The sequence below is a fragment of the Pelobates fuscus genome, chromosome 3, assembly GCF_036172605.1.
Source record: "Pelobates fuscus isolate aPelFus1 chromosome 3, aPelFus1.pri, whole genome shotgun sequence".
NCBI classification, from domain to species: domain Eukaryota; kingdom Metazoa; phylum Chordata; class Amphibia; order Anura; family Pelobatidae; genus Pelobates; species Pelobates fuscus.
In genome coordinates this window covers 387,492,375-387,564,463 of record NC_086319.1, presented here as the reverse complement: position 1 = coordinate 387,564,463, position 72,089 = coordinate 387,492,375, and the positions used below count along the sequence as shown (strand labels likewise).

At 42.8% G+C, this 72,089-nt stretch overlaps 1 protein-coding gene across 1 annotated transcript; it reads left to right on the top strand.

Annotated features, from left to right (window-relative positions):
* Positions 1-13,389: 13,389 nt before the first annotated feature.
* LOC134601486 (uncharacterized) lies at positions 13,390-59,518 on the top strand. Its single transcript, XM_063445986.1, has 5 exons — positions 13,390-13,674; positions 46,522-46,654; positions 49,374-49,462; positions 58,323-58,592; positions 58,775-59,518. Exons 1-5 carry the CDS (start codon positions 13,611-13,613, stop codon positions 58,966-58,968), a joined length of 750 nt encoding a protein of 249 aa, XP_063302056.1. The 5' UTR covers positions 13,390-13,610; the 3' UTR covers positions 58,969-59,518.
* Positions 59,519-72,089: the final 12,571 nt, after the last annotated feature.

Below are 72,089 nucleotides of genomic sequence, written 5' to 3'. Positions count from 1 at the left end.
GGATGCAGTTTGGGTTAGATACAGATGTTTTTACATGATACAGATGTTTCATTCTCAACAGTATGGCATTGTTCATGAAATTAAAATGAATCATGATTTTTCTGAAATGGAATGGGATTTTATTAGGAAAAAAACAAAACAGTCTGCATTATGTTTCTACAACCCTGTGGTAGCTTGACATGCCAAGAATGCAAGATTGGGGAACAACAAGGACAAATCTAGAAAATCTTGTTTGGGGGCTTGTAATACTAGTTTCTAAAAGCATGTTCTCAAATGTTATTCTAGCTATCTGTAAATGGCGTCAGTCTCCCATGGTCCTTTGCTATTACATTATAGTCAATTATATCTTGCATATGCTTAACTCTTTTTTCGCAGTCTTTGTTGTAGATTTGCTGTTTTTTTTTTCTTTTGTTTTCTGTTTTCTATTCCATCCTATCAGTCTTTTTTTTTTGTGTCCTTCCTTTCTTTTTCCTTCCTCATTTACTTTGCATCCCGACAAGGTGACCCTAACATGCAGAATGCAACCCTAAATAGAGAAAACGTATTACCGGACATTAGAATGGCCGGGTTTAACGTGGACAGTGAGAGAATAGTCAAGTAGTAGCCAAATTCTATCAAAACCAAACATCAGGATAACGATAAGGAATAGCCGAGTCAGGAAACCAGAAAACTGGATAAACGAAAAAAAACTAGCCGCGTAAGGATAGCAGAATAAATGCAAGCCAAGTCAGAAATACCATAGAACACTATCAGTACACTCAATAGCACTAGAGGGAACAACAAGTGAACCACAATAGGGCACTGAACCAAAGCAAAAGGCACTCTATTTATAGGGGAGCATCTTTTGCTTAAAACCAAACAGCCAAAACATAAGGGACGACTGGTGTCACTCTGACATACTGTGCCGACATGGGGAGGAGTCGGCACCTGGAGATCCCCCACACTGGCGCGTGGGATTAAGGTAAGGTATCATGACACTTTGTACTTTCGTATATATTTCGTATTTTTTTTACTCTTTGTTTTGTTTTATTTTTTATTGTGCCTTCCACTCTTCCCTTTTTATATATTTTGTTTACCTTTGTTCTTAACAAGGAAAGTAATCGAATTAATATAGGCAAAAGTGGAGCGAGCATTCAAGCTAAAGACACTTCAGGGTATTGATTACATGAAACATACGAGAATCATTAGGAAATCAAAGTGTGTAATACAAATAGAAAAAAAGGACTTTGGGATAAAGAGTAGGTGACTACATAAAAGCAAAATATTAAATAAAAGTAATAAATGTGGAGAAGATTCGGGTCTTAAAAGACTACAGTCTAATTGTAGGAGGACCAGCTGCAGATCTCAAAACACATATGGTGCCTCAGATAGTGTCCTCAGGCCATTATTCTATCTGCATGGGATAGATAAATTGGAAGTAGAACCCCAATCATTAATGGGCTCTCTGCATGTACAGGTAAGAGGTTTAAACCCCCTGTTCTTAAACACTGTTTAAATAATCTCCAAAACTGCAGATTTAGCTTCTTTAAATATAGGACATGTTTTGATGTTCTCATTCTTCAGTTGTATCTTCAGTTGAGAGATTAAATCATCCATAGGGTCAAGCTTTAGGTTTGTGTGATGAGAGAATGTCCCTTAAAGGAACACTCAGACCACTTCATCTCAATGTGACAAAGCCCATTTTAAGCCTGCTGCTAAAATTTAGGGATGTGCATGGGAAAAATATTCGGTTCGGTTCGACATTCCGAAATTCGGGACTTCGGCACTTCAGGACTTCGGTTCAGTTCGGCACTTCGGAACTTCGCCATTTGGAACTTCTGGACTTGGGGTAAGTGTAGGGTTAGGGTAGGGCTAGAGGTAGGTTTAGGTTAGGGGTAGGATTAGGTTAGTGTTAAAGGTAGGGTTAGGGTAGGGTTAGACGTAGAGTTAGGTCAGGGGTAGCGTTAGGGTAGGGTTAGGGTTGGTTTAGGAATAGGGTTAGAGGTAGGGTTAGAGGTAGGGTTAGGCTACCCAAACCCAAACCCTCTCCTGTTTTGCCACTTTTCAGAAATCCAAAGCACTTTGGCACTTCCGAAATTCGTAAACTTGGCACTTCGGCAATTCGGTTTGGTACGGCATTCTGAAATTTGCTTCCAAATGTCAGAATTTCTGAAAAAGATCCAAAAATTCCTTTCGAATGGTGTAACCACAAGACATCATACATCCTCAGATAGCTCGCAACCTCAGCCATGCTCAGCCTAACCCAAGCTACTACACTTTAAATTTTGACTGGGTCACAGCCATCATTCAATCCAGTCAGAGTTCCACACATACAGCTGGTTTGTCCCTTTCTTGGAAACTGGATTCCTGGATCTATTGGGAGAGGAGTCCTGGTTATCCCAGATACCTCCTCACCTCCCCAACATCCTCCACAAAGAGTGCTGTGACTGGTGGTCAAGGGACTGAGCAACACCAAATCAAAGATTCACCGGTTTGCAGTGCAGTTCTGATCCAGCCATAGTGACTTAAGGTATTCCAGATGAGTCCAGGTGATACAAGCAATCCCCTTATTTAACCCAGCTCCAGCTGGTGGGTAGAATAAGCCCAAGGAAGTTCCAATACCGCCTCTGCACAGTGACAATAATCCCCTGTGTAATTTCCAAGGTTCTAGGACAAAATTAATAGGACCTTTGGGGAGGAGGCTGGACTCACAACCCTTCCATGAGCCCATGGAACAGAGGCAGCCATTACATTTGATATTTTGCAGAAACGGTTAACCTGTTAACCATCTCTCAATATGAGAGCCACTAGAGGCACTTCATAAAATAGAAGAGTACAACTCTGCTATTTTAGTCACATGGTCTCAGAGATAGCATCTGACTGGTGCAGCCAACATTCAGTAATTTGTTATTATCTTGTAACAGTAACCATCTTCAAATATCACTGAGACTCTGAAACATGTATTTGTAGCGGTACTTACCCTCTCCAGGGGCCGGGCGAGGTCCTCTTTCCCCGCTGTGCGCGGTCCTGCAACTGCACAAGCCGCACGTGGCTCGTCCGATGGGGAGATCCGGAAGGCGTGCACTGACCACGAGACGCGGCCACGTGTCTCGTCTGGCACTGGGAGCGCGCATATCAGGAGCGCTTTTAAAGGGACAGTGGGAGCCGAAATACAAAAAGTTCTCCCATTGGCCCATGTCATTCCACATTCCCTATACATTTACATTTGGGGGCGTGGATATGACACCTTTCCCTTAGCTCCCTGCCCTATCGTGGTTTCTGATTCAGTTCCCTTTAGTGCTCGCCTACTGTAGTAGTGGTTTTTTCGTGCTTGACCTTGGCTTTGTACCTGACTCTGTTTTTCTCTTTATCCCTGCTTTGTCTTGTTCGTCGGCTTCCTGACTCCTGTGTATCAGTCCTTGGCTAGTTCTTGCTTTCGCTGTCTTTCTGTTCCAGTGGCGTCGCTAGGGGGGGCCAGAGGGGGCCATGGCCCCACCTACATCATGCTGTCCCCCTCTTGGGCCCCCCAAATGCCAGCAATTTGCTGGGCATGTGCTTACATTATGTTCCCTCGGGCTGATACAGTGTGTGACAGCCCGAGAGAATGCAGGGCAGAGCAGCTGGAACTGTGCTGGGTGTTTTCAGCACCTAGCAGCTTCCAAGGCCCAGGCCCCGCCCCCAAATGAAGCCCCGCCTCCCGCACATAAGCCCCACCCCTGTCGTTAAGCAGAAGCCCATGCTGCTGGCTGAACACCAGCAACAGGCTCCAGTGACAGGTAGGCTTAATGTGCTTGTGTGTGTGTGTGTGTCTGTGTCTGTCTGTCTGCTAGTGAGGAAGCTTGTGTGTGTGTGTTTGAACTCAGCAGTCTGTGTGTGTGTATGGACTCAGCAGTGTGTGCATGGACTCAGCCGTGTGTATGTGTGTGTGTGTATGGACTCAGCAGGCTGTGTGTGTATGGACTCGGCAGTTCGTGTGTGTGTATGGACTCGGCAGTTCGTGTGTGTGTATGGACTCGGCAGTCCATGTGTGTGTATGGACTCGGCAGTCCATGTGTGTGTATGGACTCGGCAGTCCGTGTGTGTGTGTATGGACTCGGCAGTCCGTGTGTGTGTATGGACTCGGCAGTCCGTGTGTGTGTATGGACTCGGCAGTCCGTGTGTGTGTATGGACTCGGCAGTCCGTGTGTGTGTATGGACTCGGTAGTCTGTGTGTGTGTATGTGTATGGACTCAGCAGTCTGTGTGTGTGTGTGTGTATGGACTCAGCAGTCTGTGCATGTGTGTGTGTGTGTGTGTGTGTGTGTATGGACTCAGCAGTCTGTGTGTGTGTGTGTGTGATGACTCAGCAGTGTGTGTGTGTGGACTCAGCAGTGTGTGTGTATGGACTCAGCAGTGTGTATGTGTGTATGGACTCAGCAGTCTGTGTGTGTGTGTGTGTATGGACTCGGCAGTGTGTGTGTGTGTGTGTATGGACTCGGCATGGGTGTGTGTGTGTATGGACTCAGCAGTCTGTATGTGTGTATGGACTCATCAGTCTGTGTGTCTGTGTGTTTGAGTGTGTGTATGGTCAGCAGTCTGTGTCTCTGTGTGTGTAAGGACTCAGCAGTCTGTGTGTGTGTGTATGGACTGTATCAAGGGAAATGTGTTTTTTAATAATCCTTGGTGGAAAATAATGAATTCTCCACCAGGGATTATAAAAAAAAAAAACACATTGTGTCGGGGCGGGGCTTAATATGCGTCAGGGGCGGGGTCAAACTGCGGTGAGGGCGGGGTTAAATGTGCCCCCCTGCTTTTGTCCCTGGCCCACCATGTGCCCCCCCTAAAAATGAATCCTAGAGACGCCACTGCTCTGTTCCCTTGACCTCAGCTCGTTGTTGACTCTGTCTTTTCCCTGTCTACGTCAAGTCCGGCCATTCTAAGGCCCGGTAAGACGTATCTTGTTATCTTGTCTCTCATTGGACTAAATCTTGCGTGTTGGGGTATACTACCGTGACATGGCTCTCTCAGTGAGCACCTCCGGTCAGTCTGGCCAGGTACAGGAAACAGAAGCTCCTGTACAGCGCTCTGCCACGCTACACTCAGTGGTGTATACACAATGACAGACACACAGACTCACTGATCTGACACACACTCATTCATTGACACACACACACACTGATTGACACTCATTGACAGACACACTGATAGTCACACACAGACTCTCACTGATTTGACAGACACTCATAAACACACAGTGACAGACTCACACATACACTGACACTCATACACTCACATGCAACACTCATACAATCACTCACAGACACACACACTCATTCAATCACTCACAGACACACACACTCACACACATACACTCACTCACACACACACTCACAGACAATCACTCACAGGCACACAGTCACTCACAGACACACAGCCAGTCACTCACAGACACACAGCCAGTCACTCACAGACTCACAGACAGTCACTCAGACACACATACACTCACACACAGACACACATACACTCACACACAGTCACTCGCAGACACACAGACAGTCACTCACAGACACACAGACACTCACAGACACACAGTCACTCACAGACACACAGTCACTCACAGACACACCGACACTCACATACACTCACTAGTTATTTTAATAAACATTTTTCACCCAGCCTCCCTACCTGGAGAGCTGGTGTGGATGATGAATCTTTCCCTGGGGTCCCATGGGGCTGCTGGGCGGCGTGCTGCAGTGGTGTGATCTGACGCAGCGAGGGAGCTCTAATCTCACCGCTCTGCTCCCACGCGGACTGTCTACTGATGCCGCACGCCGCGCCGGGGGACTGTCACACCACTGCCGCACGCCGCGCCGGGGGTCCAGAAGGTGGCCTGGCAGGAGGGAGAGCTTCCCTCCTGCCGGTCACTGAAATCTTGTGCCCCCGGAGCCGGTACGCCCTAAGGTGGCCACTTGTGCCGCCTTATGGACGCGCCGGCCCTGCTTATGCACCAACTTACAGATAAAGCACTTGAGTGGGCAAATCCTATTTGGGAGGCTAATGGACATATGGTACATGATTTCAATAGCTTCCTTACGGCTTTTCGTAGAACCTTTGACACAACTAAAAGGTCAAAGAATGCTGCCAGGGCGCTAATGAGAATTAAGCAAGGATCTAAGTCTGTCGCTGATTATGCTATCCAGTTCTGTACCCTTGCTTCACAGGTAGATTGGACCAACAATGGGCTAACTACTGCATTCATGGAAGGTCTATCTAAAATTATATTGGATGAGGTAGCGGCTAGGGATCTTCCTGTACCCTTAGAAGACCTTATCGACTATCTCATCGATATAGATAATAGGATTTGTGACAGGCTATATACCAAGACTAGGAATAGACGCTTTGTTACATTTAATACTCCTAGAGCTGAAACTCCTGAGGGTTCCAAAGGATCAGAGGAGGAACCCATGCAGTTAGGGGTTGCAAAACTCACTGATGCTGAGAAACGGTATAGGAAAAACGGTAGGAAGGGCCATATGCGACAAGAATGTCCCGTGCGTCCGGAAAACTATCGGGACAGGCCTTGGGTGTGACATCAGAGTCCCCACATTTGCCTCTTAAGAGATTGCTTCTCCCTGTTTCCCTGCATCTTGAGAAAAACAGCATAGCAGGGAATATACTAGCCCTGGTTGATTCCGGTGTGGCCGAGAACTTTATAGATTTCGGCTTTGTTAGAGAAAACAACATACCCACTAGAGAGAAGAAGACACCCTTGGCTGTTGAGGCCATAGATGGTAGACCATTATGCTCCCCAGTTATAACACATGAAACTGAACCATTGAACCAGGGTTGTTACACTCAGAAACCATTCGGTTTCAGATCATTACTTCTCCTTCCTCTCACCTCGTGTTAGGGTACCCATGGTTGCGTTCTCATAATCCTACTATTGACTGGGAGTCAGGACAAATAGTATCTTGGAGTGATGCTTGCCAAGAGTCTTGTGTTAAAATCACCCCTTTGAATTCTATTACCGTTCCTTCTATTCCTCCTGTGTCTACTGTTATACCACCTCAGTACATGTCTCTTAAGTCTGTTTTCGATAAAAGGGAGGCTGAAAAGTTGCCACCTCACAGACCCTATGACTGTGCTATTAATCTGCTACCTGGCGCTCTGCCTTCCAAAGGGAGAGTGTATCCTTTGTCTCCTCAAGAAAATCTTGTTATGGAGGAATATATCAAAGAATCTTTACAAAAGGTATTTGTAAGGAGATCCTCTTTTCCGGCAGGTGCTGGTTTCTTCTTTGTATCAAAGAAGGAAGGCAATTTAAGACCTTGTATCGACTATAGGAGCCTAAATAAAATCACCATAAAAAATGCGTACCCTATACCTTTAATCACGGAATTATTTGACAGGCTTAAACAAGCTACTGTGTTTACTAAACTGGACCTTAGGGGTGCATACGATCTCATACGTATCAAAAAGGACCATGAATGGAAGACCGCATTCAATACTAGGAGTTGTCATTACGAATACACAGTAATGCCCTTTGGTGTTTGTAACACCCCAGCAGTGTTTCAAGAGTTTATTAATGATGTCTTACGAGAGTACATACACACATTTGTAATCGTGTACTTGGACGACATATTAATATATTCACCCGATTTGCATACTCATCACATGCATGTTAAATTAGTTTTGAAAACCCTTCTTGTTAATGGTCTATATTGTAAACTCTAAAAATGTTTGTTTGATGAATCCGAAGTCCAATTCTTGGGTTATATAATCTCTGCTAAAGGTTTTAGTATGGATCCCAAGAAACTTTCTGCTATCATGGAATAGCCTCTACTTCAGGGTTTGAAAGCCATGCAGCGTTTTCTTGTTTTTTCGAACTATTATAGGCGCTTTATTAAAGGTTTTTCTTCCATTGTAGCGCCAATACTCATGTCTGGACCCCGGAAGCGCTTGAGGCTTTTGAATTTCTTAAGAAATGCGCTTCTGCTCCTATTTTACAGCATCCTGTCCCTTCTTTGCCTTTTATTCTTGAAGTTGATGCTTCAGATATTGGGGTGGGTGCTATATTGTCTCAAAGAGAATCTCCAGAGAAGCCTTTACATCGTTGTGGTTTCTATTCCAAGCAGATGTCCAAAGCCGAAAAGAATTATGACATAGACAATCGGGAACTCCTTGCCATTATTTTAGCACTTAAGGAATGGAGACATCTTTTGGAGGGCACTAAGGATCCTATCCTCATACTTACCGATCATAAAAACCTTTCCTACCTTAGTGCAGCCAAGATTGTCTTCTAGGCAGGCCAGGTGGTCTCTGTTTTTATCTTGCTTCTATTATATAATCACATACAGACCGGGTGATCGTAACACTAAAGCTGACGCTCTGTCCAGACAGTTCGAAACAACTGACAAATAGGAGCTTGATGATACCCCTTTCATTCCCCCGGACAGAATAATCACTACTACTGTTCTCTCTATTTCTTCGTCCATCTTGCAAGTCATACAGGCTAAACAAAACAAGGCACCTAGAGAAAAACCTGCTGATAAATTGTTTGTCGATGTTCATGACACCAGAACCGCTGGACACCCTGGTATCGCTAAAACCTTAACAGCAGTTTCTAGATATTTCTGGTGGACCTCCTTGTGCAAGGACGTCACCGATTACGTATGGGCATGTGTCGCTTGTGCCAGTAGGAAATATTCGCATAGAGTTCCTTGTGGATTGCTGCACCCATTACCCATACCCGAGAGGCCTTGGTCTAATCTGTCCATGGATTTTATTGTTAAGTTGCTCCCTTTGAATGGTAAAACAGTCATCCTGATGATCGTGGATAGATTTTCTAAGATGGCTCATTTTGTCTCTCTTGTCAAATTGCCCTCATCCAAGGAACTCGCCTCTATCTTTGCCAGGGAGGTGTTTAAGTTACACGGTATACCAGAGTCTATAGTATCCGATAGGGGTAGCCAGTTTATTTCTAGGTTCTGGAAAGCCTTTTGTTCAGAGATGGGTATTTTTCTCTCGTTTTCCTCAGCTTACCCCCCCCCCCCAGTCCAATGGAGCTGCTGAACGTGCCAACCAATCCCTAGAGCAGTATCTTCGTTGTTTCGTATCCCACCATCAGAACAATTGGGCTGACCTGCTTCCTTGGGCTGAGTTTGCTCGTAATAAAGTTACTCATGAATCTTCCGGTAATAGCCCCTTTCTACGTTGTTTATGGCCAGCATCCTGTGGTTCTTCCATCTGCATTCTCCTTGCAGGGCATGCCAGTTCTGGATAAGCATTTGGCCAGTTTAGGTACTACCTGGGAGCAGGTTCAGCGTTCTTTGGTAGATTCTGCTGCTCGTGAAAAGGTTCAGGCTGACAAGCATGGCAGAGCGGCTCCATCCTATGTTTGTGTGGGATACAGGGGCGTATTAGCCGCGAGGCAAACAAGGCATTTGCCTTGGGCGGCATTTTCCAGGGGGCGGCAAAAAACGCCGCCCCCAAATGCCCAAGGCAAATGTCTTGTTAGCCTTGCGGCTAACAGACATGCTGGGCTGGTTGCTGGTTGCTGGGCGGCCGGTGAGGGAGCTCTTCCCCTGAGCTCTCTGCTCAGCTCCCTCGCGCGCCGCCCGCAGAGTGAGACTGGGAGCCGGAATATGATGTCATATTCTGGCTCCGCCTCCCAGCCTCACTCTGCGGGCGGCGCGCGAGGGAGCTGAGCAGAGAGCTCAGGGGAAGAGCTCCCTCGCCGGCCGCCCAGCCTGCCCGCCAGTGCCGTCCTGCAGCCACTGGACCACCAGGGAATGGGAGAACCCCCCCACCCCCTGCATTCCCAAAGGTAGGGAGGCGGGGGGGGGGGAGTAAATAAAAAAAAAAAAATGTGTTAATGTGAGTGTGTGTGTCTCTGACTGTGTGTGTCTGATAGTGTGTGTGTGTGTGTGTGTGTGTCTGTTAGTGTGTGTGTGTGTGTGTGTGTGTGTGTCTGTTAGTGTGTGTGTCTGACTGTGTGTCCGACAGTGTGTGTCTGTTAGTGTGTGTCCCCGACTGTGTGTGTTTGTTAGTGTGTGTCTCACTGTGTGTCTGTTAGTGTGTGTGTGTGTGTGTCCGACTGTGTGTGTTTGTTAGTGTGTGTGTCAGACTGTGTGTGTTTGTTAGTGTGTGTGTCTGTTAGTGTGTGTGTGTCCGACTGTGTGTGTTTGTTAGTGTGTGTGTCTGTTAGTGTGTGTGTGTCCGACTGTGTGTGTTTGTTAGTGTGTGTGTTTGTTAGTGTGTGTGTTTGTTAGTGTGTGTGTCTGACTGTGTGTGTTTGTTAGTGTGTGTGTCTGTTAGTGTGTGTGTGTGTCCGACTGTGTGTGTTTGTTAGTGTGTGTGTGTCCGACTGTGTGTGTTTGTTAGTGTGTGTGTCCGACTGTGTGTGTTTGTTAGTGTGTGTGTCTCACTGTGTGTGTCTGTTAGTGTGTGTGTGTCCGACTTTGTGTGTTTGTTAGTGTGTGTGTCCGACTGTGTGTGTTTGTTAGTGTGTGTGTGTGTCCGACTGTGTGTGTCTGACTGTGTGTGTGTTAGCTAGTGTATGCGTATCTCTCAGTGAATGTGTGTGTATTTAGAAGGCGGGGCAGGGGGGAAGGGTTGGGTGGGGGTGGCGCGCGCGCGCGGGGGGAGGGGGGGTGTCTGAGTTTTGTCCTGCCTAGGGCAGCACAAAACCAAGATACACCACTGGTGGGATAGGGTTTGGCTTTCTACTCATAACATCTGCCTTCGTGTGCCTTCTATGAAGCTGGTTCCCCGTTTTATCGGTCCTTTTCGTTTCTTGCATAAAGTTAATCCTGTTTCTTATGCCTTGGATCTTCCCAGTAACCTGCGTATTCCTAACGTCTTTCACACCTCCTTGTTGAAGCCGCTCCTGTGTAACCGTTATACCTGATATGTTCCTCCTCCTGTTTCTGTAGAGGGTCATGAGGAATTTGAGGTGGTTGCTGTGCTTGACTCTCTTTTCTCCGGGGTCGCCACCAGTACCTGGTGCATTGGAAGGGATATGGGCCAGAGGAACGCAGTTGGATTTCCGCTGACACTGTTCACACACGCTCGTCCGACAGGGAGATCCAGAAGGCGTGCACTGACGGCGAGACGCGGCCACGTGTCTCGTATGGCACTGGGAGCGTGCCGCGCATATCGGGCGCGCTTTTAAAGGGACAGTAGGAGCCGAAATACAAAAAGGTCTCCCATTGGCCCATGTCATTCCACATACACTCACGTTTTGGGGCGTGGATATGACAGGGGCCAATCAAATTAAACAAATAGGTATTTATACTCACCTTTCCCTTAGCTTCAGTTCCCTTTAGTGCTTGCTTCGTGTAGTAGTGTTTTTTTCGTGCTTGACCTTGGCTTTGTACCTGACTCCGTTTTTCTCTTTATCCCTGCTTTGTCTTGTTTGCCGGTTTCCTGACTCCTTTGTACCAGTCTTTGGCTAGTTCTTGTTTTCGCTGTCTCTCTGTTCCCTTGACCTTGGCTCGTTCTTGACTCTGTCTTTTCCCTGTCTACGTCGAGTCCGGCCATTCTAAGGCCCGGTAAGACGTATCTTGTTATTTTGTCTCTCGTTGGACTAAATCTTGCGTGTTGGGGTATATTACCGTGACAGTATTTTAGTTAAAGGGAAACTCCAGTGCCAGGAAAATGATCATTCCCAATCCCCTCCCACCCCCCAATCCCCAGTTGCTGAAGGGTTGAAAACCCCTTCAGTCACTTACATCAGGCAGCGACATGTCCCACGTCGCTGCCTGCTCCTCCCCCGCCGCTCCACCTTCTTCCTCTGTCGGCCGGTGGGCGAGACTGATCCTGCCCACTGGCCGAGGAGACCTAATGCGCATGCGCGGTAATGCCGCGCATGCGCATTAGCGCACCCCATAGGAAAGCATTGAAAATGAATTTCAATGCTTCCCTATGGGGAATAGAGCAACGCTGGAGGTCCTCACACAGCGTGAGGACGTCCAGCGATGCTCTAGCACAGATAATCTGTGCTAGGGACTAGGAAGTTCCCTCTAGTGGCTGTCTAGTAGACAGCCACTAGGTGAGGACTTAACCCTGCAAGGTAATTATTGCAGTTTGTAAAAAACTGCAATAATTACACTTGCAGGGTTAAGGGTAGTGGGAGTTGGCACCCAGACCACTCCAATGAGCAGAAGTGGTCTGGGTGCCTGGAGTGTCCCTTTAAACTTTTATTCAGCCTCAAGTACATACCTGTTTCACTAGCTGATCCCTCAATAAGAACTCAAAATGTTTTCAGACTTTCACACAGAGAACTAGACATTTCAGAGGGCTTGTCCTGCTGTTCTTAAAGGGACACTGTAGTCACTAAATGTTTCATCTCTTTCAATTGGTTTTAATGCCTGGAGTGCCCTGGCACCATCCCTGCATTCAGTGTTAAACCATTTTAGAGCAGTTTAACACTAAATAAGGGTCCTTGGCCACCCACAACATTAAATACAGTTTAACACTAAATTAAATTATGGCACCTGGGGACTCTATACACTATAACCAGTTCTATTAGATGTAGTAGGTACAGTGCCTACAGTGTCCTTTAAAGCTGTAGTCATCTCGACAATTCATCTATTTGTACATGTAGTATAGGTTTCCCTTCGTTTAATCCCTGGATCTGATAAATTCCGGTCTATCCCTCTATCCGAGTTTTCAATATATATATCTTTCCATTATACTGAACTGTATCTCCTCTTTCATTCTCTCTTATAGGATATAACAGAGATCTCTTCTCCCTGCTCCATGATGGGTCCCCCTGGTAGTCACAGCTGCCACAGAGGTCCGACAAGATTCCCCTGCTCCCTGCCACTAGACAACCTAGCTTAGAGTGGCAATGCCCTTTGGTACTCGGATATGACATGTCCTGAAGGACTGGTTGGGGCACTAGCAGATGTAACTGGCAGGGGTAAACCAAACGTTGTAAATCACATGCGTTGTATTGGCTAATATGGCTACACTGTGCATAATAGTCAAAACCTATTTTTGCCCAACGTAAAAATTTTGGTTGGGGATCTCAAGAGACAGGCTGTGAAATGCACAATTGAGAGATGTGGGCAGTAAATGGGGATTTTCCCACTGGGGATTGCAGTAATTGGGAAACTTTATAGCCTATTTATCTTGCAGTCCATACATGCAGTCGTGCAGTCCAAACGAAGGGGTTTTTCACTTCTTGTCATCTGTAATTCAGATCCCAGCCCCTCCTACTTCCTTACTGTGTTGGCAATGCATGTTAATCCAAGTGAGTCATATGCTTGGAAACTCCAATCAAAAGTGAAACTAATATCTAACAATTACTAAGCAGAGTCGGGAGCTGTACAAACTCAGACTTAGAACAGATACATAGAGAGAGGATACAGACAGTGGGGGGAGAAATTCACTACCAGGTAATCTGTACACCTGGGGACAAAAGAGACAGGAAAAAAAACACAGATACACTGTATACAGTCACAGATACACTGTATACAGTCACAGATACACGGTATACCCAGGAAAAGGAGACAACAACAGATACCACATACAAGGAAATACAAGGAAATAACTACAGACAGTGCAAATGTAATATGTCTACTGAAGAAGGAGTGTACACATGTACACAATTTTAACAAAAGGATACTAAAGCAAGCTACGATTGCTATGGGGATATTGTTACAAGGACTTCTGTTCGTGGTTCTTTTAATCGTGTTATCATCTACCCCAGGTAAGTTATTTTTTGATTGACAGTGATTGATGGGAAGCTAAGATGGAGACCCCAAGCTAGTGATTAACGAGGAGGGGGATTTCTATATTTGATTTGATTTTTGTTAAATATAGGGATAAGTAAACATTGTATAAATGAAATCAGCAGCAGTTCCCATTTAAGAGCCCACATTGTAGATCTAAAATATGGTCAGCGATTAATCTGGTACACTCCTACTACTACACCAATCTTCCCGGTATTACAGAGGCTGTCTCTATATGAATATAGCCTTTAATGGAAATTGGCACTTAAATGGTTAATTTCACATAATAACAGTCCACTTAACCTTTAAACATATCATAACAGATTTTCCATTTAGAATATTAAGTCTAAGTTACGATAGAATAAAAGAGTTCTCATACCAGGAAGTGCTGACGCACTCTTCATATTATTAACCCTTTCATAGATTGTTGTGAATATTCTGTGTGTAATATTGTCACTATGTTTACACATTGCTTGGATCTCTATACATACCCACGTTATTAATAATTCCAGTACTTCGTAAAAAAAAGGCAAAAAAGATTATTATTGTTTTAACCCCTTAAGGACACATGACATGTGTGACATGTCATGATTCCCTTTTATTCCAGCAGTTTGGTCCTTAAGGGGTTAAATGGTCAGTTTTACTCCTGGTTTTCAGAACCTGTTACCCCTAAAATATGTGTATCCTAAATTCACTTTCTATATGTTTAATCTACATATGGCAATGTGTTTTCCTCTCCACATTCGATATGGTGTCTACAAAATGAATGCGTGCCCTCCTCCGTCCCCAAGTTATACGCACAACACCCCAAAATTCTCGACGTGACTGTGAATTCTGCCAGTTGTATAGCTTACAGTACAGAACGTCAATAACAAAAATATATATATATATATATATATATATATATATATATATATATATATATATATGATTGGATCTATATATGTGAGATCAGTTTGGCTAGCGCAACGTACAGGTTATAGTATATAGTAACACCAAGCCTTATGTATCATGACAGGTGCAGGTTTCATAAATATTGGCTAGATCTCAGCTCACGGACCAGGCTCTCTCTTCCTTTTGTATAGGTCTGTGTGTATTCTACTGCTTTTTTGTTTTGGTTTTTCCCCCCCAATTGTACAGCGCTGCGGAATATGTTGGCGCATAATAAATGCTGATAATAATAATAATAACACTAATATTATTGTGCAGGTTGTGAGCCCAATATTTGCGTTTGTGCACCCAGGCAGTTTTAAACCATTTCTTACTGTGATGCTATGAATGTTTAATGCCATTGATTACGTTTTTGATCAGGCCAAAAATGTCGAGCTAGTAAACTTCTCATGTTAGCTACTTTTTCCAACTCGGCTACTTTGGCCTAAAAATAGAAATTCATTTGTTATTTTCCAAAAATGTATAGTTTGATGAATAACCCCGAACAATTGTTATGAACAGTATCTTGCTAGAGAGGGTTCTGAAAACTGTCTTGCACCAGGGTTATCTCTACATCATTTCAGCCACCACACTGACTAGCTTATTTCGACACAGGCATCTTAAACATTAGTTCCTCTTCCCCCCTGACATGCTGTCATTGACCTTCCTTCCTCATAGATTTTAAGCTGCATTGGGAAAATCCTTTATTGTCATGTCTCTGTTAAAGGAACACTATTGTGTTAGAATTACAGAACTATATTGCTTACACAGTCTCTTCCTCACCGCGGCAATCAAAGGGCTCAATAAACCTTTTTTAACTAAGCTTATTCCAGTATCGTGGTCCCTTGGGGCTGGCTCCCTGTCTGCCTCTTCCAACGTCAACGCGGGGGGAAGGGGGAGACTGAACGTTACATAGTTACATAGTTACATAGCTGAAAAGAGACTCACATCCATCAAGTTCAGCCTTCCTCACATATGTTTTTTGCTGTTGATCCAAAAGAAGGCAAAAAAAACCCAGTTTGAAGCACTTCCAATTTTGCAACCAGCTAGGAAAAAAATTCCTTCTTGACCCCAGAATGGCAGTCAGATTTATCCTTGGATCAAGCAGTTATTACCCTACATTGAAAGATTATATCCTTGAATATTCTGTTTTTGCAAGTATGCATCTAGTAGCTGTTTGAACATCTGTATGGACTCTGATAAAAACCACTTATTTAGGCAGAGAATTCCACATCCTTATTGTTCTTACTGTAAAAAAAACTTTCCTTTGCCTTAGACGAAATCTTCTTTCTTCTAGTCTAAACGCATGACCTCGTGTCCTATGTAAAGTCCGGTTTGTGAATAGATTTCCACACAATGGTTTGTATTGGCCTCGAATATATTTGTAACAAGAGGGTAATGTTGTATACCTCTTGTATACAACAAACGTGCATGCGTGGCCAGTGCTGCACGAGCGTTAGGCCTTTTCAGCTCAAAAAAAAGCATTGATTCACTTGGATTTAGATGCTGGACATACTCACGCTTTAAGGGGACAGGGGAATTGCACCCAGATCACTTAAATAACATCATGCTCCTCAACTGTCCAACTTTCAGAGAGGCATTTATGATTTTGAGATGCCGTCCCGCTTTAGTTCCCTGTTGTCCAGGAAGTGATGAGCTCATCATTAGACACACTCATGCTGTGCAACGAGCACTAGAACCATGATGGGAGCGCTTCAGAAGTTCTCCCTGCATGGTCCTGCTTGTCATGTGGCAGGCTTGCCCCTTTTTTGGGTTGGGCCGCCCACTTTTTGGACGAAACCGCCATCACCAGAGCAAACCTGCCCATGGTGGGCGTCACTAGTGACATCTCACATCGCTGGTGATGCCCACACAAATATTTCGCCCACCTATTTCTATCTACAGACTTGACATGTTGGGAGTTAAGATGAGGTGATCAGGGTGCCTACAGTGTCCATTTATTTATTTTGTATATCAATTACTTGTTGTCAATTATCCTCATTTTATGATAGCAAAGCAGTGTGGAATTTGATGGCACTATATAAATAACAATAATAATAACAATAATAATATTTGCAGCAAGGAGAGACAGACAATGACAGTGAGTTTAGAAAAAGTATGATCCCAATGATCTGGATATTTTTTCCTTTTCTCAACCCTATAATTTGAACCTACATATAAATTTTCTTCCAATTGACAACCATTTATTTATCTTTAGTATCTAACCAAGTTAATTTCCCTCTAGGGGCTCCATACTCCTGAGTACCTTAATTGTTACTTTGTTTCTGTATACGTCAGTCCCTTACAAGGTGGAATCTCTTGTCACAATATCTAAGTAGACTTGGCTAATGTTTTATCTAATCCATAATAAGTGGAAACCGTGTCTATTCATTCCAGCAGTTGAGATAAAATCCCTATGAGGATATATATATGATTAAATTAGGGGTGAGGAGGCCGATTTTCTTTTTCACTTTTATTTTTACACTGGGTAATTTAGCATTTACACTCATTAAGAGGAAGCAAAAAAAAAACACATTTTGGACTCTCCATTCAGATACTCTTTAATGCGATCAAAACTTTTCATAAATACCTTGGGTTAAGCCCTGATTTTTGGGACAAGTCTCTATGACCCCTCTCCTCCCTCCTTTTTTCTATTTATGAGCTTGGCCCAAAGCAGCAGCAGTCTTGGCAAGCTTGGGATAACTCTAGTTTGGCATGGGGGGAATGGGTGTAAAGGGCTGTAAAAAGAGACAAATTAACATATAAAATTACTGCATGCATTGAGTCTTTTTCATAATAGGGTTATTTAATCAACTGAGAAGTGTTGGGGATTGAAAATTAAACGGACACTCCAGTTTCCTAAAAGCTAGCTAGTTGAAGTGCTTTATTTGGGAAAAGTTTGTTCTTTTTTTTATTCCCCCTTTGTACAAAAAGTAGAAATTGGCACTTTTATAAATTAAAGGGAAACTCCAGTGCCAGGAAAACGATCCGTTTTCCTGGCACTGCAGGTTCCCTCTCCCTCCCACCCCCCAATCCCCGGTTACTGAAGGGGTGAAAACCCCTTCAGTCACTTACCTGAGGCAGCGGTGATGTCCCTCGCGCTGTCTCCGCCTCCGCAACGCTCCTCCTATCCAGCCGAGGGGCCCTAATGCCGCGCATGCGCATTACGTCTCCCCATAGGAAAGCATTGAAAAATCATTTCAATGCTTTCCTATGGGGTTTTGAGCGACGCTGGAGGTCCTCACACAGCGTGAGGATGTCCAGCGACGCTCTAGCACAGGTTTCCTGTGCTAAAAAACCAGGAAGTTCCCTCTAGTGGCTGTCTAATAGACAGCCACTAGAGGTGGAGTTAACCCTGCAAGGTAATTATTGCAGTTTATAAAAAACTGCAATAATTACACTTGCAGGGTTAAGAGTAGTGGGAGTTGGCACCCAGACCACTCCAATGAGCAGAAGTTGTCTGGGTGCCTGGAGTGTCCTTTTAACCTTGATACACCCAACTGGCTATCAATCAGACAACCGATCCGGTTACATCCTGTTGTTTTTTTTTAGCACAGTGGAGCTAAACTCAAGAAGCAGGCACCTGCCTTGCAAAGACTTCTCATTGAGCTGCATTGGAAAGACTGTGATTGGACAGACACAGAAAGTCTGGGCGGGGTTAGAAGGGGAGGGCGTACAAAGGCTGCAAGAGATCTACAGCTCTTACAACTGGTTTTTAGATGTTTTTATTGGAGGTATATATATATATATATAAATTCAGTGATTTTGATTGATTTTTGTGTTTGAGCACAGAGTGTTCCTTTAAACGCAAAGTATCTGAACTAGAAGCATACCTGACATGGGGAATTTTGGGATTTTTATCAGTTCAGCCATTTTGGCCTTAGATCTGAAATTCACTTACCATTACTGACAATCCTCACTTTAGTGAATATCCCAGTCTTAGCACACCTGTATTAACCAAACACTGCTAAATATTTGTTTAATAAAGCATGCCCGTAATAACTGCAAAATGTTAAATATTTGTTTTAAATTTCAGCAATGTGCTGAATGTAAATTATTAACTTTTTATCATTTATATAAGTTTTAAATATATAACCTTTAAAAAATATAGTATTGTTCAAGCTTTGCAGAATCTACTGGAAAATTAGACATTTCAATGTAAATTTCTTGTTCAAGTTACTTTCTAAGCGTCAGAACGCGATTCAGGTGTCTAGATCCTTCCCTGCAAGCTCAGCAAACACTGTATTTTCTGAGAAATGCAGTGTTTACATTGGTTCCTATGATCCACCTCTAGCGTTGTCACACAGCCTGCCACTAGAGGCCCTTCCTGGTGCAGTCCAGCAATCTTTGCAAGACCAACGTTTGGTGACTTTACGTGTTGCATGAAAATGCTAAACTTTCCCTATTGTGATGCACCAAGCGAATTGGCACAGAGAGCGAATTGGCACGGAGAGTGGCAGTCAGGGCAATACCAGGGGGCTAAAGTTAATTAAATATAATTACTTTTCTATTTCTAAATCTAAATAATTAGGAACCCATTCTAGAGTTAGAAGTATATGTTTGTACTACTAACATGAGAATGTTCCGTTAATCTACATTCTAATTAATTTTATTAATGTATAGTAAAATCTACTTCGGTCAAACAGGGTTGTTCACTAAACTGAGCATTGCTGGGAATTTACTGTGAACCAAAATGGAATTTTAAAGTCTAGAACAAAATAGCCAAATTATACAAAATTAGCTGACCGAGAGAATTTTTTCAGTTTAGCTATATTGTCCTAAAATGTGAAATTAATTTCTTGACAATTCACACTTTGATATTCATTTAAAGGGACCTGCCAGGCACCATAAAAACTTCATCAAAATGAAGTTACCATGACAGGAGGTCCCTGATGTTGGCTTACCTTTAGGAGTTAAACCGTTCACGAATGGTTTAATCCCAAAGTCTCCTCCCAAAACCAGAGTGCTGCGCCCACTTCCCCCACCCCCATTCATTGAAATATGAAGCCTAGGACTGTCGCAGACAGGGGTGCTGCTAATTTAGTTTAGGCTGGTCAGCTGATGCACTCAGTCAATCAGTGGCTCCCCTTTCATAAAATGGCTGGAGAAACATATTTCTCTGAAGTCGTTCTGGCAGTCCTAGGCTTCCATTTTCAAGCTTTTAACCCCTTAAGGACACATGACGTGTGTGACACGTCATGATTCCCTTTTATTCCAGAAGTTTGGTCCTTAAGGGGTTAAGCAAGCGCAGGTTGGAGGGGTCAAAGCAGTTAGCCCTGGAGAGGAGACTTTGGGGTCATGACTTTGGCATTTATGAACCCTTAAAAGTAAGCCAATACCAAGAACTTACTTGCACCATAACAACTTCATGTTGATGAAGTTGTTATGGTGCCTTTAGTGTTCCTTTAAGAACACTTGAAAAACCCTGAATTATTAGGACATCAGGCCCCAATATATCTGCGTTGGTATTAGCTACATTTATTTCTATCTATAGTGAGTTATTTTCTTCCGTCAGACGGCTATATAAAGGTTCACATTGTCTTAACTGTGTGCACTTACGCATAAAAAAAACAAAAACAAATAAAATGAAGGAATGTCAGTGTTTCGGTCCCTTTTATTAATGCTGATCTTCTAGAACTCTATAGGAATACCTGCCAGTAACGTGTTTAAACTCTAATAAACGCCTGCAGTTTGTTTGTTTTTAATACAGTAAAATATTCTGATCTTGCCTAAACAACTTGCTTAATTAGATAAATAATAATTAAAAGACAAAAAAAAATCCCAGCAATGCCCCACCTCTTAACCACGTCTCCAGTCGCTCCCTATAAAACCTGCCTGGTCACTTCCAATGTTGGGTTCACATTATCTGTGAATACTTTTCGAGTGCTAAATACGGAGGTTTGACTGCATCATTTATTTAACTACACACAGCCGAAGGGCAAAGCCCGCCTCCGAGATCAAATAGCTAAAAATAAAAGTAGCAGACTGTAGTTTTTTTTCTAATATACTCAATGCTTAGCGCATGCTAGACTTGGGATCAGCACACTCAGGCAGTTCGGTTATGACAGATTGTTAAGCTGATCTAGAATGCATACCGCCCAAGTGCCCTTTTATCGGAGAGACAGTCCTTATTTTGTGTCCACGTTATGGTGTCCCTCTTATGGACGTACTCGGAATATTTGAGGTTGACGAGAGAATAACTGACAGAAATTCATAATGAAGGCACGTAACTCCAGAATAAACGTGTTTCTATATTTAATTTTTTTTTTTTTTTCAAACATCACAAACATGTAAAATAAAGGAGACCATTTAACATTAAATTATAAATACTGTGAACTTATTATTATGATTATTATTATTACCGGCACTTATAAAGCGCCAACATATTCCACAGAGCTGTACAATTGAGAAAGAAAAATTAAAAAGCAACCCAATATAATAAACACAGAATAATACAAAAAGTAAACATTGTTCTTTGTGCCAATAAATTTAGAAAATGTATTGAAAGGAGTTGGACTAAATAAAATATTTGCAGATGCTTTCTTAATTACAGTTTCAATTACATAAATGATTATAAGCAAGACATTAAGCCACTTAAAATATCCTACAAGTTCCCGGACAGTGACCACACCACACCAATATTCAATGTTTGACTAATGTAACGCTTGAAAAAAAATGGGTAATTGAAGAATTTATCAAATGTTACTGTTTTGTTCTAACACATTCAGTTCTCTTGTTAATTCTTGAAAATTAATTTTAAAGAATAAAAGTGCCCTTTTTTCCCCCGAGCTGGGTATGGATACCGTAATAAATTAGAAATTATCTGCGGAATCTGCTCTTGGCAAATTCCATTCTCTTGTTTATGGCCTGATTTCAAACACAGTCCATAAAGTAACAAGTCCATCTCTCCAAACTGTGAACTAGGATGCAAACAGAACTGGAAACGATAGGCTGGATAGGCAAGTTGTCATTATAGCCGAGTTAATAAGGTTTCCGATTTACTATTTTGTTCTTAAATCTTGAACTCTGTCAGTTCTCCCCAAATCTTAGTTTAGTAAATAAACCCAATCAGGATATTAGAGGGTAGGAGGGTGCACAACTTGTTCCTCAATATCCTTATTCATTAAAGGGACACTGTAGGCACCAAGATCACTTCAGCTCATTGAAATGGTCTGGGTGCCAACTCCCATCACCCTTGACCCTGCAGTGGTAATTAGTGCTGTTTTTATAAACTGCAAGAATTACCTTTGAGGGTTAACTCCTCATCTAGTGGCTTTCTTTCAGACAGTCACTAGAGGGAATTTCCGCATTTGAAACGGACATTTGATCCGTTTTCTGACACTGGATGTCCTCACGCTCTGCATGAGGACCTCCAGCGTCAGATTTTCCCCATAGGAAAGCATCCCCTTTCCCTCTTTTGTTCTCTGGTTTATCCCACTGTGCCATTTACAAGGGATATTTTTCCAGCTGCATAGTATCACAGAATTTATTTAGAACTAGCATTACAAGCAGTTACAACTCTAGGTACAAAGACCCATACATGTTTTAAAGGGACAGTAACATCTGTGTGAAAGAGGATTTGTCCTATTTGTATAAATTGCTTTTTGAGGAAAAATGCACAAAAGGTGAGATATCCCCCAAAATTAATGTTGGCAGCAAGTTAGTCAAAATGTGTTTTAAGGGATTTATAGCCCAGATGAAATCATGGTAACTGCACTGGGTGATTTTACCATTTCAATGTTTCTAGTGTTTAACGTGTGGGTGTCTTTATCCCGCAGCAATAATTAAATAGTTCAAATTAGCTCCCCATCTCTTCTCCACATTCATCTAGTTGTTTTTTGGGGTTTTTTAAATGAATATAACATGTTGAAAAAGTTTTCCATAACTTCTTAAAATACTCAACATGTGAATAAAATCATGTAGGGAGTAATCTAGAGTTGTATTGAGATTTGAAAACTTTTTTTCCCCATCTAGATTCATAATGCTATTTTGAAATGTTTTTACCAGCTAATCTTGAAATTCTGGATTACGACTAAAATGATATATAGGAAAATGTCGCAATAACAAAATAACCCCTTCTCCTAATTAATGCCATTTATATCAGGGTGTTGGATTACCTGAAACCATGGTTGTCTGATATCAAGGCACAGTGCACCAACTTGACCCAAACCTTGTCTTTTGGTGCTAAAGTATTGTCCAACAAAACCATGTACTTTTTTTGGTGTTTTTTTTTATTTTTATATGAATGGGGGGCTACTGATTCGGCTTAGAGTGTCGGCTGACCGCTGTAACCAATCATTGGCGCCCTTTCTCGGCAAAACTCTGCAATTCCTGAAACTCAATTTTAGGAGCCGGGTGCCGCCTAAAGGAATGGCAGATGCAGTGCTGGAGGCAGGCTTTGGGGTTAGACCGTTCTCAAATGGTAGGGATTCCTGGAACTATAACAACTTCATTTAGATGTTATGGGTACTGGAGTACTCCTTTAATCTGACTATACAAATTCAAATTGACAAGCCTTGTTGCAAGTAGTGATAATTGCTTAGCCATGACAAAACATTTTTAATATATTCTTGTGACACAGAGTTGGGAGGGGTTTACGTATGCCCATTTGTATTTGTGTATTTGTGAGGGTCATGCTTCTGATCAGGTCAGAGATGAGACTGAAACAAAGGTTAATTTCAGGATCTTTATTTTTTATCTTAGACAGGATTTGTCTTGAAAATAATAAAAGCAGGATTTTTAGGAAGAGAAAATATAGAAAAGGGAAAAATAGAAGAGTTAATGTAGTTAAAAAGGTAAATATTGTGTACTAAGAAATTTAGATAATAAGCCCTATATGGGAGTAAACAGGTAGAAGGTAGAAACAGAACCTATGAGATTATAAGTATTGGATGTAGGAGTTAGAGTCCTTTAGGATAATTATAATCTTTAAGGCTGTTTGGAATCGGTGACAATTCAATATTGAATTCAAGTCCAATAATGTAGGATACAATTAGCATTTGCAGGTTAGGTCACCTCCAAGTGTATAGTTAAGAATTAGGTTTTCACCAAGTAGATTTTGTCCAAATGTATGGTTACTAAGCAGGTTTTCTCCAAATGTATTAGTAATATGTAGGCTTGGAAAGTAGCAGATTGAAAGAAATACTTCCAGGATATAACAGGATTCTGTAGTCTTGCCAGGATCAGAACACAACTACATTCAATGTCAAGGCAAATTGTGTGGCCTCTTATAGCAGGTTGAACTGATATGAGAGGCAGGTGATAGAAAGTTTGTTCAGACTAGTGGCTAAGGAGGCCACTAGTGGAGAAAATTGGAAAAAAATTTCAAGAAATTTAAATAAAAGAAACAAACATTTTCTGTCGTCAGGATAGGATCCTGACAGGGAGGTGTGAAAAAATTGGGACTAGCCCATATACTTATTACATCAAGCTTGCTGTGACAAACGTAATAAAATACATATAACCCAAGCATGTCAAGAAACATACAGGGAATTATAATAATAACAAATATCAAATCTAACATATTTATAAAGTGGTGGGGAAGACAATATTTAACACAAAACATATCTCCTGCATGCAGAATTAACAATATGCAAATCTACCTGAATATGCAAATTAACTAGCCTTTCTATTCAGGTAGTGCATATAGCTGTTGCTACCAACAGAGGGCGCTATACAGGCTCCATAGCCAAATCCACTTTGTTGGTAACAAGTATCTGCAGGACAGGAAAGCACACACAAAACAGTTAATATATAAATAAATACATTATAAACACCCTGCACCTATAATGGGCACAGGGTGACTTAGACATAGGAGCAATTTAGGAACCTTTGTAAAGTGTCCTTCTGCTCCCAGTGATGGTGACTACTGTCCCACACATCTCAAAAACAAGATGTAACCACACATTTTCAGTGTTTTATGTAAATTCTAAATAAGTGACAGTATCCCTTTAAACATAATGCAAGGAGAGCTTCAAGTCCTTGTTTAAAAGAGGGTTTGTTTGGTTTTTTTTTTAAATCAGCATTTCATGGAAAATGCAAGTTCATTTCTGGATTTTGATTTGGGCTAAAATATTCTCAAGCAGCAGTTTATCAGTCTCCAGTCCCAAAATGTCTAGTTCTTATCCTTAAAGGGACACTATAGTCACCAAAACAGCGTTAGTTTAATGAAGCAGTTTTGGTGTATAGATAATGCTCCAGCAGTCTCACTGCTCAATTCTCTGCCATTTAGGAGTTAAATCACTTTTGTTTCTGTTTATGCAGCCCTAGCCACACCTGTGTGACTCACACAGCCTGCATAGAAACAAAATGGTTTCATTTTCAATCAGATATAACTTATTTTAAAAGTCTTTATCTCCTGTTCTGTAAATTGAATTTTAATCATACACAGGGGCTTCTTCAGGGTCTAGCAAGCTTTTAGGCAGGAGGTAAGAGATTCTAAATTAAACAGAATTTGCAATAAAGGAAGTGTAAACATTAAATGACTCTTTGCAGGAAGTGTTTAGGAAGGCTGTGTAAGTTACATGCAGGGAGGTGTGACTAGGGCTGCATAAACAAAGTGATTTAACTCCTAGCCCCTCTGGAAGTCTCTCTACCAAGCTCCGGTCTGTCTCTTTTGTCACTCCCACAGTCCCTCTGTGCATCTCCCCCCCAAGCCATTGTCTGTCTCTTTTGGCCCTTTCCCAGGCCCTTGGTGGCTCTTTGCCTCCACCTTAGCCCCTCTGTGTGTCTCTTTCTACCCATAGCCCCATTTGTGTGTATCCTTCCCCAAGCACCTTATCTCTTTCGCTTCATGTGTCCCCCAGCCCCTCCATGCATATAATCTCTGCCACGTGTCTCATTTCCACAGCCGCCCATGTGTCTCAATTCGTCCTCCAGCCCCTCCATTTGTCTCATCCCCCTAGTCCAGTGATGGCGAACCTATGGCACGCGTGCCACAGGTGGCATGCCGGGCCCTCTCTGTGGGCATGCGGCCATAGGTTCACCATCAATGCAGAGCAGGAACCTGCCTGCCCAAAACGGCAGGCGCCTACCCTGCTTTCTTGTCGGAGGACCGGAAGCAGAGGGGAGGGATCGAGGAAGCAGCTCTCCTGTCCTCCCGCGATCTGTGTGGAGCATTGCTGCATGTAACCATGGCAACGCGCCACACAGCAGCGCGGGAGGACAGGAGAGCTGCAGGACCTGTCCTACATACTCACACACTGCATTCCACACCCTTACACACAAACACATACACTGCACCCCTCAATGCGTGTGTGTGTATTCAGCTGACTGTGTGTGTATTCAGCAGTGTTCTCAGCAGTGTGTGTGTGTGTGTGTGTATTTAGCGGACGGTATGTGTTTAGCAGTGTGTGTGTGTGTGTCGTGTGTGTATGTATTAAGCAGTCGGTGTGTGAATGTGTTCAGCAGTCGGTGTGTATGCATTGCATTTGTTGGAGATACTAATAAATATAAGCTTCATTTTATCTATTTATATCATTATTTAAAATTTGTATCATTGAACTCTCTGTTGTGTTCTTTTTTTAAAAACAAAATATGTTAATTAGTTCAGACAACTGTACGAGTTGTTTTTTCTAAACTTAAACCTCAGTATTCAGGTTTAAGTGCCGTGCTGGCACTTTGAGGAAAAAAAAGTTGGCAAGGTTCGCCATCATTGCCCTAGTCCAACCATGTGTCTCATTTCCTCTCTTCCCTCCCCTATGTGTTTTACCGCCAGTGCCAGTTTTGGCTGCAAATTTCAATTTAGTTATGGTCAGTCTTTTTACTAAAAATCCATATTGGTTTTAGCTGTATTTTATTGATCTGAATTGTTTTAGTCGACTAAAATCTGACTACAATTGTTAGTCGACAAAATGAACACTGCTCGCATAAGCTACTCCAGCCCAGTCATTTAAACAAGCTCTGATGTATGATGACTGGTCTGCTTTAAATAACCATATTTAAACAATTAAACTAAACTAAAATGTCTGGGGTATATCACTCGTTTCCAAACACGACATACTGTAAGAAAAAGAGTGTAAGCACAAACATTCCTAGATGCCTGACAGGGCCAAAGTTAGTTTGCTTTTTATTTTACTTTGCGTTATTTTGTTATTTCTATTTATTTTAAAATCTCTTTATTTATTGCATATTAAGTGGATGCTTGCATTATCCCTCGAAGAAGGCTCTGCTGCCTTTATATGCAATTCTGCAATGGCAATAGGCGATTATCAGTGAAATCAACTTGTTTATATTGGGGTTTCTTCAATAACTAATAAAAAGGACATTCACCACAATTACCAGAAAAGCAAACATTTTCAAAATGGCTGTGTTTCCAGTAAACCACTTTGGTCTAAAATATTAAAATTCACTTTGAAATTCTGGCAATTCACATTTTACTGGATAACCTTGGGTGGGTTGTGGTGAACCATCCACCGCCCGTTCTCACCCCTCCTATCCGTCTAGTTTCTAAGTTACCACGGAATTAGGGCCCTCAAATACTGCATTTATTGTTTTGTCTCTTGGATGTATTGTACCTTTTTCTTCTTACTTGCAACAGTTGTATCCATGGACAGCGCTGTAGAATGTGTTGGCGGTTTATATCAAGTATAATAATAAAAAAAAAAAAATTTGCAAAATTTAGGCTGAAATCATAGAGTTTAAAGATATCCTCTCCATCTTGTCAGGGTACCTGAGGCCTCTACCTCTAAGGGAGGTAGAGACTTGGTGGTGTATCCGTCCAGGCGAGCTGTCTCCTCCGTTCCTCGCGGTTCATCCAGTCACTTAAACACCGGCCGCGAGGAATCCACGTCCTTTTCTAGCAGGACGCTCAATACGTGACGTCATGACGCTAGCACGAGCAATCTGTCACTCAAGTGTCCGATATCCAATCGGTACTTTTCAGAGGCGTGATTTCCATCCAGAACCAGGGTATTTAAGCTTACTCCTTACTTCAGCTCATTGCCCTGTCGTGGTTCTAGCTTGTCTAGTCACTCAGTGCTCTGGTATTCTAGTTTGCTCTTTTGGTTTTGACTCGGCTCGTTGTACTACCCTGTTTCTCTGTTATCCCTTGACCCGGCTTGTCTCTCGCTTATCTGTCTTCTCGTTCCCTCGACCTCGGCTTGCCTCTGACTATTCTTTACTCTCGGTACGTTAGTCCGGCCATTCTAAGGCCCGGTATACGTACCTTTCCACTCTTTGTACTCTGCGTGTTGGATCCCTGTCCCGATCCTGACATTACGACAGGGCCAATGGATCCTGCAGGTACAAACAGTCAGCTTGGTTCTTCGGATCCCAGGTTTGACGCCATGGAACATAGGATGGATCAGATGGCTTTGGCACTACAGGCACTTTTGTCTCGTGCTAGTAATCCACCTGAGGAGACACGTACTCCTTCTATCTCTCCTGCAGTCTCAGGTCTAGAGGTAGCCACTGTAGGTGCTTCTTCCCGTATTACCCCACCAGTACGTTATGGCGGGTCACCGGAGAAGTGTCGTGGCTTTCTAAACCAGATTAGCATCCATTTCGAACTACAACCCCGCTCTTATCCTACAGATAGAGCAAAGGTTGGATTTATTATTACTCTGCTCATTGAAAAAGCTTTGAGATGGGCCAATCCTTTATGGGAGAATGATAATCCAATCGTCTATAATTATAATGCCTTTGTAGCTGCGTTTAGAAGAACTTTTGACCCTCCTGGCAGAAAGGTCAATGCAGCTAGATTAATGTTGCGCCTTAAACAGGACAATCGAACACTTGTGGATTATGCACTAGAGTTCAGATCCTTGGCGGCAGAAGTTAAGTGGAACGAACAGGCTTATATAGATGTGTTTCTGAATGGGTTATCAGATGTAATTCTTGACGAGGTCGCTACTAGAGAACTCCCTGAAAATTTGGAGGATTTAATTTCTTTTATATCTCGTATTGATGAACGCTTAAGAGAGAGGCAGAACACTCGAGATAGGACCCGTAGACCCTCCTTTAAACTAGCGCCTACCTTTCAAATCTCTGAGTTCGAAGACTTACGTATTCCTGAACCTATGCAGATAGGCAGTACTCATCTCACTGAAAGGGAGAGACAGTACAGGAGAAGGGAGGGTTTATGTATGTATTGTGGAGTCAGGGGTCATTTACGCCTTAATTGTCCCAATCGTTCGGGAAACGCTCGCACCTAAGTTCCTCTAGAGGACAGGCCTTGGGTGTTTCTACTTTGTCCTCTATTCACAACTACAAGGAGCTCAGGCTTGTGTTACCCGTTTCTTTAAAGTGGGAGAAGGGAGTAGTTAAGACTATGGCACTAATCGATTCTGGAGCTGCTGAGAGCTTTATAGATCAGGGTTTTGCTGCCAAGCATGCTATTCCATCCCAGTTAAAAGAGACACCTCTGGCTGTTGAGGCCATCGATGGTAGACCGTTACTTGAGCCTGTTATTTTTCATGAGACCATACCGATTAACTTGACTGTTGGCATCCTGCATAAAGAGGATATATCCTTGATGCTCATTTCTTCTCCGTCTATTCCCATAGTTCTGGGGTACTCCTGGCTGAGGAGACACAACCCTATTATTAATTGGGAATCAGGGGAGATAGTTTCATGGGGAGAGAATTGTCAAGAAAAATGCTTGCGGAAGGTCTTACCTCTTGGATTAACTAATACATCGAATACCTCTGACAATCCTACAGAGACACAAATTCCGCCTCAGTATCTAGATTTAAAGGCAGTATTTGACAAAAAGAAAGCCGATACCTTACCCCCACACAGGTCCTTTGATTGCAAAATTAACCTACTCCCTGGTACCATGCCTCCCAGAGGTCATGTATACCCATTATCTATAAAGGAGAACTCAGTCCTAGAGGAATATATTCACGAGAATTTAGACAAGGGATTCATCAGGAGGTCCTCCTCCCCTGCCGGGGCTGGATTTTTTTTTGTTAAAAAGAAAGATGGTTCTTTGAGGCCTTGTATTGATTATCGAGGCCTGAATAAGATAACCATTAAAAATGCCTACCCGATTCCCTTGATCACCGAACTCTTCGATCGTTTGAAGGGCTCTACAATTTTCACCAAGTTAGACCTCAGAGGGGCATATAACTTGGTGAGAATCCAGCAGGGACATGAGTGGATGACGGCATTCAATACTCGATATGGCCACTATGAATATACCGTCATGCCTTTTGGGTTATGCAATGCACCAGCAGTATTCCAAGATCTGATTAATGAGGTTCTTAGGGAATTTCAGCAAGAGTGCGTCATTGTATACCTAGATGATATACTCATTCATTCTAGTGACATTGAGATTCATCACAAACAAGTCAGGAGGGTTTTGCACAAGCTTCTCCAGCATGGCTTGTACTGCAAGTTGGAGAAATGTAGCTTTGATCAAACCCAGGTAACCTTTCTCGGCTATGTGATCTCTGGGGAGGGATTTAAGATGGATCCGGATAAGCTCCAATCCATTCTAGAGTGGCCTTTACCCACAGGTCTTAAAGCCATACAGAGATTTATTGGTTTTTCCAATTATTATAGGCGCTTTATTAAGGGCTATTCTTCCATTATTGCACCTATCACTAACATGACCAAACAGGGGGCTGACACTAAGAATTGGACTACTGAAGCTCTCCTTGCGTTCAAGACTCTCAAGGAGCTTTTCGCTTCCGCTCCAATTTTAGTTCACCCTGACACTTCTCTGCCATTTTTGCTCGAGGTAGACGCATCAGAGACTGGTTTAGGTGCTGTTCTATCTCAAAGGTTGGGTGTTGATAAACCATTACATCCATGTGGATTTTTCTCTAAAAAATTGACCGGTACTGAAAGCAGGTATGACATTGGTGACAGAGAATTACTAGCGGTTATCAAGGCTTTGAAAGAATGGAGACATTTATTGGAAGGTACATTACATCCTGTTACCATCCTGACAGACCACAAAAACTTGTCTTATATCGGAGAGGCCAAGCGTCTGTCCTCCAGGCAGGCTCGTTGGTCGTTGTTTCTTACCCATTTCAATTACGTTCTGACTTACAGACCTGGGTCAAAGAATTCTAAAGCCGATGCGCTATCTCGCCAATATGAACCCTCTGCTTCAGTTGAACCACTTTTGTCTTCCATTGTACCCAAATGCAATATTATTGCTAATACCAGTCTCAAAATTCATTCCCCGCTACTTGACCAGATCTTGAAGTCACAACATCTAGCTCCCGGAAACACTCCTGAAGGAAGAAACTTTGTTCCTCCTGAACTTCAACTGGAGCTCTTACAATGTTTTCATGAAAGTAAAATAGCTGGTCATCCTGGTATTCGCAAGACGTACTCTCTGATATCCAAGGATTTCTGGTGGCCTTCACTTCGTAAGGATATTGAGGAGTTCGTCGCAGCTTGTGAGACTTGTGCCAAGACTAAACTATCTCATGCATCCCCATGTGGCCTGTTACACCCCTTGGACATTCCTGAGAAACCTTGGTCCTGTTTGTCCATTGACTTTATCGTTGATTTGCCTGCTTCCAAAAGACAGACTGTTATTCTCACGGTGGTGGATAGATTTACCAAGATGGCCCATTTCGTGCCATTACCTAAACTTCCGACTTCCCCTGAATTGGCGGAGATTTTTGCGAGAGAAGTTTTTCGCTTACATGGGATTCCTTCAGAGATTGTTTCTGATAGAGGTTCTCAATTTGTCTCACGTTTCTGGAGATCCTTTTGTTCTCAAATGGGCATCAAATTGAACTTTTCCTCTGCCTATCACCCTCAGTCTAACGGAGCTGCTGAACGTACTAATCAAAAGATCGAACAGTATCTGCGTTGCTTTGTTTCCGAACACCAGGACGATTGGGTCGGTCTGATTCCTTGGGCGGAGTTCGCACACAATAACCTTGTTTGCGATTCAACTCGCTCTAGCCCTTTCTTCATGAACTATGGCTTTCATCCTTCGATTTTTCCTTCGGTTTCCTCTTCTCAGGGGATACCGTCGGTTGATGATCATGTCGCCAACCTGAAGAAATTATGGGATCAAACTCGACAAATTCTATTACATAGTTCCTCGCTGTTCAAGAAACACGCTGACAAACATAGAAGAGCGGCTCCTGTTTTTGTTCCTGGGGATAGGGTATGGTTGAGTACTAAGAATATTCGCCTAAAAGTTCCGTCCATGAAATTTGCTCCTCGTTACATAGGTCCTTACAGGGTTCTCACTCGTATCAATCCGGTTGCGTATCGCCTTGCTCTGCCACCTGCCTTACGCATTCCTAACTCTTTTCATGTCTCCTTGTTGAAACCCCTCATTTGCAACAAATTCTCCTCTAAGGTCTCCTCGCCTCGTCCTGTTCAGGTGGAGGGTCGGGAGGAGTACGAGGTCAGCTCCATCATTGACTCCAGAATTTCAAGGGGAAAATTGCAATATCTGGTCAACTGGAGGGGATATGGTCCTGAGGAGAGGAGTTGGGTACCTCAGGAGGACGTCCATGCTTCTCGCCTTCGCAGAGCATTTCACCTTCGCTTCCCATCTCGCCCCGGTTCATTCCGCCCGGTGGGCGTATCTGAGAGGGGGGGTACTGTCAGGGTACCTGAGGCCTCTACCTCTAAGGGAGGTAGAGACTTGGTGGTGTATCCGTCCAGGCGAGCTGTCTCCTCCGTTCCTCGCGGTTCATCCAGTCACTTAAACACCGGCCGCGAGGAATCCACGTCCTTTTCTAGCAGGACGCTCAATACGTGACGTCATGACGCTAGCACGAGCAATCTGTCACTCAAGTGTCCGATATCCAATCGGTACTTTTCAGAGGCGTGATTTCCATCCAGAACCAGGGTATTTAAGCTTACTCCTTACTTCAGCTCATTGCCCTGTCGTGGTTCTAGCTTGTCTAGTCACTCAGTGCTCTGGTATTCTAGTTTGCTCTTTTGGTTTTGACTCGGCTCGTTGTACTACCCTGTTTCTCTGTTATCCCTTGACCCGGCTTGTCTCTCGCTTATCTGTCTTCTCGTTCCCTCGACCTCGGCTTGCCTCTGACTATTCTTTACTCTCGGTACGTTAGTCCGGCCATTCTAAGGCCCGGTATACGTACCTTTCCACTCTTTGTACTCTGCGTGTTGGATCCCTGTCCCGATCCTGACACATCTTGACCAAAATTCGTATTTGTTTTTTTGTTCATCTCAAATATGTTGCATTAAAATGTGACAGACGGGCGGGGCCCGACCGCCGGCGGGATCAGACACGTTCTGTCTGAGCTCCCGCTCCGAGTTCCAAAAACCGGAGCAAATTGAAAGATAACCGCGACCAGCAACCCCTCCGACGTCCACACAGACCCCCAGCTACTGGGGTGAGCACGGATATCACATGGGAACCGGTCCGGTACTGACAGTAATCCCGGTCTGCAGAGGCACTATCCAGACCAGCGCACTAACCTGGGCTCAATCAGCCGCTCCGGCGGGGAACATCCCCCGTGCGCAACTCCACAAGATGGCCGCCGCCATGTGCATGAGCTGCCAGGGGGACAGTGCTGAAGCTTGCTCAAAAGAATGGAGGAATGCAACACAGCTAATGAGAACAGCACCCACTATTAGCCCACCTGCCTACCGCAGAGCAGTAAAGCTTATGGATACTGCAAATGGGGGCATTTAATACACCTGAACGCTGTCACGTCGCACCCTGACCGCGGAGAGCACTGAGATGGCGCAGCAGAGGGAACTCTCTCATGCTACACACAGACAGGTCACCTGCATACAGCGCAATCACCACGCACGAACCAGCCACGCAAGAGCCAGACAAAGGCGTTGTGGGGCCGGGTGGGAAGCTCTTGCAGACCGCCTATCGCAAAAGGGGACCCCAACATACCGCAATCACTATGGACGAAACACCTGCCGGCATCATCCGCCAACCGCACAGCCAGCACCGTCGGAACAGACCTGAAGGGCAGAGATACTCAGCCACCAGGTACACACCTCGCAAACACCAGCTCCTTGCAACAGCCAGACCAGAGAGGCCACAGCACACAAGCACCACCAGGTACAAGACTCATCCCCGGCTGCTGAAGCGGACTCCTGCCACCAGGCTGCGGGCCTTAAAATCTGGAGTTGGCTGAGTGCCTGATATAAAATGGCTAACAGTGTCCAACAACTACGTTAAGTTCCACTGGGACACATGTTTCCTTTGACTGCACTGCGGTCAAGTCTAATTTTTGTCTGCCGCGGACTCTTTACTGCAGCTGAACATGGTTTGCACTGGTCTCCTACGTTTTTCAGTTTACTGATCTTTGCCTATTTTCATTCTGTTTTATTTAAGCCTCATTAACATGTATAGTATAACCTCATTAACATGTATCCTATAACCTCATTACCATGTGCAGTTCCAAGGCAAGTCAAACGTGTTAATACAGCAAACAATGTGTCCCAGCAGCACTTGTTCATTGGCAGACAGAGTACCTACCCACACCACACCTAGCTAAGGAATATAGCAAAGTCATGAAGCGCACATAGCCTCAATATCTATTGTATAAACACTACTGTACAAGCCATGTTCTTCATGTCCTTTGTCACTCCTCTGTCTACCCCTTCTTACCACACAGGCTAAGCCAGTTTACTCACACTAACAGAGGAATCTGCTGACGAAAAGCTGCTTTCCCTATAAGAAAAGTGATTCCTAAAGCGTTTTTCTTTAACCTCGGTGCAAATCGTTAGACGTGAATGTATTGCATGACTTACTCTATATCTAAAAATGTGCAAAAACCTGAATGTCACAACTGTGTAACGTTGTCATGTCACCAATCTTGCATATGCTATTGTGGCACTGTGGGATGCTTATGTTCACTTAAGCACACAAAAATAAAGAATTTATAAAAAAAATGTGACAGACATTTGTAAACTCACCACAATTCACTTTTTAGTATAAAAAGGAAAAAAAAATCCCTTCGAAGAGCAGCTATATAAAGCCAATCAACTGATATAGATGAGTTTTTCTAATGACAACATCATAATGTAATTTATAGTTATATGATCTGTACTTTCACTTATTTTCATTTTACAGATAGCAACAGAAACTACAGATGAAAGGTATTTACAGCTCAAACCTGTGAGGGCTAGTCAGCACGGAATCTCACATTCCTACAGTCAGCATGGGGCATGTTCACTAAACAGCAAATTGTGGAGAATCTTAAACTAGTTTTCAAAAAAATAGACTGTGACTTTAAATCTAAAAGAAATTTACCATCACATATTTACTCAAAACTTTGTTACTTTAGCCTTAAATTTTGCTAATCTCCCCTCACCATTTGTTTGATGTTTAGGGAGACTGTGCAAAAAAAGTCCATAAATTAGAAAAAATGAGATTTCACATATACAACACCAACATGCACATCAGAGAAGTGGAGTCACATGGGAAGTTTTATTCCTAAACCTGTAATTGTCAGGAACTGGCATGGGAATTATAATTCATTTTTAGTCCAAATAGCCATATTGGAATAATATTGAAAAAAATCTCCAATCCCATATGTTTCCATCTCAGATTTTTTTTTGTTTAAATATTGAAATTTGCTTTAAAATTCATGATTAAGTGAATAGCCCTACCATAGTTTAGTTATCCACTTAATTCCAAACTTTAGCAAGTTAAATCTGATTGGAGAAAATCAGGCTAAAATATTTTTATTTGGAAGAATTCTCAATTTCAGCTATAGTTACAGCTTGGCTATCTTGGACTCACGGGGTTATTCACTCAAGTTAGAATTCAAGGGGAATTTTAAATTCAAGGTCGAAATAGCCGAAAGTAGAGAAATTCTCTAAGTAACTTGTGCTTTCTATTCAGCTACTGTGACTTTAAATCTAATATTCCCTTTGATTTCTCTCTTTAGCAAACAACCCTGTAAGTATGTATAATTGGTATTTAATTTGCTAAAATGTAGACGTTAGTGAATAATAAATAATAATGAAGGCTACTTATTTAACACATATCCATAGCAAATAGTTCATCGTTTAAATTCATCACATTAATGTTATTTAAAACAAATATTTTAAAAACTGCCATTAATACACATATGCTTTATATAACAAATATTGAAGAAACACACACGTACACCCCGTGTTCGGTTAATACAGCTGTGATTAATCAAGATGTCGCTTCCATCTCAAAAGCATCCGCCCCTATTTAACCCCGGATGCGGCTAAGGTGCTGGTCCAGGCTGTTGTTCTCTCTCGCCTTGACTACTGCAATACCCTTCTCAGTGGTCTTACGTGTTCCCAGATTGCACCACTGCAGTCTAAAATGAATGTGGCGGCAAGGCTCATTTTCCTGTCTACTCGCACCTCCTACGCCTCCCCCTCTGTCAGACCCTGCATTGGCTTCCAGTTAGATATAGGGCTCAATTTAAAATTCTGGTGCTGGCTTACAAGTGCCTACATAATGCTGCCCCAACCTACCTATCCTCCCTAATACCGAAGTCTCCACTCATTCAAAAAATCATTGAAAACACTTCTTTAAGAAAGCCTATCAATTAAACTGGTTTTTATCCCCCACCCTCCATGACTCCTCTCCTGCAACTGTCAAAAAAATTACCTACTAAGCCCTCAGTGAATACTTTTCTAACAACCTACTTAGTACCCCTACTTTTACCCTTTGTGTCACTATACCCCACTCCCTCTAGAATGTAAGCTCATTGAGCAGGGCATTGTAGCCAGACAACTGTTCCTGTACGTCCAATTGTCTGGTTACAATTACATGTCTGTTAGTCCACCCATTGTACAACGCTACGGAATCTGATGGCGCTATATAAACAATAAAAGAATAATTGGTTAACATGAGAATTGTCATGATTTCAAAATGCGTTTTAAATTTAAGGCCAAAATAGCCAATCCTGGTGGATAAAAATTTTGAAATTTAGTTTCAATTCACTTTGAATTCCTGACAGTTCTCACCATGTGAGTGAGTATGGAAGACAGGTTTTGTGCCGTATACAGTATCAGATTTCATTTCCCTATTTATTAACTGCATTGAGCACCGAGCATACCTCCCAAGTGTCCCCCTCCAGAAAAGTCAGTCTGTACTTCTGGCGTAAATCCAGCTGTTCCTGCTTTCACTCCTAATAGCCCCACTTTTCTAGGAGCTAAATATTGTTGGTGTGTCTGAGTGTATAACAGAGCTTCACAGCATTAAAGGGACTCTCCAGTGCCAGGAAAACAATCGTTTTTCCTGGCACTGCAGGCAGGGCCGCCATCAGAAATTGTGGGGCCCCTAACACAGCTCAAGGTCTGGGCCCCCTTGTGCCCGCCTCCAAGCCCCGCCTCCAAATCCCGCCCACAGGAATACACACACAGACACACACACAGAAAGATACACACATACTAACAGACACAAATACTGAAACAGACATACACACAGACACATACACAGATACACGCAAACACACTGACGTACATACATACTCACATACGACACACACACATACAGACATACAGACATATTGACAAACAGACATACAAACAAACTGACATACAGACATACATACACATAAATACATACATACATAATGGATACATAATGGTATACATACACATACCTACTGATATACATACATTCACACACACAGATATATATACATACACAGATACATACAGACATACTGACATACACACAGACATATATATACATACACACACAGACCTACAGACATATATACATACTGACAAACACACACACATACACACATACATACTGACATACACACACAGACATACATACTGACATAAACACAGACATACATACACAGACAGACATACATACTGACATACAGACAGACATACATACACAGACAGACATACATACTGACATACACATACAGACATACATACTGACATACACAGACAGACATACTGACACACACACAGACATATACATACACAGACAGACATACATACTGACACACACAGACAGACATACATACTGACATATTGACACACAGACAGACATACATACTGACACACAGACAGACATATATACTGACATACATACACAGACAGACATACATACTGACACAGACAGACATACATACTGACATACAGACAGACATATTGACATACTGACACACATACTGACATACACACACAGACATACACACAAACAGACATACATAATTGCAGACACATACATACACACACACACACCTCATTTATCAGCCACCCTCCTCTTACCTTTAAGTTGCAGGAGGGTGGCTGGGGATGATGGTTGTGGATGCCTCTGCCCTCTGGTGTCCTCTCCTCCGCTCTCCTTCTGTTCTGCCTCTCCCCCTGCGCGGAGTAAGCTGGGAGGAAGTGACTGGCCGTCACTTCCTCCCAGCAGCCCTTGCGGTGTAGCCGCAATTTTTCTTTTAAAGGGGCCCGGTCGCGCAATTACCCGGCCGCAGCGCTGACCGGGCCCCTGAAGATATAGGGCCCATCAGGTGGCTCTTAATGCTTGGGCCACCTGATGGGCCCTTGTGCAGATGCACCTGCGGTAGTTTTGCTGCTCCACGTGGGGCCCGGGCGGCCGGGCCCCCCAGGGCCGCCGGGCCCGTGACAAGTATTATTGGTTTGGGTGATTTGTGGGGGTGGAGGTGGGGGCAGATTAGTTCATAAATATCCCCCCTCCCTTCTTACCTTATGTAGGGAGGGGGGGATCCTTCCTTGCTGCCTTCTCTGGTGGTCCAATGGAGGTGGGGGCAGATCAGTTAATATCTCCCCTCCCTTCTTACCTTATGCCTGGGAGGGGGGATTCTTGTTCCTGCTGTCATCCTTCCCGTGTGGTCCAGTGGAGAGTGAACTCTAGCCTGCGGGGCTAGGGTTCACTCTCGTGAGATCTCAGCATTGCCGCGGCAACGCTCAGATCTCGCGAGAGGAACCCGGCAGAGCTGCTGGCAAGAGCTCCCCGGGTCCTCTCCTGCCTCCCTTACTGCCTGTGGGGCGGTGGAGAGGGAGGCTTAGAGCAGAGCCGGTCTCAATCCATAGGCGAGCCGCGGGTATTAGGGTGTGCCCAGGCACACCCGGCACACCCCGTGCGCATGCCTACCCAGGCACGAACAGGGAATGGGAGGGTTACAACTGAAATATCAGACAGGAATTATTCACTAAACTGTGAATTAAAGTGACCTAGTCAGAGAAGGATTAAGATCTTGCAGGGCCAAAACCATTAGGTCATTATTCACAAAGGGATGGCTAATGGGGTCATTCATACAAATTCATAGTCTTAAGGTCCCTGTGTAACTCCTGGCCAATAGTCAGGCAGGTGTCTAGGGTCACCTCGGCAGGAAGTGGACAACAAACTGTGAAACGAAGGACCAACCACCTCCGTCTCCAATTTTACTAAAGTCAACACGGTACTATTTTGACCTAAATGTTTCACTTCAGTATACAATGCACAATAATGCGCAGCTTTGGTAACATATTAAACACAGCATTGCACACACATTACTCATACATAACAGACTCTGCCAAAACACTACCAACCATCGAAAAGAGACTTGCCCTTGGTTAAACATTACATTGCTGTCTGTACTTGAGTCTGTGACATACAAGTAAAAAAAACCCACACAGCGTTTCACATGAGAATTATGCCCTGGAGAATTAGTTTAAGAATGACAAGCATTCTTCTCTGTAATCATTCTTTGTGATGTGGGTAGGTAATGCTGGCAAATTAGCTTGCAATTAACACATTACCTACCCACATGTGTTAGCTCAATATTAGCGTTAATTAGGTCAAAATCTAAGCACAGTGAAGTTATTAATTAAACTTGAATGGTGGAGGACTGATAAATGATCTACAAATCTTAGGCCAAAATAGTCGAGCAGGAAAAACAGATGTTTGAGGGTTTTTTTGACACTCTGCTAGTTTGGTCTAAGATTTGCATGGCCCCTATAGTTCCCAGTTTCATGTATTTTCCTCAATGTAACTGTAACGGACCGTTTCACTTACAAGAGGATAAAACCCAGTTTAGGCGATAATCCCCTTTCTAGATGCACAGGCAGCTACTGCAAACACCATTCTCCCGACTGGAACCACACGAACACTGGAACAGCTGAACAAGAAAAGCAGACATCGGCTTACACTCTTGGCAGTCAGCATACAATCCCATTCCCCCAAAGACCGAGACGACACATCGCTTTGAGGGTTAAGCAAGAACTCTGGACTGGCTCATCCAGCCTGGCTTTTATTTCCAACTCACACATACAGGCCACACCCAGGGGGAGGCATAAAAGAACCAATGACATAGATGTTACCTCCCACACATCCCCTCCCCTTAGTGTGACACATAATCCCATTATGCATACAGAGTAAAATATACTTTTACACAACTTTCATAACTTTAAAACCATACATCACATTCACATAAAAATACATATCCACAATCAATCCATTCAGGGGAACAACATATTAAAAAATGGCATGAATCCGACCAGGGGTTCAAAAGTTACTAAAAGTATCTTTTGGGCCCTGGCTTGCAGCATGGCACAATCTGGCTCAAACAGAAGTAAAACATCCCCCACAATGCATCCCGGCTTCCTCCCTTCTGCCCTGGAGATAATTGGAGAAGTAATCCAATTATCTAGGACTAGAGTCAGACTCCATTAACCACATGGTTGCAAAAAGACAGTAAAAGACATAAAATTACATACTGATACATTTAACACATAAAACACACATTTCTACATATCCCCAGTTTAACTGAACACATAAAAACCTACATAATATTTAAGACAGTATTACTGTGATATGTTACAAAGTCTTAAAGGGACATTAGTCCCAAAAGTCCCAATATGTCCATCGCTGATTTTAAAGGGCCAGTAGCAGCAATATAAATTATTACATGCCCAAATATAGTGTTTATAGAGCAATATGTCCATGGGCCGTAGTCGCAGGGCAGGAGGCTAGCAACCAGGCTTCTCCAGTTCACAGTGGCGAAGTTGGTTTCGCCACAATTCTCCCCTTTACCAATTAGACTAACAGGGTATCTGACCTCCTGCCGGTCAGTGCCCTGGTTAGTCCAGCAACCCACCCACAAAACAGAAATAGTAGAGCAGCCCACCCACAATAAATAGTTACTACACCTGGGTGAGGGAAGATCTTGTCCGGGTTCAGGTGCCTCACCACGGCTGTGTGGGGGGCTGGTAGGCTGCCTTGGTGGGTTGCTGAGGGGGCAGAGACCAGCGGTACTCTGTCCTGTTGCCAGCACTACCACGGGAGTAGTCTGGTTGGAGCCTGGTTGCTGGAGACCGACTGTCTCCCCTTTGGATATATCGCTCTGTGGCTGGGGAACAGGACCGACCGTCCCTACCCCTGGTGCTGTAAGTGCAGAGACTACGGTCCCATCTGCACAGCTGTGGGGCTTAACATCTCCCCTTGGTGGGTTAGGCTGCCGCTGGAGAGAGGGTGTAACAAGCTCCTCTCTCTGGATGGTAAACTGCCGCTGGGGAGAGGGGTTAGCAGGCTCCTCTCCCTGGCACTCTCTCTGCTGGTGGAAAGGGGAACCAGCTGTCTCCCCTTTCATTCTCTGGTCCGGCTGCTGGGGTGCGAGACTGACTGTCTCTGCTCCCTGCAGGACACACTGCCGCTGGGGAGGATGTACGACACCATCAGCTCCCTGGGGTACACACTGCCGCTGGGGAGGGAGGACGCTGTTCTCCTCTCCCTTCACTTCACACTGCCTTCTTGGCATATCACTTTGCTGCTGGGGGGCAGGAACAACTACCTCTGCCCCCTGTAGCTCAGCCTGCCGCTGGGGAGGAAGGACTGCACCTTCGGCTCCCTGGGGTACACACTGCCGCTGGGGAGGATGGACGACACCATCAGCTCCCTGGGTTACACACTGCCGCTGGGGAGGAAGGACTGCACCTTCGGCTCCCTGGGACACACACGGCCGCTGGGGAGGATGGACGACACCATCAGCTCCCTGGGGTACACACTGCCGCTGGGGAGGGAGGACGATGCTCTCCTCTCCCTTCACTTCACACTGCCTTCTTGGCATATCACTTTGCTGCTGGGGGGCAGGAACAACTACCTCTGCCCCCTGTAACTCAGCCTGCCGCTGGGGAGGAAGGACTGCACCTTCGGCTCCCTGGGACACACACGGCCGCTGGGGAGGATGGACGACACCATCAGCTCCCTGGGGTACACACTGCCGCTGGGGAGGGAGGACGATGCTCTCCTCTCCCTTCACTTCACACTGCCTTCTTGGCATATCACTTTGCTGCTGGGGGGCAGGAACAACTACCTCTGCCCCCTGTAACTCAGCCTGCCGCTGGGGAGGAAGGACTGCACCTTCGGCTCCCTGGGACACACACGGCCGCTGGGGAGGATGGACGACACCATCAGCTCCCTGGGGTACACACTGCCGCTGGGGAGGGAGGACGCTGCTCTCCTCTCCCTTCACTTCACACTGCCTTCTTGGCATATCACTTTGCTGCTGGGGGGCAGGAACAACTACCTCTGCCCCCTGTAACTCAGCCTGCCGCTGGGGAGGAAGGACTGCACCTTCGGCTCCCTGGGACACACACGGCCGCTGGGGAGGATGGACGACACCATCAGCTCCCTGGGGTACACACTGCCGCTGGGGAGGGAGGACGCTGCTCTCCTCTCCCTTCACTTCACACTGCCTTCTTGGCATATCACTTTGCTGCTGGGGGGCAGGAACAACTACCTCTGCCCCCTGTAACTCAGCCTGCCGCTGGGGAGGATGGACGACACCATCAGCTCCCTGGGGTACACACTGCCGTTGGGGATCTGGGCCGACTACCCAGCATCCCTGTAGGGCCGGTAGAGAGACCTCGGTCCCATCTCCACCTGCCTGCTGGGGGCCTTTCCAGTACCACTCCATGCAGTCCTCTACTTTGGGTTTCTCTGGTTTGTGTTGGAGGAGGATATCGGCTACCTCATCTTCTTGACCACGACTCACCATTAACAGGATGAAATCGTGCTCGAGATCACGTGACCTCTGGTTCTCTTCAAGCAGTTGCTGTATAGCTGCATCAACAATCACCTTCAGGGGATTCGGGCCATATTTGGCTATTCTCCTCATTACCTCAGTAGCAAACTCTACGCCTTCATATCGATAGAACATGACTGCTGGTGGGGACGCTGTACGAGTACTGGCGTTGCCCTTACTTTGTAATCCAGGAATGGTGTTGTCTGTAGCTGTCCCTCTGGTTGTAGGAACGATCCCGCCGCTTGCCACCAATTGTAACGGACCGTTTCACTTACAAGAGGATAAAACCCAGTTTAGGCGATAATCCCCTTTCTAGATGCACAGGCAGCTACTGCAAACACCATTCTCCCGACTGGAACCACACGAACACTGGAACAGCTGAACAAGAAAAGCAGACATCGGCTTACACTCTTGGCAGTCAGCATACAATCCCATTCCCCCAAAGACCGAGACGACACATCGCTTTGAGGGTTAAGCAAGAACTCTGGACTGGCTCATCCAGCCTGGCTTTTATTTCCAACTCACACATACAGGCCACACCCAGGGGGAGGCATAAAAGAACCAATGACATAGATGTTACCTCCCACACATCCCCTCCCCTTAGTGTGACACATAATCCCATTATGCATACAGAGTAAAATATACTTTTACACAACTTTCATAACTTTAAAACCATACATCACATTCACATAAAAATACATATCCACAATCAATCCATATTAAAAAATGGCATGAATCCGACCAGGGGTTCAAAAGTTACTAAAAGTATCTTTTGGGCCCTGGCTTGCAGCATGGCACAATCTGGCTCAAACAGAAGTAAAACATCCCCCACAATGCATCCCGGCTTCCTCCCTTCTGCCCTGGAGATAATTGGAGAAGTAATCCAATTATCTAGGACTAGAGTCAGACTCCATTAACCACATGGTTGCAAAAAGACAGTAAAAGACATAAAATTACATACTGATACATTTAACACATAAAACACACATTTCTACATATCCCCAGTTTAACTGAACACATAAAAACCTACATAATATTTAAGACAGTATTACTGTGATATGTTACAAAGTCTTAAAGGGACATTAGTCCCAAAAGTCCCAATATGTCCATCGCTGATTTTAAAGGGCCAGTAGCAGCAATATAAATTATTACATGCCCAAATATAGTGTTTATAGAGCAATATGTCCATGGGCCGTAGTCGCAGGGCAGGAGGCTAGCAACCAGGCTTCTCCAGTTCACAGTGGCGAAGTTGGTTTCGCCACAGTAACTAAAAAAATAAAGACTTATGGAAACTTATGTTCCACCATTTACTGACTATATCTACTAAAACAATCACTTCTGGGCAAGTTACACGTGTTTCTTAAATGTTCTCGTATAGGTTCTCAGATTTATTTACTAAAGTGAATTTCAAATTTAAGATCAAAAAAGCCAAACTGTAAGATTTTTCTAAATCATAGCTTTTACTTCGGCTACTCTGGCCTGGCTTTGAATTCTCACTATATTAAATAAATCCGTATAGGTCATACTATATCCAGTGATATCTTAGCCAATCTCTGATCTCTGCAGAGCTGCAGAAGCTGGAACGCGACCCTGATATTCATTTATTGGCTGAAAGTGTCATCTGACCGCTCTCAGCCAATGAAGTGGCTGTGCATTAAAATTTGCACAGAACTCACATTAGCTGTCCCAGAACAAGATTTCCAGGTTCTCCGATGACTCCCCATGGTGGTTCCATCAGTGGAGTTACACGTCTAGCATCATGACCACTTCAAATCACTGAATAAAATCACTGTGCTTGAAGTAACCCTTTAATGACTTGCATTCCATTTGTGGCTGTACTATACATACATTAGCAGCTTCCATTAATTCCTGTAAAATAAAGTGCATATTCTGAGTTTATAGTTATGCATTCACTTTCTTTATAATAGCCTATTAGTGATGTCCCGAACAGTTCGCCGGGAACCGTTCGCCGGCGAACATAGTGTGTCTGCGGTTGCGAACACGCGCGATGTTCGGTCCGCCCCCTATTCGTCATGGAGGTGGAAGGGTCGGGGAGGGTCTGCTGCTGATTGGCTGGAATGTGTCTGCTGACTGTGAGGTACAGGGTCAAAGTTTACTCAATGATGACGAATAGGGGGCGGACCGAACATTGCGCGTGTTCTCGACCGCGAACACGCTATGTTCGCCGGCGAACGGTTCCCAGCGAACTGTTCGGGACATCACTATAGCCTACCTTACAAAACTAGATTATTTCAAGGGATACCAGAGACCAGGTAAAGTAGTAGAAAATAATTTAACAGTATGCCATGCTTTACATTTTTGTATGTGCCAAAAAACAATAGGTGATCTTGGTGCCTGGAGTCTGTATGTGCAGTGTTTCACTGTGTGTTATAAGCTAGACTTCAGTTTTATATACTCCACCCATTGTACAGCGTTACGGATATATAATAATAATAATAATAATTATAATAATAACATAGTCACCATTTAGGTAACTCATTATTGAATGCCTACAGATGTCATTATTGAATGCCTACAGATGTCATTATTGAATGCCTACAGATGTCATTATTGAATGCCTACAGATAATAAGCCTTGCATCCAAAACACGAGTTCAAATTTGTTATAAATTCCTTTGAATGTGTGTATTATCATCAGCGTAATACCATGTTCTAGATGTGAAGTGGTGAAAATTGAAGTGCTCGGCAGAGGTTAAGTGTAGAATGTGCGATTTGTTCATTGTTTTTACCGTTGAATTTGTAAAGCTATGGAATGTAGTTTCAACTTAAGTAGACGGACTCAATATTTTGCAAACAATGATTAGGTGATTTCTGGCATTGTGGCGGTTGCTGCTACAGTTGAGAAGGATTTTTTTTTCTTTAAACTGATGACCTGATAACATTGACTAACAAGATTTTTATTTTTTTACTAAAGTTTGAATTCAAAGTGAATTGAAAGTGAATTATAAATTTAACACCAGAGTAGCAGCAATGAAAGCATGGTTGACTAAAATAATTTTTCCAGTTCTGCTGTTTTGATCTCATACTTGAAATTCACTTGTAATTTCACAATTTATAATTTTCGTGAATAACCAGCAAAGATTCCGTAAACAATGGAAGTTCCCAAAAAAACATCACTTTACAAAAGGGGGGGAAAACGATCACAGAAAAAAAAAAATATTAATCTAATTTATATGGAATTAGAGATATTGTAGTGATATTTTATTTGTATTTTTTTCCATTTATGTTTTGGATTGAGGCATAAAATATAACACACTCTAATAAGGCCATGTGTACAGAACAACAATATGTCACAGGTAACGCATTGCAAAATATATTGCTTGCAAATGGACACCGCCTCACTTATATTGTGTAAGCTGTCGAGTCAAGTGTCTCAAAAGCAATAAACTATTCCTGGTATTATTGACTTACCTTATGAGAGGGAGTTTAAATGCACCTGGTAATACATTAGACTCATAGATCCCAGGTCAACTAGCCATAAGTCTCTTACAGTAGGCCACGGGAATTTGCCAGTGGGAACCGTGATATCCCCTGCTGGTCCAAAAGGTGGTGGGAACAAGGCCCAATGACAAGCTATCTCCAAACCATGGCAGAGGATCAACCGCCTCAAATATGTCCGCAGGCTACAGAGAAGTCTAGCATGGGCAATGTTTGCTAAATCTAGCAAAATGCTGACCAAACACTTGTATAGTATATTTATTAGAAGAATTGTGAGTTTTTTTGCCAATAATAAAATGGTTTTGTTGATTATTGGGCTTAGTGAGAGGTTTTCCCTGAGGGGCTCCAGACACATGTGGCTCTCTCGCTTGCCTGTCAAGCTCTGCCCCCTGTGTTGAAATTTTTTTGTTACTATTTTGACAATAAAATATTTACTCATTCACGATGCAGTCATGTAGCTTTTGAGCACATTGACGATATTGTATACCTTCCGACTAATTGGTTTTTTTTTTCTCATTGGTGATGTCTTCTTCAGGTTCCTCACAGTATGGTGTCAATCATGGAAGATGTCCCCCGAGAGAACTACCTTGCCCAAACGGAATAAATTTTCTAAAATATGTCAAAAATGTGCAACATTATGAATACTGTCCAGACAACATTTTGCTTAAGTACGGATCTTACCCTGTAGTATTTACTTATAACGTAACTAAACCAAGACAAATTGGGTGGAATAGCACAAGAAAGTGTCAAGTGTCATATATCCATGTAGATTAATTTATTATAGATACATTAATACATGAAAAATTGAAACACTCACAAATAAAAACCAACAGTGTAAAAAGATCAAGTAATTAAATCCATATAATATTACCCAAAAGTGTCCAACTCAATGATATGGATCCTAAGAATAAGCACAAAGGTAATGTAAAATAAAAGATCCAATCAGATTATTAATCCCAGTTAGATGTGCAGGATATAATCGAGTAGATAAAAGTCACATACCCACCGTATAATGAGCTGAGTAATAATAAATCACTGTATAACGAGCAGAGTAATAATAAGCCAGTACCTCTCTTAGTATATCAGTAATCGCTGGATAGCATTAAGTATTTTTCAGATGAAAATGAGCTAGCTTTGTATCTTATGTTGCTGGAATTAAGTTGGGCTTATCTTACCTGGTGTAACAATGCCTATATCGGACTCCACCAAAAATAAATAATAAACACCTTCTCATTAATGGAAATCCAGAATCACTCCGGTATTGTTACTACACAGCAATCAGGTCACGGAGAGCAAGTATGTAACCTTGAATCATACAACACTTTAGTAGAAAGTCCGTAATGCAAGCAAAGAAGGAGAGCGGCCAGCAATTCCCTGTAGTCAACCGCCCCAGAAGTGATCCACCCGCAGCAGAAGTAAAGTTGAATTGAGCAGGTGGTCAGGTGGTCAGCTGTAGTAGAACAGTGATGAAGTAGAAGTCGTAAAAAATTTCCGGAAATGTCAAATGAAAGGTTATGAGTCAAACAATGCAGGAGAACCAACAAAGTCTGCACCTAGAATGAGGCTAAGTTACATCGGGCACTAAACTTAGCAAGATAGAAACAAGAATAATAATAATTGAAGTTAAATCTATATAAATTATATCTAAAAGAAAGACAAAGTGCAAAAGTCTATGCGTTTCATCTGTTACCCGGACTTTATCAAGATTGAATATTCATGAAGGGATGGTGCAGTGATTATATAAGAGTTCAGAGAAGGGCTACTAAACTGGTTCATGGATTGCAGGATAAAACTTACCAGGAAAGGTTAAAGGATCTTAACATGTATAGCTTGGAGGAAAGACGAGACAGTGGGGATATGATAGAAACATTTAAATACATAAAGGGAATAAACACAGTAAAGGAGGAGACTATATTTAAAAGAAGACAAACCACCACAAGAAGAGGACATAGTCTTAAATTAGAGGGGCAAAGGTTTAAAAATAATATCAGGAAGTATTACTTTACTGAGAGGGTAGTGGATGCATGGAATAGCCTTCCAGTTGAAGTGGTAGAGGTTAACACAGTAAAGGAGTTTAAGCATGCGTGGGATAGGCATAAGGCTATCCTAACTATAAGATAAGGCCAGGGACTAATGAAAGTATTTAGAAAATTGGGCAAACTAGATGGGCCGAATGGTTCTTGTCTGCCGTCATATTCTATATAGCCTCAGATTAAGTCAATACAAATTAGAAACATATGTGTAGGAGATTAATCTATTAGCAAATTTAACAAGCAGAAAGGTAAATCCCCTGAAAGGGCTCTAATCCTCTCCAAAAATTGCAATCACGGCGGCATCCCTCCTGGATAAACCATGCACTCTCAATAAACACAGTAAATTATAATAATAATGAAACCAGAATAAACAACATTGCATAAATACATAAAAAGGGTCCTTGACACTTGACACAAATAGCAGTATTTCAAAATGCATGTAAATAAATGTATATAACAATAATTATCATTTTGATATTTAGAAAAAAGTATATATATATACTCAATACATAGATTGAATGCATATAACTATCCCCAAAAATATATATGCAATTAATTTAATTTAGTTTGAATGTCCACAACCAAAGAATTTTTTTTAGAAGGTTGAAAAATCCATAATTTGAATGAGTCTCCCAGGAGCCAATATTTCCAATCTATGGGTTCAAGTGGACTTCAGCAGTCTTCTAATTTAAGACCCACAGTTATCAGGGATCCATTCAAGGCCCGTTTATTCTAGTCTATTAGCATTAGAAATGTGATGCAGTCTAAATTGAGTGGCTATTATATTCACAAGCCTTGAATTATTAATAGCGGAACTATGTTCCACAAACCTACGTTTACGAAGTTTGGAAGTTTGTCCAACATGCTGCAGTCCTCAGGGGCACGTTAGAAGATATACTACAAATGAGGTGTTTTTAAGGTGTAGTTTTAAACGGCAGTATCTCATTAATATATAATTATTATTCATTTTTCTGTCATTTTTGTGTCCTGTTGGTACAGTTTTTGTTTTGTGTAGATATACTCCAAACATAACAACCTTCAGTTTCAAACTCACAAATTATATACCCTGCTTTTTATCATTAAATTAAATTAAAGTTGTTGTTTTTTTTTTTTTTTTTTCAAAGCCTTTATTTAAGACAAATAGTACATGCAACACAATTGGGGGAAAAAAAAAACAGTAAATGTTGTACATCAGTTTGACACAAACGCGTTGGTAGATCACAGCTATCATGAAAAATGTTGAACTTCTTCGAATTTCTCTCCCCTTCCCTCTTGTTCACTCATTTCCATCTATTATTCTCTTCTGAATGCCAAGGTGTTTTCAGTGTCATTTTTCAATTTGTTTTCCTTCCAGAATTGTTTTTCAAAAAGGGGTATTTTCTGCCAAGGCATCTGAACCATGGGTGAAGATCCTCATAGAGTGTTTGGGACCTGATGGAACTGGTGAGTTAACAAAAGTGACATACAGACTTCAGGGAATTCTGGAGAAATGTCCCTGGCCTAATAACTATAATTGCGCTGTAGGGGTCATGGTGCTTGCAGTGTTCTTCGAAGGAATTGAGAATTTGTGTGTTGTGATGAGAAAGGATGATACCATAAGTGTGCCCGTGTACATTTGAGTTTATAATGGGGCATTTGTAACTTGGTTCCCCCATTTTTTATTAAATAAAAACCTGAAAAAATAAACACTTAAAACTTACCTTGATTCCAGCTTAGGGCAATGTTGAAAATCGCAAGCGAGGGGAGAAGCAGGCAGCTTGCTTTACTTACAGTTTGCTCACCTGTTTCTGCCCTGCAGAGAGGCCACCAATGGCTGCTCTCCTCCAGCCACGTCCCTGGTGGTCCGGTGGTGCATCTGAGGCTCTGCACCTCATGCTGTTGCACTCTAATATCCTCTCCCTTACAGCTCTGGTGCTCAGTTACTGAGGGGATTGCACTCGAACCTGCTGCACTCTGACTTCACAATGAGTGCTGGAAAGGCAAGGTGAGTATATGATAGAGGGTTACCGGAAGGGGTGCAGTTCATCAGTTATACCACATAACCACCAGGGACCTTATAACAGCAACTGCAGAATCAGACTACAAAGGTAGGTGGTGCCTTGGGGTTCCACTGTGCAAGGGCCACATGAAGGCTTATCTGGACTGAGAGAGAGGGTAAGTGTTTGTGTCAGTGTATGCATCTGTGCATATGTGTCAGTGTATCTGTGCATGTGTGTCAATGTTTGTGTGTGTCAGTGCATGAATCTGTGCGTGTGTGTTAGTGTATACATTGGTGCGTGTGTGTCGGTTGTTGTGTGTGTCAGTGTATGCCTCTGTGCATGTATGCCAGTAGTTGTGTGTCAGTGTTTGTGTGTGTCAGTGCATGCATCTGTGCATGTGTGTTAGTGTATACATCGGTGCATGTGTGTCAGTGTTTGTGTATGTCAGTGTATGTATCTGGGAATGTGTGTTAGTGTATGTGTGTGTCAGTGTATGCATCTGTGCATGTGTGTCAGTAGTTGTGTGTGTCAGTGTATGCATCTGTGCATGTGTGTCAGTAGTTGTGTGTGTCAGTGTATGCATCTGTGCATGTGTATCAGTGTTTGTGTGTGTCAGTGCATGCATCTGTGCATGTGTGTTAGTGTATACATCAGTGCATGTGTGTCAGTGTTTGTGTATGTCAGTGTATGTATTTGGGAATGTGTGTTAGTGTATGTGTGTGTCAGTGTATGCATTTGTGCGTGTGTGTCAGTAGTTGTGTGTCAGTGTATGCATCTGTGCATGTGTGTTTGTGTGTATCAGTGTATGTAACAGTGTCAATATATCTGTGTATGTGTGTCAGTGCTTGTGTGTCAGTGTATGCATCTGTGCATGTGTGTCAGTGTTTGTGTGTGTCAGTGCATGCATCTGTGCATGTGTGTTTGTGTATACATCGGTGCATGTGTGTCAGTCAGGGGCGGACTGACCGGTCAGGCACTTCGGACACACTTTGTGTGTGTCTTTGACACAGACACACAACAACAGAATTTGCGCCGACCGCTTGAGTCAAACACCCAGCAGTGCTTACGAGAGGTGAAGCTAGGGTCCGAGGGAGCAGAGGAGTATGTCATCCCTGTGCACGTGGGCGTGCAATGCCGACGTCACACACGCCCATCGAGGTGCGCCGCCTGCATGGGCCACCCGCAATGCTTCACTGATCAGGAGCCCTGTGTAATGCCGCGATGCAGGGAGTTTCCCCCGGAAGCTTACCAACAAGCCGAGAGAGGAGGGAGCCAGACTCCCATCACACTCAGCCAGATGCCACCCTCCTGAACCAAAAAGGTATGTAAGCAGGGGGGTGGTTAAATATGTAATGTGATCTGTGTGTGCATGTTATCTGTTTGTGTGTTAGTGTGTGTATATCTGTATGTGTGTTGGTGTGTGTATATCTGTATGTGTTTGTGTGTCAGTGTGTGTATATCTGTATGTGTTAGTGTGTGTATATCTGTATTTATGTTAGTGTGTGTATATCTGTATTTATGTTAGTGTGTGTATATCTGTATGTATGATAGTGTATGTATATCGGTATATATGATAGTTTGTGTATATCTGTATGTGTGTTAGTGTGTGTATATCTGTATGTGTTAGTGTGTGTATATCTGTATGTGTATTAGTGTGTGTATATCTTTATGTATGTTAGTGTGTGTATATCTGTATTTATGTTAGTGTGTGTATATCTGTATTTATGTTAGTGTGTGTATATCTGTATGTATGATAGTGTATGTATATCGGTATATATGATAGTGTGTGTATATCTGTATGTGTGTTAGTGTGTGTATATCTGTATGTGTTAGTGTGTGTATATCTGTATGTGTATTAGTGTGTGTATATCTTTATGTATGTTAGTGTGTGTATATCTGTATGTGTTGGTGTGTGTATATCTGTATGTATGTTGGTGTGTGTATATCTGTATGTATGTTAGTGTGTGTATATCTATATGTACGATAGTGTATGTATATCTGTATATATGATGTTGTGTGTATATCTGTATGTGTGTTAGTGTGTGTATATCTGTATGTATGTTAGAGTGTGTATATCATTATGTGTTAGCGTGTATATATCTGTATGTATGTTAGTGTGTGTATATCTGTATATGTTAGCACGTGTATATCTGTATGTATGTTAGCATGTGTATATCTGTATGTGTTAACATGTATATCTGTATGTATGTTAGTGTGTGTATATCTGCATGTATGATGGTGTGTGTATATATGTGTGTGTGTCTGCATCTGTATGTATGTATGTTAGGGTGTGTATATCCTTATGTGTTAGTGTGTGTAAATCTGTATGTAAGTTAGTGTGTGTATATCTGTATGTATGTTAGTGTGTATGTGTTAGTGTGTGTCTGTGTATCTGCATGTATGTTAGTGTGTGTCTGTGTATCCGTATCAGTGATTTTGTGTACGTGTGTGTGTATCTTTATGCATGTTAGTGTGTGTTTGTGTATCTGTATATCTGTATGTGTGTTAGTGTGTCTGTCTGTATGTGTGTTAGAGTGTGTCCGTAAATGTGTATGTCAATGTGTGTGTCTGTGTATTTGTATATGTGTTGGTGTGTGTATGTATCTGTGAGTCTGCACCGGTGTATCTGTACAAGTAAATACACCCCTGCATTCAAATGTCAACACTACATACAGACACATCCCTACATTCAAAGGCAAACAGTACACACAAATACACCCCTACATTCACACACACATACTCCATTCAAAACATGCTTACAGTCAAACATACAAACACTGCTCGGGGCTAAGTTCAACCCTGCAAGGATGGGAAAATGGTAGATACCCATCTGGCAAAGTATTACGGTAGTTGTACGAAAGATGGGGATCTACCTTTTTTTCCATGCTTACGATAGGTGGACCGAAAAAAAATCTTGCACCAGCACCCACTCTAATTTAGGTAAAAAACGTGAATAAAATAACTTTTAAATGGGAGGAAACGGGGGTTGGGGACCTAAACAAACCACCCCACTACATCCTCTGTCTCCCACAACCACCCAACACTACAGTCTCTATCTGCAACCTACACCCCCTCTACAGCGCCTTTTCACCCATTAGAGCCCGTATCTTCCCACTACAGCCCCAGTCTGTATGTGTTTGTGTGTTATATCTGTATGTATGTTAGTGTGTGTGTGTGTATATCTATATGTATGATAGTGTATGTATATCTGTATATATGATAGTGTGTGTATATCTGTATGTGTGTTAGTGTGTGTATAGCTGTATGTATGTTAGTGTGTGTATATCTGTATGTATGTTAGAGTGTGTATATCAGTATGTGGACACTACAACTCCTGTCCCCTACTGAAGCCTCTCCCCCTCCCCCCCCCCACATTACAACTCTTTCTGTAACACATGCATGTGTGCGTGATGTATATTTGTGTCTCTTGCAAGTTGGTGGGTACACGGGGGCCCCATTATCTCCTATTGCCCAAGGGCCCCATGAGTTGTCAGTCCGCCCCTGGTGTCAGTGTTTGTGTATGTCAGTTTATGTATCTGGGAATGTGTGTTAGTGTATGCATGTGTCAGTGTATGCATCTGTACAGTGTTTATGTGCTTCGGTGTATCAGTGCATGTATGTCAGTATTCCGGGTTTCAGTCTATATATCGGTGTATGTGTGTCAGTGTATTTGTGCATGTGTGTGAGTCTTTGTGTGTGTCAGTGTATGTATCTGTGCATGTGTGTCGGTACTTGTGGATCTGTGTGTGAATATGTGCATTTATGTCAGTATTTGTATGTGTGTCAATCTGTGTGTGTATCTATCGTAGAGTATCTGTGTGTGTGTATATGTCTGTGGGCATATGTGTGGCTGTGTATGTATGTTTCTGTGTATGGCAATGTTCTCCTGTATGTGTGTGTGGCAGTGCATATAGATTTGTGAATACACATTTTTATGCAATCTCCAATATTACACACAAAAACAGTCCTGCATTCAAGCATCAACACTATACATAAACAAACCCCTGCATTCACATGCCAACATTACAAACACAACACTGAATTCATACACTAACACTACATAAAAAAACTTGCATTGAAACACCAACACTATGCACACCCCTGATTTAATTGCCGACAATACACACAAACCGTCCCGTGCATACAAACATCAGCATTATACACAAATACAAAAACATTCACACATATATACTTTAAAAACACACCTACATTCACAGATACTGCATGTAAATAGAATTATACAACGATGGGTAAATAATAATAGATCCACAGGTGGCAAAGCATCATGGGATATGTACCCCAAAGCTGAGGATCTACACATTTGACACCTCTGCTCTGTATCTGAAAGGGGCTTAACAGATTCTTGCACCGGGCCCTGAGGTTTTTTTGTTTTGCCCCTTGCTCAAATGATCTGTTCCATGCCCACTCTGTCGTCACAGCATGTCATTCTTCAGGAGTCCCTGAACCAATCAAAAATGTGCCTGGAAGGCAGCATGGAGAGAGGGCTCAGGAGTCCAATGTAAGCAGAAGTGGTCATGGTGGTTGTAGATGCCCTTTAAAATGAGGAATAGATATTGACCTTTAAGCGCTTGGATGAGAACATACAGACAGAAGTGAAATAAAAGTGTAAGGGCTAGAGTGGAAATAAAATATTTATACCAGCCTATAATGCATTGTGTCAGTATAGTGCACAGATATTCAATTAGAGAAAATGTGTAAAATTTACAACTATGTCTCCAATTTATTTTGACTTTTAAAAAAAATCTTGTTTGAAACCTGCTGCAGCATGCAGTCTATTTGGGATAATAACTAAAGTCCAAAATGCCCCGAACCAGAAAAACCATTCGGCTACATACGGGGCCATTCGGTATGAAAAATCCAGGCAATGTTCATGCTATTTAATAATGTCTGTATTTGATCCAGATTTTAGCCAGACCTAACGCCGTCGGAAGGCTTAAATCCGAACCAAATTAATTAAGTCTGGGCTTAGAACGCTTCCCCTCCCAGTAACCAGATGACAGATGGCTTAACAAGCTCCTAGATGGTCTCTGGTTCGTGCGCTTGTTCGGTTCCCGAACAACATAGTCCCAAATCACACAAACAGAGTAGTTTGCAGGGTATTTTGTATGGCCCATAATCCTGGGGCAGGAGGCTTGCTAACAGGCTTCTCCAGGAGCTTGTGGCAAACGACCAGACCACAGGGCGTTTGTCACAGGGACTGAACCAAGAAATTACTCTGTTACCACTTTACACAGCTTAGCGTCTGATTGAGTTAACAAACAAACGTATACAAGGATACAGATTTAAATCTAACTTGAAACATATGTTTTACTATAAAAGGATACGCTCTTGAATTATGCAATGCGTTTTTTGGACAGCTGTTACAATTGCAACATACTGCGTATACTTTTGAAACAAGTACTAATTTTTCTATTCCCCAAAAGATACTTTGTAATATATTGACTATGCTAGCCATGTACTACAATACACTATGGATATTGAACAGGCTATGCCTTAGGGATTGTGAGCCTTCTGGAATGTAGAGTTTTAACCCTTTAGTTGACCTGTTACTTTTTAGCTCCAAGCAATACGTTCTACCCAGGGCCGGTGCTAGGATTTTTAGTTACACAGGCGAAGATGCATTTTGGCGCCCCCAACCCTCATTAAAAAAAAAAAAATGCATCTTCACCTGTGTGTCTTTCCTCCCAAGCCACAGGCACACAGGCATCATTTTTCAGTCACACAGTCAAAGTCATACAGGTACACTGTCATACAAAGACAGAAATAATCATACAGAGACATACAGACACATACAGTCAGAGACATACAAGCAGAGATAGACATGCAGGCATATAAAGACATACATGCATACAGAGGCATACCGTCATACAGACACATACATACAGACAGGCATACAGAAACATACATACAAAGACATTCAGGCACATACATACAGACATACAGGCATAAAGAAACATACATACAGAGACATACAGGCATGCAGACACATACATACATACATACATACATACAGAGGCATACCGTCATACAGACACATACAGAGGCATACCGTCATACAGACACATACATACATACAGAAACATGCATACAAAGACATACAGGCATACAGAGACACACACATACGTACATACAGAGACATAAAGGCATACAGTTACATACATGCATACAGAGACATATATACAGACATTCAGAGACAAACATACATCCAGTTACATACATACATGCATACAGAGACATACAGAAACATACGTACAAGACATACAGACACATACATACATACAGAGGCATACCGTCATACAGATACATACATACAGACAGGCTTACAGAAAAATACATACTCACACACACACACAAACTCACAGACACATACTCGAACACACACACACACTGACAGACACACATACACACACACACACTGACAGACACACACACACACACACTGACAGACACACACACACACTCACTGACAGACAGACATACAGACACACACACACACTGACAGACAGACACACACACACACTGACAGACACACACACACACACACTGACAGACACACACACACTCACTGACAGACACACACACTCACTGACAGACACACACACACACACTCACTGACAGACACACACACTCACTCACACACACTGACAGACACACTCACACTCACATGCACACACACATACACACACAGTAATTAATTATCTAAATTAAAATAAAAAATTCCCACCCAGCCTCCCTACCTGGAGTGCTGGCGTGGGTCTTTCATTGGTGGTCCAGTGGGGCTGCTGGGAGGCGTGCGGCTGCAGTTGATTAGGAGGAGGCGGCGAGGGAGCTCTCTGATCTCTCTGACCGGCTCCCTCGCAGGCTGTTTTCTGATGCCGCGGGAGCCGGAATATGACGTCATATTCCGGCTCCCGCGGCATCAGCAAAAGGCGCGCGAGGGAGCCGGTCAGAGAGATCAGAGAGCTCCCTCGCCGCCTCCTCCTAATCAACTGCAGCCGCACGCCTCCCAGCAGCTCCAGGGATCCAGGAGGTGACCAGGCAGGAGGGAGCACTTCCCTCCTGCCGGTCACTGGAATTTTGCGCCCCCAGAGCCGGTGCGCCCTAAGGCGGCCGCCTGTGCCGCCTTATGGACGCGCCGGCCCTGGTTCTACCCAACCTACCTTTTAATTATCCACTGTATGATTTCACTGTGTGATGTTTTTAAAGTATTTTGTATATTTGGAATTACTTGGGTAAATCCTATGGAGCTCTTTCTTTAAATTATAGATACATGTTATAGCTTCAGACAGGGATGTCATCACAAATCTCAGTGCCTCCTGAAAACAAATTGGCTGGGGCCCCCTCACCTAGATACGCACTCTTTGCTATGCACACAGATATACAAGGGCAATATGGCAAGTGTCATCCCAGGGACATGCAGAACCAATGACTTAAATATAGTGCCAGAAAATATGTTTATAACAAGGCTCAAACGTTCAGTAAAAGTGAGGACGCCTCAAGCAGCATGGCCACTGTGAATAGACAGGACAACAGCATGGACAGCTGCGTTCAAATGAGTAGCAGTCCTAGCATGTGAGCTGCCTTCAAATTCAATATTTGTCATTTTTACAGCAATGGCCAAAAACAATTCCCCCCCCCCCCCCATTGTTACAATAACCACCTTTGGCCAGCATAAGGAGAATACAGAAATGTTGGGTTCTGGGGTCTGAAGTTCTGAGCCCATATAGCTGTGCATTGCCCTGTTGTAATACCATTCCTGCCAAACACAAATATTAGCCACATGGCTATTCATACTATAATTTACTAATTTCAAACAGGACTAAGGGTCCCTATACGTAGAGTAGGATTAATGGCACATTCACCAGAGCTGAATGTCCACTCGCCCACAGCTAGTGGGCAAGTGCAAATACTTTGCACAGAAGACAAATAATAGACACCTATGGTTGCCCAATATATATATATATAATTTCCCGCCACATCCGTAGACTCTTTCATAACATCAGGTCAGTCTTGAATATTGTATAAGGAGCAGAAGACAAAACAGTTAATGACTTTCACACAGAGGATGCAGTTCCAGCAAACCCTTGTTTAAAGCCAAAATGATGTGTCGTACTGGTAAAAGACATAGCAACATAACTTTTTATTTGATACCCAGATTTAGGGCCCTGTGAGGCACCATGCATTGTAAAAGCCAAATGCTTGCACATGTGTGTGTGTAATTATTTACAATGGAAAGAATGTCGTGATTAAGGATCTTCTCTTTGGAAGTTTAAATAATTGGCATAAATGTTTCATTTACACAGGCAAGAGAGAGAAGTGTCTGAGCAACACAGAAAATAAATATGCAAATCTATGTTCCAAGGAATCCAACACCAAGTCCATTACGACCACCACCACCACCACCACTGTTTCTACTGCAAAATCTACAACTTCTGCTACACAATACAATGAACAGCCACCAGTAACTACCAGCATTCCGTCAAGACCAAGACTAACCACCACTAGGCAGGAACTCTGGAATGAGACAAAACACTTTGATGTTATTCAACCAGACGACAAAAACATACATAATGGTACATTCTCTGTTTTTCCTCTCTGTTATCTGTCTTTAGCTAAGGCCTTTGAAAGTTCTGATATTTTTTAAATTGTTTAAGTTCAGTGACAGCTCAAGAACTAATGTTTCTGTCTTGTTTACATTTCCTTTTTTCTCTTCGTCCTCCTAAATAATTGTTTTTACTCTGTGTATTTAACTCAGGTTCTGAAGGGCAGCAAGGTCTAGGTCCCACAGTATCCCAAGGAGAGCCTGGAGAGAAGACGAAGACTACGACAATAGCCGTGATCTCTCTAATTGTCATCTGCCTGGTACTTGTGGCTATTCTTACCGGAGTGTTCTGCAAGAGGAAGAAAACTAATTCATACCAGAAAACGTCAATGGATGAATTATTATAAAAATGAACTACGTAATTGAAATTTTGGGCACTGAGAACATTTGTATAATTCAATTTTGCATTTAGCCACTTCATGTTGAGTTTATTGTAATGATTATCAATGCAATTGAATCCTTGTGGTTTCTGAGATATGACAGTGCCATGCTTATTTACTAATGTGAAAGCCCAAAGTAAATTTCAAATTTAAGGTCAAAATAGTCGCACTTTAAGAAAAAAACTCTGCTTTCCTTTTGACTATTTTGTCTTTAAATTTGAAACTCATTTTAAACTCACCTTGAAATCTCAGTTTTGTAAATAACTCTGTGCCCTTTTGGGATCACATGTTGGGAATTGAACACTGGAACTGGCAGAATACGTTATAACTTTAGAAATAATAAAAATCATCGAAAAAAGGAATTGGCCCATGCTACCGGGCTTTCCAAAGTTGAAAGCTTTCATCTGCCCTGCAGTGCCCCAGCCTAAATTTTACGGTTGTGTGCGATTCTCCTTATACATCACTTCCACCTTACATTTTGCCTGAAGTTATAAGTAAGAGAGCTAATAATTCAGACTCATTTACCTTCTGTTTATAAATATCATTATTTGGTTGAAAATACTTTGAAAATGCTACTCCTTAATCTTGGCAGGATATAATTGTTCGACCTTCTCTATTCTGACCCGCCATCATTTAGCACTTTAACAGCCACCTAAACCATACAATTATATTTATGTATATTTTGCATTCTGTTTTCTTTGTGTTTTTTACAAAAATTAAAGATTTCTAAATTAAGCTGAGTTTGCTGTGCTGTTTTGTTCCCCACAAAAATCTGTACTTGTATATTTATTAACAATATAATAAATAAATACATACTTTTTTGCTGCTACTCTTCCCCCCCCCCCCCCCCCCCCTCTATTGCTTTGCTTACTTCTCACTTGGTCTATGAATAAAATGAATATTTAGAGGCTGTTCTCTAGCCATCAATCATCTTTTTGGAACTTGGAACTCTGTCCATATGCCATTTCGGAGTTTAAAATTTCAGTCGCTGATCGTCTAAAATTGAAATTGCGATTTAGGAGAAGTGATCCATTTTTCTTGTTAAAAAAAATTTAATTGAGGAGTAGGGAGAGCAGAAGACAAGGGGAAGTGCCAAGGGAAGATAGATAAGGCATAGGAGAGTATCGGAGCGGTTGGCAAAGAAAGGAGAGGAACGAAGAGATAAGAAATATAGAGGAGAGAGAACAAGTTGTAAAATGTACAAGGTCTATTAAGTATTAATTAATAGGAAATAGTGTTTAGAGTATGTGCACCAGAGTGCGTCTCCGGTCAAGCAGATCATATTTTGTGAAATTGCCCACCTAGCGCACCCAATTAGAAAGCCGTCTCTCAAAGTGTGTAGATGTGTTGCGCACAGAACTGGTTATCTTTTCCATCGTAAAGATAAACATAATTTAATTTTCAATTTCTGTAAACATAACTTTCCAGCTATGCACAGTTTGATCACAGCAGAAATTCTAAAATTAACAAATTCTTATGAGCAGAAGTGGTTAATTCCCCGGATGAATACAGTCTGTTGAGGAACGATTGTCCAAGGGTCTGGTGTCAGCATCACTCCATTGGCAGAATGTCTCTTAACATTTAGCACTTTGCTTCAGGATATCACCTGCTTTTCCATTACACATTTGTCCAATATATTTTGCAACAGATTATAAAATTATTTGATGTTGCAGATTGGACTTCATAGAAAATCCAATAGTACTGTAATATGATCAGATCATGCTCCTACATTTCTTACAATTTCTTTTTTCTCATAAAACCTGTTGTGATGGTATGGTACGTGGCTGATTTATTCCTTGATGCTCATAACCACAGAGATACCAAGTTGATCCTAATTGATCATAATTAGAACACTAATAAAACTACTGTAAATGTCCATAACTAACAGGATCTGAAAGATTCCATGAGACACAGTTGGTGTCCAACAATCAATGATTTTCTATGAATATGGTATTGTATGCAGACATTTGTTTGATCCAGAGGAAAAGGCCCGTCGTGTAATCACAGTATTCTTCCACGCAGACATAAACCCGCTGAAACTCATTTCTTCTACCTTTTCATCTCAAAGAAAACCTTTCTCACCCAAACGAAAATCATTTAGCAAAATATAATTTCAATTCATAAAACCTCTAAAAAAAATAAAATATGGGGATTTGGGGAGCATATGGTGATCATTTGTGTAATCATTTCTGTAATAATGAAACTTTTTTCACTTACCACTTCCTTTTCTAATTTTTATATCAGTAAACAATGACATAAAGTCTGTTCTGAAGAGAATAATGTTATTATGCAACATTATCACGAGTTCCTAAGAAAATTAAGAAAGAGCAAAGATAAGGTAAGTATATAGTTACATAGTTACATAGCTCAAAAGGGACATGCATCCATCAAGTTCAGCCTTCCTCACATATGTTTTTGCTGTTGATTCAAAAGAAGCCAAAAAAAAAACCCAGTCTGAAGCGCTTCCAATTTTGCAACAAACTAGGAAAAAAATCCTTCTTGACCCCAAAATAACAGTCAGATGTCTCCTTGGATCAAACAGCTATTACCCCACTAAATAGAAATCATATCCCTGTATGTTATGTTTTTGCAAGTATTTATCCAATTGCAGTTTAAACATCTGTATGGACTCTGATACAACCACCTCTTCAAGCAGAGAATTCCATATCCTTATTGCTCTTACTGTATAAAAACAGTTTTCTTTGCCTTAGATGAATCTCCTTTCTTCCAGCCTTAATGTGTGACCTCGTTTCCTACAGTTGCAAGAAAAAGTATGTGAACCCTTTGGAATGATATGGATTTCTGCACAAATTGGTCATAAAATGTGAGCTGATCATCATCTAAGTCACAACAATAGACAATCACAGTCTGCTTAAACTAATAACACACAAAGAATGAAATGTTGACATGTTTTTATTGAACACACCATGTAAACATTCACAGTGCAGGTGGAAAAAGTATGTGAACCCTTGGATTTAATAACTGGTTGAACCTCCTTTGGCAGCAATAAGTTCAACCAAACGTTTCCTGTAGTTGCAGATCAGACGTGCACAATGGTCAGGAGCAGGGCCGGCCTTAGGCATTTAGACGCCCTGTGCGAAAAATCTTCACAGCGCCCCCCCCCCCCCCCCCGTCATCCATGTATGCTGTAATGTTTGTGTTGTCTGTGTATGTGATAGTAGGTGTGATGACGGTGTGTGATATGTATGCTATGTGTGATATTTGTAATGGGTGTATTAACAGTGTGTGATATGCGTGTATTGGTTGTATGTGACACACACACACACACACACAGAGTCAGACGGCCATACACACACACAGGAAGACAGTCATACACACACACACAGACACACAAAGGCAGACAGTCTCACACACACACACAGGCAGACAGTCAGTCATACACACAGACACAGACAGTAATACACACACACAGAGGCAGACAGTCATACACACACACACACAGGCAGACAGCCATACACACATAGGCAGACAGCCATACACACAGAGGCAGTCATACACACAGAAGCAGTCATACACACAATCACACACACAGAGGCAGACAGTAATACACACAGACACACACACAGAGGCAGACAGTAATACACACAGACACACAGTGGCAGTCATACACACATACAGACACACACAGGCAGACAGTCAGTCATACACACAGACACAGACAGTAATACACACAGACACACACAGAGGCAGACAGTAATACACACAGACACACACAGTCATACACACAGACACACACAGAGGCAGACAGTCATACACACACACACAGACACACACAGAGGCAGACAGTCATACACACACACACACAGAGGCAGTAATACACACAGGCAGACAGTCATATACACACAGACACACAGAGGCAGACAGTCATACACACACAGACAGTAATACACACAGGCAGGGAGTCACACTTACCTGACAATCATAGTTACCTGTGGAGTTCATTGTGGAGGCAGTGCAGCTCCTGGTGACTGTTTGGTGGGGAAGCAGGGACTCCTTCCTGCTTCCCCTGCAGCAGTTTTCCGGCGCTTTTAGCTCCGCCCCCGCCACACGGTAAGCTCCGCCCCCGCTGCAAATTTGAAAAAAAAAAAACATTTTTTTTTTTTTTTTTTTTAAATCCACGGCGCCCCCTGCTCCATGGCGCCCTGTGCGGCCGCACAGCTCGCACACCCCTAAGGCCAGCCCTGGTCAGGAGTAATTCTTGACCATTCCTCTTTACAGAACTGTTTCAGTTCAGCAATATTCTTGGGATGTCTGGTGTGAATCGCTTTCTTGAGGTCATGCCACAGCATCTCAATCGGGTTGAGATCAGGACTCTAACTGGGTCACTTCAGAAGGCGTATTTTCTTCTGTTTAAGCCATTCTGTTGTTGATTTACTTCTATGCTTTGGGTCATTGTCCTGTTGCAACACCCATCTTCTGTTGAGCTTCAGCTGGTAGACAGATAGCCTTAAGTTCTCCTGCAAAATGTCTTGATAAACTTGGGAATTCATTTTTCCTTCGATGATAGCAATCCGTCCAGGCGCTGACGCAGCAAAGCAGCCCCAAACCATGATGCCCCCACCACCATACTTCACAGTTGGGATGAGGTTTTGATGTTGGTGTGCAGTGCCTCTTTTTCGCCAGACATAATGTTGTGTGTTTCTTCCAAACAACTCAACTTTGGTTTCATCTGTCATCAGAATATTTTGCCAGTACTGCTGTGGAACATCCAGGTGCTCTTGTGCAAACTGTAAACGTGCAGCAATGTTTTGTTTGGAAGCAGTGGCTTCCTCTGTGGTATCCTCCCATGAAATCCATTCTTGTTTAGTGTTTTACGTATTGTAGATTCGCTAACAGGGATGTTAGCATTTGCCAGTGACTTTTGTAAGTCTTTAGCTGACACTCTAGGATTCTTCTTCACCTCATTGAGCAGTCTGCGCTGTGCTCTTGCAGTCATCTTTAGAGGACGGCCACTCCTAGGGAGAGTAGCAGCAGTGCTGAACTTTCTCCATTTATAGACAATTTGTCTTACCGTGGACTGATGAACAGCAAGGCTTTTGGAGATACTTTTATAACCCTTTCCAGCGTTATGCAAGTCAACAATTCTTAATCGTAGGTCTTCTGAGAGCTCTTTTGTGCGAGGCATCATTCACATCAGGCAATGCTTCTTGTGAAAAGCAAACCCAGAACTGGTGTGTGTTTTTTATAGGGCAGGGCAGCTGTGACCAACACCTCCAATCTCATCTCATTGATTGGACTCCAGTTGGCTGATATCTCACTCCAATTAGCTCTTGGAGATGTCATTAGTCTAGGGGTTCACATACTTTTTCCACCTGCACTGTGAATGTTTACATGGTGTGTTCAATAAAAACATGGCAGCATTTCATTCTTTGTGTGTTATTAGTTTAAGCAGACTGTGATTGTCTATTGTTGTGACTTAGATGATGATCAGATCACATTTTATGACCAATTTGTGCAGAAATCCATATCATTCCAAAGGGTTCACATACTTTTTCTTGCAACTGTATGTAAAGCCCTGTTTATGAATAGGTTTCCATATAATGGTTTGTACTGGCCCGGAATATATTTGTATAATGTTATCATATCCCCTCTCAGGCGCCGTTTTTCCAAATTAAACAGATTTAATTTTTTTAACCTTTCTTCGTAACTAAAATGCGCCATTCCTGTTATCAATTTTTAAGCTCGTCTCTGCACTTTTTCTAGTGCCATGACACCCTTCTTTAGAACAGGTGCCCAAAATTGCACAGCATATTCAAGGTGTGGCCTTACCAACGATTTATAAAGAGGTAAAATTATATTTTCATCCCGAGAATTTATGCCCCTATTTATACCTGACAAAACCTTACTGGCCTTAGCAACTGCAGATTGACATTGCATATTGCTACCTAATTTATTGTCTATAACAATTCCCAAATCCTTCTCATGTGTGGTTATCCCTAATTCACCATTTAGGGTGTAAATTGCTTGTGCATAGTATAATGTTTTAGTCCTTCTGGTGCAAATATCTCCAATTTAAAGATCCAGAAATCCTTCCTTTTCATTACTGAAGTTATTTGGACCTATTCCAAGTCTTCTAATAGTTAGAGCATAGGCGTGCGCAGCCTATTGCATTAGGGTGTGCACCCTAAAGCACAAACACGCCACATGTGTATATATTTATTCTATTTTTATTTTTCTATTTTTACTATATATATATATATATATGTATATATATATATATATATATATATATATATATATATATATATATACATACACTGCTGTGTGTGTGTGCTGCTAGTGTGCTGTGTGAGGGTGGTGTTAGTGGGATGTGTGGGTGAGGGTGCTGGTAGTGTGCTATGTGGGTGAGGGTGTTTGTGTGGGTGCTGTTTGTGTGTGAGGGTGCTGGTAGTGTGCTGTGTGAGGGTGTTTGTGTGTTTGTTAGGGTCCTGTTACTGTGCTGTGTGAGGGTGGTGTGTGTGAGGGTGCTGTTTGTGTGATGTGTGCGTTTGTGTGATGGTGCCGTTTGTGTGATGTGTGTGGGTGTCGTGTATTTGTGAGGGTGCTGTTTGTGTGTGTGTGTGTGTGTGTGTTTGTGAGGGCGCTGTTAGTGTGCTGTGTGTGAGGGTGTTGTGTGTTTGTAAAGGTGCTGTGTGTGTTTGTGAGGGTGCGGTTAGTGTACTGTGTGTGTGAGCGTGCTGTATGTGTCTATGTGCTGTGTGTGTGTGTGGGCTGTATGTTGGGAGGGATTGTGGAGGTGGGGGCAGATTAGTAAATATCCCCCCTCCCTACCTTATGTAGGGAGGGGGGATCCTTGCTGCCATGTGCCATCCCTGGTGGTCCAGTGGAGAGTGAACTCTAGCCTGCGGAGCTAGAGTTAACTCTTGCGAGATCTGAGTGTTGCCGTGGCAATGCTCAGATCTCGTGAGAGGAACCTGGCAGAGCTGCTGTCTAGAGCTCCCCGGGTCCTCTCCTGCCTCCCTCCGTGTTGCTGTGGGTTGGTGAGGTAGATCTTTGATCTCCCCGCCAGCCCATGGAGGCTAAGAGCAGAGCCGGCACTCAGATAGCGCCGACTCTGCGTGAGCCGTCAAGGGAGATCCGGACATCTCCAGAGAAGTCCTGGGGAATAAAGTGTGGGAACTCTTTTCCCACCCCCACCCCCCCAAAAAAAATATACACGTGTGTGTGTGTATATATATACTGACACACAGATATATATACGCATGCACACACATACATTCACAGACACACACACACACAATTACAGACACACACACACCCATATACACACATACACTCACAGACACACACACACTCACAGACACACACACATACCCATACACTCAGATACACACATACTCACAGACACACACTTACAGACACACATACACTCACAGACACACATACACTCACAGACACACATACACTCACAGACACACACACACTCACAGACACACACACATACCCGTACACTCAGACACACACATACTCACAGACACACACTTACAGACACACACATACTCACAGACACACACTTACAGACACACATACACTCACAGACACACACACATACATTCACAGACACATTCACAGACACACTTACAGACACACATTCACAGACACACACACATACAATCACAGACACACTTACAGACAGACATTCACAGACACACATACATTCACAGACACACTTACAGACACACACACATACATTCACAGACACACTTACAGACACACATTCACAGACACACACACATACATTCACAGACACACATTCACAGACACACACACATACATTCACAGACACACTTACAGACATTCACAGACACACTTACAGACACACATTCACAGACACACACACACATACATTCACAGACACACACACACATACAAATTTTATTTTTTTTATTAAAAAAATGTCCACCCAGCCTCCCTACCTGGAGTGCTGGAGTGGACTTGTCCCTGGGGTCCAGTGGGTCGGTCGCCTGTCTTTATCTCAGCCGCGGCGAGGGAGCTGTGTGCTCTCTGCTCCCTCTCGCCGCGCGGGCTGTCTGCTGTAGCTGGGAGATGGAATATGACGTCATATTCCGGCTCCGGCATCAGCAAACAGTGCGCGGCGAGAGGGAGCAGAGAGCACACAGCTCTCTCGCCGCGTCTGAGATGGACACAGGCATCCGACTGGGGGGGGGGGGGCATGGGGGCCGGAAGGGGGCATTTGGGGGCACTGAGTGCCCGCAGGAACAGCGTTCCTGCTCAAATAAAAGTGCAGGAACGCTGTTCCTGCAGGACTCAATACATAGGCGTGCCGCGGGGATTAGGGTGTGCCCAGGCACACCCGGCACACCCCGTGTGCACGCCTATGAGTTAGAGCTGTATCCCAGATATACAGGGTTAGTAAATAGCTGTATCCCAGATATACAGGGTTAGTAAATAGCTGTATCCCAGATATACAGGGTTAGTAAATAGCTGTATCCCAGATATACAGGGTTAGTAAATAGCTATATCCCAGATATACAGGGTTAGTAAAGAGCTGGGCTATATCCCAGATATACAGGGTTAGTAAGGAGCTGGGCTATATCCCAGATATACAGGGTTAGTAAAGAGCTGGGCTATATCCCAGATATACAGGGTTAGTAAGGAGCTGGGCTATATCCCAGATATACAGGGTTAGTAAAGAGCTGGGCTATATCCCAGATATACAGAGTTAGTAAAGAGCCGAGCTATATCCCAGATATACAGGGTTAGTAAGGAGCTGGGCTATATCCCAGATATACAGGGTTAGTAAAGAGCTGGGCTATATCCCAGATATACAGGGTTAGTAAGGAGCTGGGCTATATCCCAGATATACAGGGTTAGTAAAGAGCTGGGCTATATCCCAGATATACAGAGTTAGTAAAGAGCCGAGCTATATCCCAGATATACAGGGTTAGTAAGGAGCTGGGCTATATCCCAGATATACAGGGTTAGTAAAGAGCTGGGCTATATCCCAGATATACAGGGTTAGTAAGGAGCTGGGCTATATCCCAGATATACAGAGTTAGTAAAGAGCCGAGCTATATCCCAGATATACAGGGTTAGTAAGGAGCTGGGCTATATCCCAGATATACAGGGTTAGTAAAGAGCTGGGCTATATCCCAGATATACAGGGTTAGTAAGGAGCTGGGCTATATCCCAGATATACAGGGTTAGTAAGGAGCTGGGCTATATCCCAGATATACAGGGTTAGTAAGGAGCTGGGCTATATCCTAGATATACAGGGTTAGTGTAGAGCTATATCCCAGATATACAGGGTTAGTAAGGAGCTGGGCTATATCCCAGATATACAGGGTTAGTAAAGAGCTGGGCTATATCCCAGATATACAGGGTTAGTAAAGAGCTGGGCTATATCCCAGATATACAGGGTTAGTAAGGAGCTGGGCTATATCCCAGATATACAGGGTCAGCATAGAGCCGAGCTATATCCCAGATAAACAGCCAGGTAAATAGCCAAGCTATATCTAGTAGTGGCTGGAGACTTTTCAAGTTTTTGGGGTGCCAGACTGGACACCTCGATTTGACTATGTCCCTAAATATTTTGAATCACAAATAGTAATATGTCTAAATTGGAAAACTATGATCCCATATATAGGGAATAAACCATATAGACATATTTCTATTAATGAGTAATCTAAATAGGCTATTTTGAGGATAAACTCAAATTACAAGTGCAGTACAAAGTTTAGCCACAAGATGCCGCCAAATGATTATTTTAAATTTTTAGTTTTCCTGTAAGGTGAAATAGAAATTTATGTTCAAAAAATCTATTTGAAGCTGATAGGCCAGCTTGGAGATTCTCTTCAGGAGAAAATGTTATCACAAAAACAAAAAATAAATAAAAATAAAGTTTTTTTTTTTTAAAAAAAAGTATTTTGCTCAGTGGTCAGACTGCTTTAGTGATATTCACTCACTATTGGAGAGGTGACTGTCACTGTGGCATTTTATATGTGGATGAAGCCAGCTGGGGAGTGAATGTGGCAGGCACCCGCCATTAGAGCATGACCTATCACTAAGTGGGAGGGAAATAATCTTAGCCGCCACTGGCCACACTGCGCGCCGCAGAGTGATTTCGGGAGCCGGAATATGATGTCATATTCCGGCTCCCATCATCACACTGTGGCGTTTGAGGGAGCTGAGCAGGGAGAGCTCGCCAATCAGTGCTCCCTCGCTGCCCGCCTTGGAACTCAGCTAGCCGCCTGCCACCAGGCTAACAAGGTATTTGCTGGGCATTGGGGACGGCGTAATACGCCCTCTCGAAAGTGCCGCCCAAGGCAAATGCCTTGTTTGCCTTGCGGGAAAAAATGCATCACTTGTGCAGAAGGGGTTAAAAATCCCTTCTACCACTTACCTGGGTACAGCGCTGATGTCTTTCAGTGCTGGCTTAGGACCCCCTTCACTTTTCAATGGCCGCGCTCGCATTAGGATTTCCCCATTGGAAAAAATATATACAACGCTTTCCTATTGGGTTTTGCGTGCCGCTGGACGTCTCCATGAATAGCCACTAGAGGTGGAGTTAACCCTGAATGGTATTTATGGCAGTTTCTTAAAAAACTGCAATAATTACCTTTGCAGGGTAAGGGCCCTAGGACAGTGCATCCAGATCACTTCAATGAGCTGAAGTGGTCTGGGAGCCTACAGTGTCGCTTTAAGTCAGGGGTTCTCAACCCAGTCCTCAGGACCCCCTACCAGTCCAGGATTTGGGGATTACCTGGGTGTGTCTAAGGTGTTTAGAAAAAGGGGGGGAAAAAACACTTTAGAATCTAAGGTTTTTTTTTTTCTTTTTCTAAACACCTTAGACACACCCAGATAATCCCTAAACCCTAGACTGGTAGGGGGTCCTTGAGGACAAGGTTGAGAACCCCTGCTTTAAGTGAATGCAGACATGGGCGTAGGAACCCAAAAAAATCTGGGGGGGATAGCATTTTTACTCGCCGGGTATATTCTTATTCCGTAAACTAGGAGTTGTTTATCCCATTGTACAGCGCTACGGAATTTGCAGTCGCTATATAAATGATTAAATAATAACATTAAAGAGAAAAGAAAGGAATACTGTGGAGTGGATCAAGTCCACACCTAGATTCCTGAGGGGTTACAGAGATATCAGGGGGCATGAACCCCAAACACTAGGAGAGAGAAAAGACTAAAGTGAAATAGTAGCACCAATAAAGATGAAACAGTAGGGCGTCTATTCCACAGAATGATATCTCAGAATTTAAAGTAAAAATAATTATGGGATATACCCTTTATTTAGCCGCTTATGGACAAAACAAACACACAGTGATAGTGAAACACTCGTGTAAACTGAAGGTGAATTAAAAACTGGGTGGATGCAATTTGGATATTCCCCAGCAGTGGTAAGGGTGGCAAAGAAAAATATCTGAGATATAGTATTGAGTACAGGATACGGTATACAGTATAATCTATATTCGGTCAGATATTTATGGCACCCTGATCCTACATGCATGGAGGGCTTAGTATATATCCTGGCTATTAAACGTGGAGTTGCAGGTTCTATCTATCTATTTGTAGATGCATATAGTTAGGAACAGACACACATAATCCCTGTGTAGACATGTAGTGTCCGTCCAAATTTAAATTCGTTATATAGAGTCTATAATAAGCTGGAGGAGAGTGTATACTAGAAATGCCACTCTAAGTTTACAGCAGAATGGTAGTACGTACGGAACTGCTCAGTCAATGGGGGCAGAAGTCAAAATCCATTAGTCTATACATATCTCTAATTGATAAAAAATAGGAGCCTTTACATCAAATATTGCCAGGTTAGAGTGTCTCAGAGGCAGACTTAGTATTTATCTAGTAGCCTCCAGATGATAAAAGTAACCTAGTCCCAACTAGCCTTTGTAGTTGATTAAATCGGAAAGCAGTTTGTGGACCCTGCTAAACAGCTGATACTACAGGGTATGCCTGTGGAACTTATATGAAACACATCTATACAGAGTATCTCCCAAGGAGATCCACGATAATATTGAAAATATAAGTATATGTACATCGGTTGAGAGTGTGTGAATCAGCCGGTCCAGTTCTTATATACACTTAGTTAAACTGCTGCTTCGAGGCAGCCTGCCGCTATATAGTGCAAGAAAATGGTCCAGCTGACCGTAATAGTATCCCCCTCCGGTCTGACTCATAAGTGTATTCAATTAAATTAGATAGACTGCTGCTTCAAGGCAGCCTAGCGTTAAATATGCCCCACAAACTGTCTAGCTGACTAAGGAGGTATAGACTGCCTCAAAATAGTCTTTCTCTATGTATAAAGGCATAAACTGCAGAGCCCCCTATTCCTAAGCACTGCCAGGACTGGGTATTACTGTTGCTGTTGGAGAGATAGCTTAGCAGACTCTGGTCAAAGCACAGTCACCCGATCCATAACACTAGCAGACTTCCCCCATTATAAAGTTAGCCAAATGCATCCCCCAGTATTAAAAAACAAAATACGGCAAAACATTAAAGGGTCACTACAAGGTCACTACAAGGAAGGGGTTTTACTTACCCGGATACAGCGCCGGGATCCTCCTGATTAGAACCACCCCTACCCTTCCCATGAATATTAGAACCACCCCTACCCCTTCCATGCACAAAAGAACCCCACCTACCTTTTCCACGCATATTAACCCCCTACCCCTTCCATGCATATTAGTACCCCCTAACCACTTCCATGCATATTAGTACCCCCTAACCCCTTCCATGCATATTAGAACCCACCCTACCTCTTCCATTCATATTAGTACTCCCCTAACCCCTTCTATGTATATTAGTACCCCCTAACCCCTTCCATGCATATTAGTACCCCCTAACCCCTTCCATGCATATTAGAGCCCACCCTACCCCTTCCATTCATATTAGTACCCCCTAACCCCTTCCATGCATATTAGTACCCCCTAACCCCTTCCATGCATATTAGAACCCACCCTACCTCTTCCATTCATATTAGTACTCCCCTAACCCCTTCCAATAATTTTTCTACCTCCCCCCTCCTCCCATCCATATTAGTAGCCCCCCTAAACTCTTCCAATTATTTTTCTACCTACCCC

Coding starts and splice junctions, on each gene's coding strand:
- LOC134601486 (XM_063445986.1), top strand. CDS start 13,611: ATGGGGATATTGTTACAAGGACTTCTGTTCGTGGTTCTTTTAATCGTG. Junction 46,655..49,373: donor CCAGACAACATTTTGCTTAA/GTACGGATCTTA, acceptor TTTTCCTTCCAG/AATTGTTTTTCAAAAAGGGG. Junction 49,463..58,322: donor TTTGGGACCTGATGGAACTG/GTGAGTTAACAA, acceptor TCATTTACACAG/GCAAGAGAGAGAAGTGTCTG.